Source organism: Mustela putorius, unplaced genomic scaffold (assembly GCF_011764305.1).
Source record: "Mustela putorius furo isolate JIRA1106 unplaced genomic scaffold, ASM1176430v1.1 tig00003903_pilon_pilon_pilon, whole genome shotgun sequence".
Taxonomy (NCBI): Eukaryota; Metazoa; Chordata; class Mammalia; order Carnivora; family Mustelidae; genus Mustela; species Mustela putorius.
In genome coordinates, this window is record NW_025422051.1 from 273,017 (window position 1) to 345,105 (window position 72,089).

Below are 72,089 nucleotides of genomic sequence, written 5' to 3' on the forward strand. Positions count from 1 at the left end.
AAAGAGAGATAAAAAGAGCAGCAGAGGGAGAGCGAGAAGCAGACCCCCCCACTGAGCAGGGAACCCGATTCAGGACTCAGACCCAGGGCCCCGGGATCATGACGTGAGTTGAAGGCAGGTGCTTAACCTACCGAGCCACCCAGTCATGATCCTTAACTTAGTAATAACTAAAATGCTTCCATCTATTCCTTGTTCTCTTTGAAGGATGTGTCTGTATATATACATATATATATACACACAGTAAAAAATAAATACATATAAAGGAGTCATATACAATAGACATAATGGATATATAATATATACAGTATTTAGATATATAATATATATACATAACTATATATCTACTATATATCTATTATATATGGTATGTATGAGATATATTTTATATATTTATATATATAAATTATATATATACAAATTATATAATGGAGACATATATAATCTTCTCTAAAAATCTCAAACTTTATGCTAAAGAAGTCCTTAAGTCCCCTTTTAACCCCACTGGTGTGTCTTCAGTGCCTTCTCCTTTTTCTTTCCTTATGCTCCTGTTTAGAGATAGTGTATGTGTATGTATGTGCACATAGAAGAAAAATAACTACAAGGATGAGTTTTAGTCTCTCATACTGTATCTTCTGAATGTTTTCAGTGAGAATACATAACTCGTATACTCAGAAAAAAGTGCAGCTATTTGCGCTTTTAAAACAGTTTCAGGGCACCTGGGTGGCTCAGTGGGTTAAGCCTCTGCCTTCTGCTCAGGTCATGATCTCAGGGTCCTGAGATTGAGCCCTGCATCAGGCTCTCTGTTTGGCAGGGAGCCTGCTTCCCCCACCCCACGACTGCCTCTCTGCCTACGTGTGATCTCTCTCTCTGTCAAATAAATAAATAAAATCTTTTTAAAAAACAGTTTTAATATTTAATTAGGTTTTGAGCTGTTTGTAAAAAAATCTATCTTTTATACTACTGAATGGTGTTACAAATTCATAACATTTTTGCCTGATGGAAAGGCTAATGATACATATGAAAAGTCTTAGGGGTGCCTGGATGGCTCAGTTGATTAAGGGACAGAGTCTTGGTTTCAGCTCAGTTCATGATCTCAGGCTCATGGGATCAAGCCCCACCTTGGGCTCTGCACTCAGCAGAGGTTCTCATTCCCTCTGCCCCCTCTCCTACACTCTCTCTCTCTCAAAACAAATAAAAAACACCCCCCAAAAAACAAACCAAAACAAAACCTTAAAAAGAGAATTAAAGTTGACGCCGCAATTTCTCTTCTGGGGACTAATTCTGAAGAAATATTCATATACTCACAATGTTATATGCCCAAAGGTGATTATTATAGTGTCATTTATTTTAAGTAATCTGAAACAATCTCACTTTCCAATAGGATATCGGATGTCCATAAAATAAGCATGCAGCTTTTACAGGATGTTTTTGAAAAAAATTTTAGTACCATGGGACAATATCTATGATACACAAAACGGACACGATGTACTCTATCTGCTGATCTATATTTACATCTGTGTAATTTTATATCTACCTAAACTCTCTACATATATTAGAATTTTATTCACTGTAGTGCAGTTCTCAACCAGGGGCATTTTGCCCCTTAATGGGGGGGGGGATTTTGAAAATTTCAAAGAGAGGGAGAGGTGCTCCTGGCATCTAGTATGCAGGTGCCAGGGATACTCCCAATTACTTCAGTGCATAGGAGAGCCTCTGACAACATGCAATTGTCTGACGCAAAATGCCAAAGCTGTCAAGTTTGACAAAATCTGTCACAGAGCATTTAGATAACTCAGAAAAGGTCAAGACAAAATTTAAATCACAATCCTTCCACTGATAACTATTCTTAAAAGTTTGATATATGTAGGTGTTAAATTTTCTATGATGATCTTGTGCTTTTTAAATAGTAGAAGGGCTGCTTTTTGAAATTAATTCATTTAAAAAATTCAACAAGGGGCGCCTGGGTGGCTCAGTTGTTAAGCGTCTGCCTTCAGCTCAGGTCATGATCCGAAGGTCCTGGGATTGAGCCCCAAATCAGGCACTCTGCTCGGGGGGAAGGGTGCTTCTCCCTCTCTCTCTGCTTGTGTTCCCTCTCTTGCTGTGTCTCTCTCTGTCAAATAAACAAATAAAATCTCAAAAAAAATTCAACAAGCTACAGATTTTTTTTCACAAAAAATATTCTAGTCATTGCTTAAGAAATTATATAACTTAAGAATTTTAATTTCAACCCGTTTACATGGAGGAATATTCTACAAATAACAATTCATCATCATCTCTCACCTGATTCTCAACCCTCAAAGCATTAATTTCAAAGTAGTTATATATTTGGTTAAAAAGGAAAAATTGTGATCATCATAATCATAATGTAATATATCTAATATATAAAGGGCAGTATGTTTAACTAACCAGGTCATGGTAATCTCATTACCATTTCAGTGACTGGTTTGTGAATGGACATTTCCCAGTTGTAGTTTATAAAATATAAATGTAAAATGTCTTGGGGACTTTGAGGGAAAGTCTTCTCAGCTCTTAAAAAAAAGAGATACAAATCGTTTACACAAAATTAGTTAAAGCAAATAAATATATATATCATGTTAGAATAAGTGAATTTAGTTTGATATAAGATCAATATTACAAAATTGAGTTATATTTCTACATATTAGCATCAAAAATTATGAAGAAAAAATATTGCCCAAACTCAGTCATCAAGGAAATGCAAATTCAAATTATGAAATATCTGTAAACATCTTCCAGAATACCCCAAATCTCTACCAATATCAAGAGTTGGAGAAAATAGAGAGAAACTGAAATTCTAACTGCTAGTGGGAGTGTCAATTGGTAGTACTGTGGGGAAGACTGCTTGGCAGTTTGAAAGCTGAATTTTTGCATTTTCTGGAACCCAGCAACTCCATCTGTATTAGTTTTCTATTTCTGCATACTAAATTACCACAAATGTAGTGGCTTAAAATAATGTCCATTTTTAGCTCACAATGCTGTAATTTCAGAAGTTTATGCATGGTGTGGGTGGGTTCTCTGCTCAGGGCCTCACAGGGTGAAATCAGCCTGAGAAATTAATTGTCCAATTCTACAGACTAAATGTTTGTGTCCCCCTAAAATCTGCAAAGTTGAAACCCTATTCCCCATTGTGATGGTATTTGGAGGAGCCTTCTGAAGGGAAATGGGTTTGGATGAGATAATGAAGGAGTGGCCCCATGATGGGACTGGTGCCCTTATAAGGGGATGAAAAGAACAGAGCCTGTGAGGGTACAGCAAGAAGGTGGCCATCTGCAAACCAAGAAGTGGACTTTCATCAGACATAAAATTGCCAACACCTTAATTTTGGACTCGCCAGCCTCTAGAACCATGAGAAATAAATGCTTCTTATTTAAGCCCTCCAGTGTATGGTATTTTGTTATAGCAGCCCAAGCTGATTTAAGACAGCCAGCTTGTGTTTCTTTCTGGGGGCTCTTTGGAGGAATACCTTTCCCAGCTCATTCAAGGCATTGAATTTAGTTCCACTTCTATCTCCCAGAGATTTCTCACAGTTCCTTGCCACATTGATTCTCTGAACATCCACACACAGATGAGTCCCTCTGGAAATGCACACTCACACTTAACAGGGGGGTATTACACAAGGCAGAAGGTCATTAGCAATCATCCTAGAATTCTGCCAATCACAGTCTACCCTCTGGCCCCCAGAGATCCAGTCTGTCCCATATATAAAATTCATTCACTCCATTCCACAAGTCTCCAAATTTCTCCTAGTTGTATGGCATCAGCTCAATTCCAAATGCTCACTGAAAGCTCATCAGCTCATCAGTCCAGAATCTCATCTCAGTCCTCTGAAAGTAGGCATGGATGAGGTTTCTGGGTAAAATCCATGCAGTACAACTCCCAGGGCACAATCCCTTTCCAACTGGCACCAGTGACACTAAAGTGATAGACTATCTTACCCCAATATACAATGTTGGGACAGGCATAGGATAACACCTATAACATTCTGATTTAATTTGGGGGTGGGGGGGACGGGAACGGAAAGTAACAAGGAGTCAAGAGTCTCAGCGCTGTTTGGAAATTCAGCAGTTTTCTACTAAAGGTCTGTCAGAGGCAATCGGGGCTTTTTCTTTTCTTTTCTTAAGATTTTATTTATTTATTTGTGTTGGCGAGGGAGAGAGAGAGAGAGAGAGAACGTACACATGAGTGGGGGGAGGGGCAGAGGGAGAAGCAGACTCCCCACTGAGCAGGGAGCCAGCTACCAGACCCCATGGGAGGACCCCAAGATCATGACCTGAGCAAACTCAGACCCTTAACAGACTGAGCCACCCAGGTGCCCAACAGGGCTTTCTCTAAGGCCACTTGGGCTTTCTCTAGTGTGCACCTCAAAATTCCTCCAGCCCTCCCCCTCTACGGCACCCTCACCCACTCCCCCAAAGCCACACTTACATCTTTAGCTGTTTACAGTGGCGGCACCCCACATTCAGGTACCAAAATATGTATTAGCTTTCTGTTAGTGTGGAATAAATGACCACGCTCCTAACAGCTTAAAACAACCCCATTTATTGGCTCACAGTTGTGCAGGTCAAAAACCTATGCCCAGTGTGACTGGCTTTCCCACTTAGGTCTCACAGGGTGAGACAGTAGTGGACTTGTTCTGTCCCTTTCTGGAGGCTTTTGGGAAGAGTCCCTTTCAAACACATCCATGTTGTCAGCCAGAGTCCATTCCAGGCTGCTGGAGGACTGAGGACTCTTTCTCTTGTTGACTGTCAGCTGGGGACAACACTTGTCTCCTAGAGGCTGCCTTCAGTTCCTCAGCATGTGGTCCCCCCAAAATACTCTCTCGTGCCTCAAATATCTCTTTTGGGAGGGGCCCAGGCCCTTGTAAGTGGTCCCCTGATTAGGTCTGGCCCACCCTGACCAATCTCCTGATCTTAAGGTCAACTGATCTGTGCCCTTAATTACATCTGCAAAATCCCTTTTGCTATATAATTTCACATCATCATGGGAGTGATATCTTATCATGTCCACAAGTTCCATCCACATCCAATAGGAGGAGACTGGGAAAAGACAAGGGTCACCGGTCATCACCACAGATTCTGGCTATTACACAATCCATGTATATATCAAACAGGAGTGCAAACATGTTCTCGAAAACACATGGATAAAAATGTTCATGAACATCATGGTAGTCAGGAACTGGAAACAATCCAAACACCTATTAACAGCTGAGTGAATAAATACAGTGTGGTATACTCATAATAGGGAATACCACACAGACATGAAACAAGCAAATAGCCCTATATTCAGCAAATATATATATAAACAGAGCCCCAAATCAGAGTATTAATTGAAGCAAACCAATCATTAAAAAGGTACATGATAATTCCGTTTGTATAAAGTTTAAAAAACAGGCAAAATGAATATATAGTGACATAGGTCAGAATAGTGGTTAAGTCAAATGTAATGACTAGGTGGGGGAATAATATAGGTTTCTGGGCTTAATATAGGTTTCTTACTCTTGATTCATGTCATCACTTTTTTTTTAATAATAGGTAGTTAATATAAAATGCAATATTGGTTTCTGGGGTAGAATTCAGTGATTCGTCATTTACGTACAACAGCTACTGCTCATTTGAACAAGTGCCCTCCTTAATACCCATCACCCAACTAGTCCATCCACACCGACTTCCCTTCATCAACCCTCAAGTTTGTTCTCTATCATTAAGTCTCTTATGCTTTGTTTCCTTCTCTCCCTTTTTTCCATTTCCCTCTTCTCATATGTTCAACTGTATTCTTTCTTAAATTCCACATATGAGTGAGATCATATAGTATTTGTCTTTCTCTGACTGACTCACTTCACCTAACATAATACATTCTAGCTCCATCCACATCATTGCAAATGCAAGATTTCATCTTTTTGATGGCTGAATAATATTCTATTGTATATATATACCACATCTTCTTTATCCATTCATCAGTCGATAGACATTTGGGCTCTCTCCATAGTTTGGTTATTGTTCATAATGCTACTATAAATATCAGGGTGCATGTATCCCCATGTTTTCACTTTGTAAAATGTCATCAAGTTGTTGCCTCTTATAATTTGTGCACTCTTCTTTTTATATGTTCTACTTCAACAACAAATAAAAGCCAACATAAAAGAGAAAACCTTATAAAAGGCAAGAAGAACTGACATATGCTTTAGACTCATAATCCCATATAGGCAATTTTAAAGTTGAAATGCTTTGAAAACTGAACTTAATTTTCCTGATTCATTTGCCCATAAAATTTGACCTAAACTGACATAAGGCAAGTTGCAATCTTTATATATTTTGGAGTGATTATTTATATGTTTCACTGCAGAAATATTGTTGTATTAGATTTAGTAGTATTGCTCCAGACCCTGCTGTGGATTTATATAATGTATGGTATATGAATTCTGAAATATTTAGTCCCGAGAATCTTCGATAAGGAATTATACATGTGTAGTAGTGGAGAATTTTTACATAATTCCGTCATCTGATGACAGATTAAGAACTAAACAAGAACTAAGAAAAACTGCAGTTTGAATTTATTGAATTCTTTGTTCAGCACTTAAGATGGTCATATGATTTTTCTCTTTTGACTAATGGATATAGTGGATTATTAAAATGTTGAAATATTCCTAATACTATACCATATTCTCATGACTAGGAAAATACCAAGGCATGGTAGATTTTTAAACACTGTTGAATTTTATTCAAACTTTATTGATAAAAAATTTAATCTATAAAGAAATAAATTATAAATAAGTAAAATAGATCCATATTTCTCTATGTGTGTAGAATACTATTTCTTCTAGGTTTCAGAATCAGGGGCTAGATTCCATTAAATAAATTTGGAAGATTTCTATCTTTTCTTCTAACTTCTAAATAACATTTTTATTGTTTTAGGAATTTGTGATCCCTTGAAAGAATGGTATGATTTTACTATTGAATGTACAACTTTCCTTGTGCATTCAATAGTAATTTTGGTTCCCAAACCCAGTAAAAGAATCACATCATTTTCTGATAAAGTGTTGGGTATTAAAAGATGTGCATTCTAGAAAAGGGAGAGAGAGGTACTACAGATAACATAGATCGAAACCTCAGATGGACTTGGGCAACTGTCCCAGGCCCACCACTTACTTAGTGTATGTCTTTAAACAAGTACTTCATCTTTTGAGCAGTGATTTTCTCCATTTGGGAAATAGGGATAAAATCTCCTCTCTTATGTTGCTTATTCCAAATTTAGCCAAGTGTAATTTTCTAATTACTACTGAAGTTAAGGAATGTGCAAACCTGCTGGGATCAAGAGTAAAACATGTGGTAATTTACAAATAGTTACAATTAACATGAACAAGGGGGAGGCAACCTCACACCTGTCAGAATGGCTAAAATCAACAACACAAAAAACAGCCAGTGTTGGCAAGGATGTGGAGAAGAAGGAATATTCTTGCACTGTTGGTGGGAATGCAAAGTGGTGCAGCCAACTTTGGAAAACAGTATGGAGTTTCCTCAGAAAGTTAAAAATAGAACTGCCTTATGATTCAGCAATTGCACTACTGGTATTCAACCAAAGAATACAAAACTATTAATCCAAAGGAACACATACACCTCTATGTTTACAGAAGTGTTACTTTACCATAGCTAAGATGTGGAAGCAACCCATGTGTCCATGGATAAAGGAGTTGTGGTATATATTTACAATGGAATATTCTTCAGCTGCAAAAATAATGAAATCTTGCCATTTGCAATGCTATGGACTGAACTAGAGAGTATAATGCTTAGCGAAATAAGTCAGAGAAGGACAAATACTATATAATTTCACTCATATGTGGAATTTAAGAAATAAAACAAATAAGCAAAGGGATAAAATAAAAGAGAAACAGAGAGAGAGAGAGGGAGAGAAATCAAGAAACAGACTCTTAATTATACCAGAAAGGAGGAGTGAGGGGGAGTGTTAAATAGGTGATTTGGAATAAGGAGTGCACTTGTCTTCATAAGCATTGAGTAATGTAGGAACTGTTGGATCACTATATTTTACATTTGAAACTAATATAGTACTGTGTGTTAACTACATTGGAATTTAGAAAATTAAAAATTTAATTAAAAAAATTTTAAAAATCTCCTTCATTTCCCATTCACAAAAACAAACAAACAATTCTGGCAGCCTTTCAAATTGAACCCTCCCTTAAGACTGACCTTTGGTTCTATTTTCTTAATGCTTTAATGTTCTTTCTTCACCCTGTGACACAAAACAAAACAAACAGGCAAAGGGGAAAGAAGCTGGTGGAGGGGAGCAAACCAAGAAGCGGATCTTAACTATAGAGAACAAACTGATGGTTACCAGAGGGGAGGTGGGTAGGGGGATGAGTTAACTAGGTGTTGGAGATTAAGGAATACACTTGTGATGAGCACAGAGTGATGTTTGGAATTGTTGAATCATTATAATGTACACCTGAAACTCCTATAACACTGTATGTTAGCTAACTGAAAATAAAACAAAAACATTAAAAAAAGGAGGCGATAACTTTAAGGAATTATATGTTTAAGCATTTATTTAATCTTCTTGAAATTAAATTTACCATTTCTATGTATTTCTTTACATATAATTTCTACAGGCTATTTTATATAAAATGCATCACCTAGTCTTTAGTTTTCTCAAAATAACATACACACAAGATCTTTAAAGTTAAGTAGTAACACCAGCCTTTCATGATATCCCCACTTAACCAATCCCCCAACCCCCACTCTGCACACCTTACTTAATTCTGCTCTGGCTCTGAGACTTTCATCTTTTCTGTTTCTCTGAAATTTGCCATTATATTTCTTTTTTTTTTTTTAAGATTTTATTCATTTATTTAAGAGAGAGAGAGAGAAAGAGAGAGAGCACCCCTGCGCAGGAGCAGGGGAGGGGCAGAAGCAGGCTCCCGGCTGAGCAGGGAGCCTGACTCAGGGATGGATTGCAGGACCCAAGGATCACGACCTGAGCCAAAGGCAGATGCTTAACCGCTGAACCACCCAGGCGCCCCTGCCATGATATTTCTAATTCAGAGCCTTATACTCATTTTAGAGTACTGCAAAAATGGCCACAAAGAGGACTTTTGGTTTTCAGTGCCATTGTGTGAAGAGGCTGGAAATCATCACCACCTTTCATATAACAAGAAGACCCTGTACAAACTGAATAAGGTTTGTTGTTGTTGTTGTGTTTTTTTTTTTTTATTATTACCCACAGGATAATTGAGGTTGCAGGGCAAGTCACCACCCTGAAAAATAGATTCAACAGCCACGATTTGCTTACTTGGAGCACATGCCTCTAGAGCCATAAACATAGAATACTTAAATAAATAGTCAACTTGCTTAATTATTTAAAGCTGAGCGTGTACTGCTCGGACCGTAAGGGGGCCTTCACGCGTTTGTGGGCTTTACCTCTAGGAAAATGTTCCCTTGTCCAGCCAGTGCGGGGCGACGTCATACACGCCGGGGTCAGAGACAGAGGCGTGGAAACTCTGCACCCCGCAACTGCTGCAGAAGCTGTGCAGCGCCGGGTGCGCGTGGGATCGATAGGTGACGATGCTCTCGGCGCCCAGCAGGAGAGTGAAGCGCGAGGCCGGGACGAGGAAGTGTCGGTGCTGCTTCTTCCTGCACAGCCTGCAGCTGCAATCCACCACGCGCAGGTCTGCGGGGGCCCAGACGGCGAAGCGGACGGCGCCGCAGTGGCAGCCTCCGGTGTGATACACCAGGCCTGGGTACTAGAAGGTGTCCAGCAGGAACTTGGCGGCGCCCTCGCAGCTGAGGCCCCGCCGCTTCCTGAACGTCTCCCAGCGCTCCGGCTGCGCGCCCAGGTCCATCTCATTGAGGGACTGCGAGGACGCTAGAGCCATGTACAAGACAGTGTTCTTTGTAGCCAGCTTCACTGGACTCCTGGCTTGCTTTCTGCAGTGTTGTTTGCCGCCACCAGGCTCCTGACCCTGGCTTGGACTAATACGCAGGGTGGAGGTGGGGCGCGCCCGGCGCCAGGACCCGCGGCTGAGCTGGTGAGGGGTAGTAAGGGTGAGGGTGGAGGTGGATGGCGGGGAGAACCCGGAGCAGGGATCTCTGGGCCACTCCGTTTTGCGGTTGGGCGGCCGTCCTTTTCCTTATCCTGTCTGTGGAATCCTCAGCCATATGTGTAAATCTGGCTAACTTGTCACCCTGCTGTGCTGGGTGGAGTGTGGGAATGTAATACAAGGGAGTGCTCGGGTTCTAAGAACTTTTGGGGCTGCCCCTTTATCTGCACTACCCCGGTTGACCACTTGTTGAAAATGAGGCCAAAAGACCCTTCCTGGATCCTAAAAGAACTTTACTGGGGTAACTAACGTCTTGGCAAGGTAGCACCTTCGCCTAAGATTTTTTTTTTTTTTTTTTTTTTACAACGTCCATAGACGCTTGGAGATTGCCTATATCCTTGCTCATTTTTTGTTGTTGTTCTTGTTGTTGTTGTTGTTTTAATCTTGCTCATTTTGTTACACGTACCTGCCCTGGGACCATGGACATGATTCTGCAGTTCTCTGCGTCCCAGTAATCTTCTATGAGAAAAGGGTAAGAATACACTCTCAAGTGTAGGAGGGAGTGAATTCAAGAACATATCTGAAGTTTTTAACACCGCAGAAAAGAATTGGATTTGTTATATCTATATTATTTCTAAATTCATTTTTCAGTAATTTCCTAAGTTTTAAAACTTGTCATTAGATTTATTTTTAGTTTTCTTCTATGCTAAGTTTCAGGAATCATTCTGGATGCTGGAGGGGGAAAAGCCAGCATAACTTGATCCTTCTCCTTAAGCATCTCAAGTTCTAATGTGGTAGGCAAACAGACAAATTACATGAAAGGGTTTACCATGAAGAATTAGCTGTCTTTTAGGGATATCATGAGAATGTAGAGGAAAGACACAAAGGAAGAAGCTGCATCCTAGGATGGACTGGGGATGAATGGCCAAAGAAGAGACAGGATACCCAAGAAAGCCATCTCCTAGTACGTGTGAAGGAGCTCATCTGTATTTGACAATTTCACTTATCCTTGGGTTCACGTTCTTAATTCTTTCAGTGTAATCCTGAACAACATCTATGCCTTTCACCTAGAAAATAAATAGCAAGTGCAGGGGGCTCTAGGAAAACAGATGAGGACCAACTGAAAGTATTATTAAGCTTATTTTTCAAATGAGGGAATTGATACACAGAGATGGTCAGAATTTCCCATGGCCCCACCAGAAGTTAATAATAGAGCTGATATGAACTAGATAGCCTGATCCCATTATGGAAGTTCCTTGAAAAATTAAAGATAGGAGTACTATATGATCAGCAATCCCCCTTCCAGATTTCACATATAAATAAGAAAATGGAATATTTGTCTTTCTGTGTCTGACCTATTTCACTTAGCATAATGTCCTCCAAGTTCATCTATGTTGTCCCAAGTGCAGGATTTCCTTCTTTTTAAAGACTGAATAATATTCCATTTTATGCATGTATCCACATATTTTTTTGCCCATCATCTCTTGATGGATACTTAGGTTGCTTCCATACCCTGGCTACTGTGAATATTGCTACAATAAAGATGGGAGTGCAGATAGTTCTTTGAGATAGTAATTTTATTTCTTTCAGATTTATACCCAGAAGGGGGATTGATGGACCATATAGTAGTCCTATTTTTAATTTTTCAAGGAACCTCCATACTGTGTTCCTAAATGGCTGAATCAATTTACATTCCCACCAGCTATGCGCAAGGTTTTTTCCATCTCCTCACCAATACTTATCTTTTTTGAGTTTTTGATAATAACCCTTCTGACAGGTGTGAAGTGATAATCTCACTGTGGTTTTCATCTGCATTTCCCTGAAGATTACTGATATTAGTATCTTTTCATTTATCTTTGTCTATTTGTATGTCTTCTTTGAAAAAATGTATATTCAGGTCCTTTGCTCATTTTTAAATGGTTATGTTTTTTGGCTATTGAGTTATATGAATTCATTATATATTTTGGATATTAACCCCTTATCAGATATGATTAGCAAATATTTTCTCCCATTCCATAATTTGCCTTTTTATTTTTTAATTTTTTCCTTTGTTATTCAGAAACATTTTATTTTGATGAAGTCTAACTTGTTTGTTTTTGCTTTTGTTGCTTATGCTTTTGTTGTCAAATAAAAAAAAAAAGTCATTGTCAAGACCAATATCAAGGAGTTTACCCTCTATGTTTTCTGCTAGGAATTTTATGATTTCAGGTTTTATATTTAAATTTTGAAAACATTTTGACTTTACTTTTGTATATGATGTAAGGGTCTAATTTCATTCCTTTGTATGTGGATATCGAGTTTTTTCAGCACCATTTATTGAAAATACCATCCTTTCCCTGTTAAGTATTCTTGGCTCCCTTGTCAAATATTAGTTGACAATATATGTATGTATTTACTTTGGGGCTTTTTATTCTGTTTCATTGGTCTATGTATTCGTTTTTATGCTAGTACCATATAGTTTTGATAACTGTAGCTTTGTGATAAATTTTAAGTCAATAAGTGTGAGGCATCCAGCTTTGTTATTCTTGCTCAACATTGCTTTAGCTACTTGGGAACTTTTGTGGTTCTATAAAAATTTGGGGATTTTTTTTCTATTTCTGTGAAACATGCCATTGGAATTTTATTTTATTTTTTTAAGATTTTATTTATTTGACAGACAGAGACACAGAGAGAGGGGGGACACAAGCAGGGGGACTAGGAGAGGGAAAGCAGGCTTCCCGTGGAGCAGGGAGCAGCCTGATGCTGGCTGGATGCTGGGATCATGACCTGAGCCTAAGGCAGACACTTAATGCTTAATGACTGAGCCACCCAGGCGCCCCACCATTGGAATTTTGAAAGGGAATATACTAAATCTATGGATTGCTTTGGGTAAAATGGACATTATAACAACATTATTTTTTCTAATCCATGAACACCAAATATATTTCCATTTATTTGTGTCCTCCTCAATTTGTTTCATTAGTTTTATAGTTTTCAGAGTACAGATCTTTAACTTCCTGGTTAAATTTACTCCTAAGTATTTTATTCTTTTGATACTATTGTAAATGGGGTTGTGTTCTTAAGGTATAAGAACTTTATACCTTAAGTTTATTTAGTAGTTTATTTTTAGTATATAGAAACAAGGGGAATTTTGTATGTTGATTTTGTACCCTGCAGCTTTTCTGAGTTCATTTATTTAGTTTTGACAGGTTTTTGTAGAATCTTTCAGAATTTCCCTCTATAAGATGCCATCTGCAAATAGCTACAATTTTGCTTCTTCTTTTAGGATTTGGTTGTTTTTTCCCCCCTGTCTTGCCAAACTGCTCTGGCTAGAATTTCTAGAACTATGGTGAATAGAAGTGATGATAGTAGGCACCCTTGTCTTATTCCTGATGTTAGAGGAAAAGATTTCAGCTTTTTCCTGTGTATGATGTTCTGTGTCACATATGCTTTTATTTTGTTGAAGTACATTCCTTCTATACCTAATTTGTTGAGAGCTTTTATCATGAAAGAATGTTGAATTTTGTCATATGCTTTTACTGCATCTATTGAGATTATGTGATCTTTATCTTTCATCTTGGTAATGTGGCGTATCACATTTATTGATTTTCATAGGTAGAAGCATCCTTGTATCCTAGGAATAATACTAAATTAATCTTGTTGTACAATCCTTTTAATGTGCTGTTGAATTTTCTTTTCTAGTATTTTATTGAAGAGTTTTGCATCTATATCAGTCAGTGATACTGTCCTTTAATTTTCTTTTCTTGTAGTGTCCTTGTCTTTGTTATTAGGATAACAAATCCTTTACAAATGAGTTTGGGAATCTTCTTGCCTCTTCAATTTTTTGGAAGAGTTTAAGAAGGATTGGTATTCTTTCTTTTTTTTTTCCAAGATTTATTTATTTATTTAACAGAGACTGAGAGCACAATCTGGCAGAGCAGCAGGCAGAAGGAAAGGGAGTAGCAGAATCCCACAGGAGCCAGACGTGGGACTAGACCCCAGGACCCTGGGATCATGACTTGAGCTGAAGGCAGCTGCTTAGCCAGCTGAGCCACACAGGCACCCAGGATTGGTATTCTTTCTTAAATGTTTGGTAGAAATTACTAATAAAGCCAAAATTGTAAATTAAAACTACAGTGAGATACTGCTACACACTTCTTAGAAAATCCCAAACACTGACAACACCCAATGCAGAAAAGGATTTGGAGAACCAGGAACTGTCATTCATTGCTGTTGAGTATAAGAAATTTTATGACCACTTTGAAAGACAGTCTTGCAGTTTTCAAAGCTATTGATTTTTTTATCCACATCCTTGTTTCTGTTGACATTAAACTAAAACTTACTTGAGGTATCTCATGGAGATTAAAAGAGATATGGTATACAGAATGCCTTGTAGACATTTAGAATAACCATCAATGGGACATATAATTATTTACTGGATACTGTTAGAAAAGAGTAGACCTGGAGCACCTGGGTGGTTTAGTCAGTTAAGCGTCCAAATCTTGATCCTGGCTCAGGTCTTGGTCTTGAGGTTGTGAGTTTGAGCCTGGCATTGGGCTCCATACTGGGTGCAGAGCCTACTTAAAACAACAACAACAACAACAACAACAACAACTAATGCATCTTTAATTATAGTCTATAACATTGTTCAGATAGGTTTGTTAAGGTCTTAAAACATTCAATTTCACAGAACCCTAAACATTCTATTGTACTAGGAATAATTTTTTTTTCTGCCTAGATTTTAGCTCAGAGTCAGATCACAGAATCCCTGATTTCAGAAGTTGATGTGATCATCAGCAATTCATTATTAAATAACCTCTCTGAGATGATTAAGTTCTCTGGGCCTCAGTTATAACTTAGGTAAACCAGATAAGAATAATGTCTACTTTGTAGAATTGTTGTCATAATTAAAAAAAAACAGGCATTTAAAGTTTTCAGCCTTGTGTGTGGTGTATGATGAGTTCTCAGTAGTGGAAACAGTCATTATTAAATGTTATTAGTAACATGAAGTAGGATTATGATTTCTCTCGTTTGTACCTTTCAATCTAAGACATCTAGTAAGACACGAGGTACTGTAACAAAGGCATATAGAAGAATAGAAGAAGCATCTGCTTTTAAAAATTTATAATCTACTTAGTGCAAAAATATTTTTAAACTATTTTTTAAGATGTTATTTATTTATTTGTCAGAACACACACAAGCAGGGAGAGCGGCAGACAGAGGGAGAAGCAGGCTCCCCTGCTGAGCAAGGAGCATGATGCAGCACTCGATCCCAGGACCTTGGGATCATGACCTGAGCTGAAGGCAGACACTTAACTGACTGAGCCACCCAGACATCCCCAGTACAAAATATTTTTTAAAAGAGTGAAGAATGAAAGATAAAAGTTGGGGAATGAATTCTTCTTAAAATAAGAATACTAATTAATAAATGCAGCATACAATGTCACAATTGATTTAGGCCAGGATAATCAATGAATGATAAAATCATCAAGTTAAATATTATTAGAGAATAAGGTATTGAAGTTGACCCACAGATGACTTAATAATTACTAAGAGAATAGATGCATTTAACTGGAAAGATAGTTGGTCACCAGTTTAACCAAGATTGAGGTAAACTGACATTATATGCCTTTTGATGTACAGTGTTAAATATATAATTCCACTTATGAAGTATTTTTGCCAAAAATGTTTAACTAGAATCTAATCATGAAGAAACTGAAAAATATAGATTGTGGGACATTCTAAAGGAAAATTGGCTGCAGCATTCAAAAGTCCAATGTCATGAAAAACAAACAAAAAGATGTTGAGGGATTTGTTCTAGAGATTCTGGGATCATGACCTGAGCCGAAAGCAGACACTTAACCCACTGAGCCACCCAGGCATCCCTAAAGATTTTATTTTTAAATAATCTCTATATCTAACATGGGTCTCGAATTCACAATTCCAAGATTAAGAGCTACAGGGGCGCCTGGGTGGCTCAGTGGGTTAAAGCCTCTGCCTTTCGCTCAGGTAATGATCTCAGGGTCCTGGGATCGAGCCCCGCATCGGGCTCTCTGCTCAGCGGGGAGCCTGCTTCCCCCTCTCTCTCTGTCTGCCTCTCTGCCTACTTGTGATCTCTGTCTGTCAAATAAATAAATAAACAAACAAACAAAAAAAAAGAGCTACATGTGCCACAGCCAGCCAGCCAGGTGCCCCTTTGGGTACTCATTTTAGTCTTCTTTCAGTTATTTCAAATTTTCTGTAAGTTTGAAATTTTCCAAAATTAAGAGTAGAAGGTAGATATTTAGTTCAGTTGCCTAGCATCAACTATAATCCATAAAAATAGAAGCCAATTATCTACTAGTTTCCTAAATATTATATTGAAACTTGTGAATTGTTTTTTTTAGTATATGTGCTGCCGAAGCGAGCACTTGTGAATTGTTTTTAACAACCTCAAAGATGCAGCACATGCCAAGGCAGAAAACAAAGAAAATACATGAAAAAACCCTCATGTATGCAACTTGGACAGATGCAAGTATTAATGCTCACTCTAAAAGAAAAATTGTATATAATTTAATAGTAGAAATAAATGTTTCTAAATAAATAAGTATATCATTTTCCCTTGGGAGGAGACATCATCTCAAGAAAACAATTAAATGGAAAACTTTAGAATATAGTTCTTACACAGTTATCCCCTAACTGATTTACATATGTCTCTTGAAATCTCAGAATCATAACTAGAGTATTTTTGTATATTCATTGTCCATCTAGTGTTTGGCCAACCCATACATTAGAAAATTATTCACTTTCTTTGTCTGTGTATAGTGACATTCAGAACGCACATATTACTTATAGGCATTTTGTGGAGGTAAACAAGACTACCAGTCCTCCACTAGTTGGTTGATCAAAGAATGTTACTCATTCTTTTTTCCCACATTCCCTCACCCTGCTTTATTTCTTTTCTTTAGTTATCCTAGTTTGAGGAATATTTATGATTCCTTGGACAAAATGCCTCAATCACCACAGAATCAAGTTTTCTTCATCAATTCATGCAGCTTCTGAAGACAAGGTAAAGCTTTAGTGGAGGTCAATGAACCCAAAAGTCAGGTTATAAGTTAAAGCTTCAGTTTGCCAGATGGATTTCCCTGAATTTATAGTTCCCCACAATTTGCAGTATTTCTCTCTAGGTCAGAAGTTCATAAGTCCATTTCATGGGATTAGAGAGGTCAAAATTACTTTTATAATAATATTAAAAGTTAGTTGCCTTTTTTACTCTCATTCACTCTCTAATAGCAGATTTTTCCAGATATGACAGGAACTGTAATGACTTCCTCACTCTGGCATTTAATGGAAAGTATTTGTATATTCTTGTATTTGAAAAATTTGTCAGTTTTAATTTCTAATATAGTAAACATTAATTGACATGATTCACATAAGCTAAAGCACTTCGACATCTTCAAAAGTTTTTAAGAGTTTAAAGGGTTTTTGAGACCAAAATATTTGAGATGTATTGCTCTAGTTTATTCATTAAAAAAAAATATTGAAAGCACATCATTGACCATGTAACAGGTTTCTGTGACATATGATGGGAATACAAAGACACCTCTAACCATTTATAAAAACCTACTATGAAGTAATACTGTAAGTTGGGAGGCTTTTGTACCTTACTCAATTTAAACCTCCCAACATAGCTTCAAAATAGTTATTGTCACCTACGTTTTACAAATGAGGAAAGTGAGTACTTAAGACCAAGCCTAAAATCCAGTAGTGTCCTATCAGCATTAAGACCAGTATAAATTCCAGGGGCGCCTGGGTGGCTCAGTGGGTTAAGCCACTGCCTTTGGCTCGGGTCATGATCCCAGGGTCCTGGGATCGAGCCCCGCATCGGGCTCTCTGCTCAGCCGGGAGCCTGCTTCCTTCTCTCTCTCTCTGCCTGCTTGTGATCTCTCTCTGTCAAATAAATAAATAAATCTAAAAAAAAAAAAGACCAGTATAAATTCCATTTCATATATGATGCAGGATATTCAGTCCTCCATGTTCCTTTTCAGTGAAGCCAAAAAGTCAGCAAAACTGGAGTCGGTCTACCTGAGATAAAATTTTAAGGTGAAAAAAAGTTTTATGATGAAAATTATATTGACATTTTAGTAACACTATCTGTAAACACATATAACTTTTTTCTGTTTGACCAGTACTTTCTCTCAGGAGCTATTTGGTTAGGATTCTTAGCGCTTACAACTATAGGAGGCAGATATTATTACCTACATCGCATAATGTTAGAAGAATTAAGTGAAATAATGTTAGTATCAATTACTATAAACTAATATTAATTACCAACACTTACTACGTTGATGTAATTGGTTGTTCTGAGGTATCTACATTTTCAGAGCTAAACTTTACTGACTGCTTATACTGAGTAAGGCAGTTATTTTTTTGTTTTGTTTTCTTTTGTTGTTTTTTTTCTTAATTTTTTAAAATTTCTTTTCAGTGTTCCAGTTTATTGTTTATGCACCACACCCAGTGCTCCATGCAATACATGCCCTCCATAATACCCACTACCAGGTTCCCCCAATCCACCTCCCCTCCAAATGCCTCAGTCTGTTTCTCAAAGTCCACAGTCTCTCATGGTTCATCTCCCCCTCTAATTTCCCCAACTCACTACTCCTCTCCATCTACCCATGTCCTCTGTGTTATTGCTTATCCTCCACAAAAAAGCAGAACCAATGATAACTGATCCTCAAGGCAGCTGCAAAATATGGCAAATTTTTAAAATTTTTTTAAAATTTATTTTCAGCATAACAGTATTAATTTTTTTTGTACCACACCCAGTGCTCCATGCAATCTGTGCCCTCTCCAATAGCCACCACCTGGTTCTCCCATCCTCCCACCCCATGCCACTTCAAAACACTCAGATTGTTTTTCAGAGTCCATAGTCTCTCATGGTTCACCTCCCTTTCCAATTCCCCTCAACTCCCTTCTCCTAACTCCCCTTGTCCTCCATGCTATTTGTTATGCTCCACAAATAAGTGAAACCATATGATAATTGACTCTCTCTGCTTGACTGATTTCATTCAGCATAATCTCTTCCAGTCCTGTCCATGTTGCTACAAAAGTTGGGTATACATCCTTTCTGATGGAGGCATAATACACCATAGTGTATATGGACCACATCTTTCTTATCCATTTGTCTGTTGAAGGGCATCTTGGTTCTTTCCACAGTTTGGTGACTGTGGCCATTGCTGCTATAAACATGGGGGTACAAATGGCCCTTCTTTTCACTACATCTGTATCTTTGGGGTAAATATCCAGTAGTGCAATTGCAGGGTCATAGGGAAGCTCTATGTCTAATTTCTTGAGGAATCTCCACACTGTTCTCCAAAGAGGCTGCACCAACTTGCATTCCCACCAACAGTGTAAGAGGGTTCCCCTTTCTCCACATCCTCTCCAACACATGTTGTTTCCTGTCTTGCTAATTTTGGCCATTCTAACTGGTGTAAGGTGGTATCTCAATGTGGTTTTAATTTGAATCTCCCTAATGGCTAGTGATGATGAACATTTTTTCATGTGTCTGATAGCCATTTGTATGTCTTCATTGGAGAAGTGTCTGTTCATATCTTCTTCCATTTTTTGATATGATTATCTGTTTTGTGTGTGTTGAGTTTGAGGAGTTCTTTATAGATCCTGGATATCAACCTTTTGTCTGCACTGTCATTTGCAAATATCTTCTCCCATTCCATGGGTTGCCTCTTTGTTTTCTTGACTGTTTCCTTTGCTGTGCAGAAGCTTTTGATTTTGATGAAGTTCCAAAAGTTCATTTTCACTTCTGTTTCCTTTGCCTTTGGAGACATATCTTGGAAGAAGTTGCTGTGGCTGATATTGAAGAGGTTACTGCCTATGTTCTCCTCTAGGATTCTGATGGATTCCTGTCTCATGTTGAGATCTTTTATCCATCTTGAGTTTATTTTTGTGTACGGTGTAAGAGAATGGTCGCGTTTCATTCTTCTACATAGAGCTGTCCAGTTTTCCCAGCACCAATTATTGAAGAGACTGTATTTTTTTCCACTGTATATTTTTTCCTGTTTGGTCAAAGATTATTTGACTGTAGAGTTGAGGGTCCATATCTGGGCTCTCTACTCTGTTCCAATGGACTGTGTGTCTGTTTTTATGCCAGTACCATGCTGTCTTGGTGATCACAGCTTTTAGTAAAGCTTGAAATCAGGTAACATGATGCCCCCAGTTTTATTTTTGTTTTTCAACATTTCCATGGCAATTCGGGGTCTCTTCTGATTCCATACAAATTTTACGATAATTTGCTCCAGCTCTTTGAAAAATACCAGTGGAATTTTGATCAGAATGGCATTAAAAGTATAGACCCTCCCAAAAAGGAGAATTTCAGACCCATATCACTGATGAATATGGATGCTAAGATTCTCAACAAGATCCTAGCAAACAGGACCCAACAACACATTAAAAAGATTATCCACCATGACCAGGTGGGATTCATCCCTGGGCTACAAGGATGGTTCAACATTCGCAAATCTATCAATGTGATAGAAGAAATTAATAAGAGAAGAGAGAAGAACCACATGGTCCTCTCAATTGATGCAGAAAAAGCATTTGACAAAAGCCAGCATCCGTTTCTGATTAAAACACTTCAAAGGATAGGGATAGAGGGAACGTTCCTGACGTTCATCAAATCTATTTATGAAAGACCCACAGCAAATATCATCCTCAATGGGAAAAAGCTTGCGTCCTTCCCGTTGAGATCAGGAACATGACAAGGATGCCCACTCTCACCACTCTTGTTCAACATAGTGTTAGAAGTCCTAGCAACAGCAATCATACAACAAAGAGAAATAAAAGGTATCCAAATTGTCAATGAAGAAGTCAAACTCTCTCTTCGCAGATGACATGATTCTTTATATGGAAAACCCAAAAGATTCCACCTCCAAACTACTAGAACTCATACAACAATTTAGCAACGGGGAAGGATACAAAGTTAATGTACAGAAATCAGTGGCTTTCTTATACACTAACAATGAAAATACAGAAAGGGAAATTAGAGAATCAATTCCATTTACTATATCACCAAGAACCATAAGATACCTGAAAATAAACCTAACCTAAGAGGTTAGTTGAGGAACTACAGGACGCTCATGAAAGAAATTGAAGTAGACAAAAAAAGATGGAAGACCTTTCCATGCTCTTGGATCGGAAGAATAAACATTGTTAAAATGTCTATACTGCCTAGAGAAATCTATACTTTTAATGCCATTCCGATACGGCAAACATTATTATCTAATTTATGGATGAAGAGAATGTGTTACAGAGATGTTCAAAGAATATCCCACAGTCACACTGAAATTCAGCAATGAAGCTGATATGAACCAGGCAGCCTCACCCCAGGGCATGCTCTGTGAGTCAGTTTATTGCAAGGAGGACAGAGAACTTGGCCAGGCTCCTCAAGTATAAAGTTGGGGGTGGAGACTCAAGTCCAGATATGTAGGACCTCAAATCTCTCTAATCTTAACCTATGCCTACCTTGTCATTCTTGCTGCATTAGGTGTTCAGTAAACAGTAACCCCTTCTCCTAAGTCTACTTCATTGGCACTGTCCAGTGAGCAGTTCTTTATTTTCCACCTACTGCATATTAGTCTCTGTGCCCTGGGGTGAGAGAGAAGAATTAGGCATACTTCTTTTTAAAAATTTTTAAAATATTTTTATGAACATATAATGTATTATTAGTCCCAGGGGCACAGGTCTATGAATTGCCAGGTTTACACACTTCACAGCATTCACCATAGCACATACCCTCCCCAGTGTCCATAACCACACACCCTCTCCTGACCCCCCCCGCCCCCCAGCAACCATCAGTTTGTTTTGTGAGATTGACTCTCTTATGGTTTGTCTCCCTCCTAATCCCATCTTGTTTCATTTATACTTTTCCTACCCCGCAAAACCCCCACATTGCCTCTCTACTTCCTCATGTCAGGGAGAGCATATGATAGTTGTCTTTCTTCCATTGACTTATTTCACTAAGCATAATACCCTCTAGTTCCATCCCTGTCTTCACAAATGGCAAGATTTCTTTCCTTTTGATGGCTGCATAGTATTCCATTATATATATATACCACTTCTTCTTTATCCATTCATCTGTTGGATGGACATCTAGGTTCTATCCATAGTTTGGCTATTGTAGACATTGCTGCTATAAACATTCGGGTGCACGTGCCCCTTCGGATCACTACATTTGTATCTTTAGGGTAAATACCCAGTAGTGCAATTGCTGGGTTGTAGGGTAGCTCTATTTTCAACTTTTTGAGGAACCACCATTCTGTTTTCCAGAGTGGTTGCCCCAGCTTCCATTCCCACCAACAGTGTAGGAGGGTTCCTATTTCTCCGCATCCTCGCCAGCATCTGTCATTTCCTGACTTGTGAATTTTAGCCATTCTGACTGGTGTGAGGTGATATCTCATTGTGGTTTTGATTTGTATTTCCCTGATGCCGAGTGATATGGAGAACTTTTTCATGTGTCTGTTGGCCATCTGGATGTCTTCTTTGCAGAAATGTCTGTTCATGTCTTCTGTCCATTTATTGATTGGATTATTTGTTCTTTGGGTGTTGAGTTTGCTAAGTTCTTTCTAGATTTTGGACACTAGCCCTTTATCTGATATGTCGTTTGCAAATATCTTCTCCCATTCTGTCAGTTGTCTTTTGGTTTTGTTAACTGTTTCCTTTGCTGTGTAAAAGCTTTTGATCTTGATGAAATCCCAATAGTTCATATTTGCCCTTGCTTTCCCTGCCTTTGGTGATGTTCCTAGGAAGATGTTGCTGCAGCTGAGGTTGAAGAGGTTGCTGCCTGTATTCTACTCAAGGATTTGGATGGATTCCTTTCTCACATTGAGGTCCTTCATCCACTTTGAGTCTATTTTCTTTTTTTTTTTAATTTTTAATTTTTTATAAACATATATTTTTATCCCCAGGGGTACAGGTCTGTGAATCGCCAGGTTTACACACTTCACAGCACTCACCAAAGCACATACCCTCCCAAAGTCCATAACCCCACCATCCTTCTACCAACCCCCCTCCCCCCAGCAACCCTCAGTTTGTTTTGTGAGATTAAGAGTTACTTATGGTTTGTCTCCCTCCCAGTCCCATCTTGTTTGATTGATTCTTCTCCTACCTACTTAAGCCCCCATGTTGCATCACCACTTCCTCATATCAGGGAGATCATATGATAGTTGTCTTTCTCTGCTTGACTTATTTCGCTAAGCATAATACCCTCTAGTTCCATCCATGTTGTTGCAAATGGCAAGATTTCATTTCTTTTGATGGCTGCATAGTATTCCATTGTGTATACATACCACATCTTCTTGATCCATTCATCTGTTGATGGACATCTAGGTTCTTTCCATAGTTTGGCTATTGTGGACATTGCTGCTATAAACATTCGGGTGCACGTGCCCCTTCGGATCACTACATTTGTATCTTTAGGGTAAATACCTAGTGGTGCAATTGCTGGGTCATAGGGCAGTTCTATTTTCAACATTTTGAGGAAACTCCATACTGTTTTCCAGAGTGGTTGCACCAGCTTGCATTCCCACCAACAGTGTAGGAGGGTTCCTATTTCTCCGCATCCTCGCCATCATCTGTCATTTCCTGACTTGTTGATTTTAGCCATTCTGACTGGTGTGAGGTGATATCTCATTGTGGTTTGATTTGTATTTCCCTGATGCCGAGTGATATGGAGAACTTTTTCATGTGTCTGTTGGCCATCTGGATGTCTTCTTTGCAGAAATGTCTGTTCATGTCCTCTGTCCATTTCTTGATTGGATTATTTGTTCTTTGGGTGTTGAGTTTGCTAAGTTCTTTCTAGATTTTGGACACTATTCCTTTATCTGATATGTCGTTGCAAATATCTTCTCCCATTCTGTCAGTTGTCTTTTGGTTTTGTTAACTGTTTCCTTTGCTGTGCAATAGCTTTTGATCTTGATGAAATCCCAATAGTTCATTTTTGCTCTTGCTTCCCTTGCCTTTGGCGATGTTCCTAGGAAGATGTTGCTGCGGCTGAGGTCGAAGAGGTTGCTGCCTGTGTTCTCCTCAAGGATTTTGATGGATTCCTTTCGCACATTGAGGTCTTTCATCCATTTTGAGTCTATTTTTGTGTGTGGTGTAAGGAAATGGTCCAATTTCATTTTTCTGCACGTGGCTGTCCAATTTTCCCAACACCATTTATTGAAGAGGCTGTTTTTTTTTTTTCCATTGGACATTCTTTGCTGCTTTGTTGAAGATTAGTTGACCATAGAGTTGAGGGTCTATTTCTGGGCTCTCTATTCTGTTCCATTGATCTATGTGTCTGTTTTTGTGCCAGTACCATGCTGTCTTGATGATGACAGCTTTGTAATAGAGCTTGAAGTCCGGAATTGTGATGCCACCAACTTTGGCTTTCTTTTTCAATATCCCTTTGGCTATTCGAGGTCTTTTCTGGTTCCATATAAATTTTAGCATTATTTGTTCCATTTCTTTGAAAAAGATGGATGGTACTTTGATAGGAATTGCATTAAATGTGTAGATTGCTTTAGGTAGAATAGACATTTTCACAATATTTATTCTTCCAATCGAGGAGCATGGAACATTTTTCCATTTCTTTGTGTCTTCCTCAATTTCTTTCATGAGTACTTTATAGTTTTCTGCGTATAGACAGCTTTGTAATAGAGTTTGAAGTCTGGAATTGTGATGCTACCAACTTTCGCTTTCTTTTTCAATATTCCCTTGGCTATTTGAGGTCTTTTCTGGTTCCATATAAATTTTAGGATTATTAGTTCCAGTTTTTTGAAAAAAAAAAAATGATGGGATTTCGATAGGGATTGCATTAAATGCGCAGATTGCTTTAGGTAGCATAGACATTTTCACAATATTTGTTCTTCCAATCCAGGTGCATGGAATATTTTTTCCGTTTTGTTGTGTCTTTATCAATTTCTTTCATGTGTACTTTATAGTTTTCTGAGTACAGATTCTTTGCCTCTTTAGTTAGATTTATTTCTAGGTATCTTATGGTTTTGGGTGCAATTGTAAATGGGATTGACTCCTTAATTTCTTTCCAATGTCTTGTTGTTGGTGTAGAGAAATGCAACTGATTTCTGTGCATTGATTTTATATCCTGACACTTTACTGAATTCCTGTACAAGTTCTAGCAGTTTTGGAGAGGAGTCTATTGGGTTTTCTACATAAAGTATCATATTATCTGCAAAGAGTGATAGTTTGACTTCTTTCCCAATTTGGATGCATTTAATTTCTTTTTGTTGTCTGATGGCTGAGGCTAGTACTTCTAGTACTATGCTGAATAGCAGTGGTGATAATGGACATCCTGTCGTGATCCTGACCTTAGTGGAAAAGCTTTCAGTTTTTCTCCATTGAGAATGATATTTGCAGTGGGGTTTTCATAGATGGCTTTGATGATATTGAGGTATGTGACCTCTATCCCTACACTTTGAAGAGTTTTGATCAGGAAGGGATGCTGTACTTTGTCAAATGCTTTTTCAGCATCTATTGAGACTATTATATGGTTCTTGTTCTTTCTTTTATTAATGTATTGTATCACATTGATTGATTTGCAGCTGTTGAACCAACCTTGCAACCCTGGAATAAATGCCAGTTGGTCGTGGTGAATAATCCTTTTAATGTACTGTCAGATCCTATTGGCTAGTATTTTGGTGAGAATTTTCGCATCTGTGTTCGTCAAGGATATTGGTCTGTAATTCTCTTTTTTGATGGGATCCTTGTCTGGTTTGGGGATTGCGGTGATTCTGGCCTCATAAAATGAGTTTGGAAGTTTTCCTTCCATTTCTATTTTCTGGAACAGTTTCAGGAGAATAGGAATTACTTCTTTAAATGTTTGGTTGAATTCCCCTGGGAAGCCCTCTGGCCCTGGGCTTTTGTTTGTTTGGAGATTTTTGATGACTGTTTCAATCTCCTTACTGTTTATGGGTCAGTTCAGGTTTTCTATTTCTTCATGGTTCAGTTGTGGTAGTTTATATGTCTCTAGGAATGCATCCATTTCTTCCAGATTGTCAAATTTGTTTGCGTAGAGTTTCTCATAGTATGTTCTTATAGTTGTTTGTGTTTCTTTGGTATTGGTTGTGATCTCTCATCTTTCATTCATGATTTCATTTATTTGGGTCCTTTCTTTTTTCTTTTTGATAAGTCTGGCCAGCGATTTATCAATCTTTTTAAATCTTTCAAAGAACCAGCTCCTAGTTTTGTTGATATTTTCTATTTTTTTTTTTGTTTGTTTTTTGTTTTTTTTTGGTTTCTATTTCACCGATTTCTGCTCTGATCTTTATTGTTTCTCTTCTCCTCCTAGGGTTCTTTCTCCAGCTCCTTTAGATGTAGGCTTAGATTGTGTATTTGAGACCTTTCTTGTTTCTTGAGAAAGGCTTCTATCACTATATATTTTCCTCTCAGGACTGCCTTTGATGTGTCCCACAGATTTTGAACCATTGTGTTTTCATTATCATTTGTTTCCATGAATTTTTTCAATTCTTCTTTAATTTCCTGGTTGACCCATTTATGCTTTAGAAGGATGCCGTTTAGTTTCCATGTATTTGGGCTCTTTCCAAATTTCCTCTTGTGATTGAGTTCTAGCTTCAGAGAATTGTGGTCTGAAAATATGCAGGGTATGATCCCAATCTTTTGGTGCTGGTTGAGACCTGATTTGTGACCCAGGATGTGATCTATTCTGGAGAATGTTCCATGTTCCCTAGAGAAGAATGTTTATTCTGTTGCTTTGGGTTGGAATGTTCTGAATACATCTGTGATGTGTATCTGGTACACTGTGTCATTCAAGGCCTTTATTTCCTTGTTGAGCTTTTGCTTGTATGATCTGTCCTTTTTAGTGAGGAGAATATTAAAGCAGCATATTGATGGGTTTTGTTTTTTTTATCCATTCTGATATCCTGTGTCTTTTGATTGGGGCATTTAGCCCATTAACATTCAGGGTAACTATTGAGAGATATGAATTTAGTGCCATTGTATTGCCTGTAAGGTGACTGTTCCTGTATATTGTCTCTGTTCCTTTCTGATCTACTACTTTTAGGCTCTCTCTTTGCTTAGAGGACCCCTTTCAATATTTCCTGTAGAGCTGGTTTGGTGTTTGCAAATTCTTTCAGTGTTTGTTTGTCCTGGAAGATTTTTATATCTCCTTCTATTTTCAATGATAACCTAGCTGGATATAGTATTCTTGGCTGCATGTTTTTCTCGCTTAGTGCTCTGAAAATATCATGCCAGCTCTTTCTGGCCTGCCAGGTCTCTGTGGATAAGTCAGCTGCCAATCTAATATTTTTACCATTGTATGTTACAGACTTCTTTTCCCGGGCTGCTTTCAGGATTTTCTCTTTGTCACTAAGACTTGTAAATTTTACTATTAGAATTTTACTATTGTAGAAATTTTACTATTGTAAATTTTACTATTACTATTAGGGTGTGGACCTATTCTTATTGATTTTGAGGAGGGTTCACTGCACCTCCTAGATTTTGATGCTTGTTCCCTTTGCCATATTAAGGAAATTCTCTACAATAATTCTTTCCAATATACCTTCTGCTCCCCTCTTTCTTTCCTCTTCTTCTGGCATCCCACTTATTTTAATGTTGTTTTGTCTTATGGTGTCACTTATCTCTTGAATTCTCCCCTCGTGGTCCAGTAGTTGTTTGTCTCTCTTTTGCTCAGCTTCTTTATTCTCTGTCACTTGGTCTTCTTTATCACTAATTCTATCTTGTCTCATTTCTCCTAGCAGTAAAAGTCTCCATTTTTTATTGTACCTCATTAATAGTTTTTTTTTTTTTAATTTCAACTTGGTTAGATTTTAGTTCTTTTATTTCTCCAGAAAGGGCTTTTATCTCTCTGGAGAGGGTTTCTCTAATATCTTCCATGTCTTCTTCGAGCCTGGCTAGAACCTTGAGAATCATCATTCTGATCTCTAGATCTGACATATTACCAAGGTCTGTATTGATTAGGTCCCTAGCCTTCAGTACTGCCTCTTGTTCTTTTTTTGTGGTGACTTTTTCTGCCTTTTGGTTTTGTCCAGATAAGAATATATGAGGGAGCAAATAAAATACTAAAAGGGTGGCAAAGACCCCAGGAAAATGTTCTTTAACCAAATCAGAAGAGACCCCAAATTGTGCGGGGGAGAAAGGGGATAAAAAGAAGCTCAGAAAAAAGAAAAAAAATTGAAAAAATAAAACAAATAAAGAATATATATATATATATATATTAGACTGGTGACTAGAACAGGGTCACCCACTTAATTTTTGGAGTATTTGGGTCTCTTAGAAGAAATTACCTCCCAAAATTTTAAAGAATTAAAAACATATATAAGGGTAAACACAATGAAGGGATGGGATATGCCTATAAAGATGAAAAAAAATTTTAATTTCTAAAAAAGGAGTTCATAAAAAGGAGTTGATAAAGTAAGTTGGTTGGAAGAATAAAGAAAAAGAAAGTGGAGAGAATTTGCTCAGGCTGGAGACTAGAACAATCCCGGAGCTAGATTTAGGGTATATTTTGATCTATTAGAAGAAGTTTTACCCCAAATTTTTTAGAAGAAAAATCCCTATGTGTATACAAAAAATAAAGTTAGATACAATGAGGGATAAAATATGACTATAATAATGAAGGTTCAAAAAAGATTATTATTTTTTATGAAAGGTATTGTTAAGATAAACTAGTTAAAAACTATTAAAAAAGGAAAAGGTAAAAGTTAAAAAAAATTAGCAAAGTAAAAAAATAAAATTAAAAAAAAATTAACTGCAAGACTAAAGAATCATGGGGAGAAGCCATGAATTCCATGCTTTGCTTTCTCCTCTTCTGGAATTCCAGTTCTCCTTGGTAAGTGAACTTGGTCTTGGCTGGATTTCTTGTTGATCTTTGGGGGAGGGGCCTGTTGTAGTGATTCTCAAGTGTCTTTGCCTGAGGCAGAATTGCACCGCCCTTACCAGGGTCAGGCTAATCTGCTTGGGTTTGCTTTCGGGAATTTTTGTTCCCTGAACGCCTTCCGTAGAGTTCTGTAGGATGGGAATGAAAATGGCAACCTCCCAATCTCCGGCCCAGAGGAGCCGAGAGCTTGGGCCCCACTCCTCAGTGCGCCCTCAGAGAAAAGTGTTCAATCACTCCCGTCTCCCTGGCCTCACTCCGAACTCACCCAGCCTGTGACCAGGCATCTCTGTCTCTGGCACACATCTCCCCCTGAAGTCTCTGAACCCAGCAGATCCCTGAGCTCTTCCAGGAGTGGTCTCCCCGGATCTTGTGGGGACCCTGCTCACAGAGCAGTGACCTGTGCCACAGATTATGGTTCAAGGTAATCCCGAGTTGAGAGCTCACTCCTCGGCTCTGTCTCTGTAGCTGGCCTCCCCACTCTAATACCTGCAAGCTCTGCGACACTCAGACACCTCCAATCCTTCTGTGACCCCATGTTATACATGAGTTTTCGCATCTGAGAGACCACCAGGGAACCTACACTGATGCAATAACACGAGGGTTTATTTAACAAGCTTAAGCTTGGGCCCAAGTATACCCGACACAGCAGAGTAGGAACTCAGAACCCCGAGCTTATTTAAGGCAGGGGTATCAATGGTTCCTGTTACTAAAGCAGGGTGATGACTCCTGTTACTAAAACAGGGTGGGGGTTTCTGGAACCAAGGTAGGGTGGGGCTTCCTGTTACTAAAGCAGGATGGGGGTTCTTAGAACTAAAGTAAAGCAAGGGAAAGTTCAGCCCTTGGGCACAGGGGTCTGAGATGGCTGCTGGAGCTAAGATGGCTGTACTTATGCTAAGGCTAAACCTGAGGTGGGATGGCCTCAATTTTTCTCAGCCTCCACATTTCCCCCTCTCAGAGGAAACTAAGGAAGGACCCAATTATGGGTCCAGGCTGGTCTCAGCAACAAGGTCCAGCGGTTGGTATTGTTGTCGGAGTACCATGAGCTGAACTGTACTGATTCTGTCTTTGACAAAAGTAAGCAACATTAGTGGGATAAGTGAGAATGGCACAGTCTTAGCTTTAGGGGATTGTCCTTGTTGGGTTGACTTTTCCATTCTGGGACAAAGTCCTTGAGAACGGCATGTGGGTCAGCTGGCCAGACGTGGGTGTAGTGGACTCAGGGAGTAATCCCGTCGACCTTGAGAGAGGTAGAAGTGGTCAGGATCATGATGTAGGGTCCCTTCCATCGTGGTTGAAATGTCTGGTATCTCTAGATGTACACCCAGTCACTTGGCTGATATCGATGGGGGTCTGGGGGTGGCCCAGTCTTGTAGAGGGCCCTCAGCTTAGGCCACACCTGTTCATGGGTTTGTTGTAACGTTTGGAGGGAGAAAAGGTGTTGGTGATCATCAAACTCAGCAAGTACCTAGGGTTTTAAATTGGGAATAATAGGTGGAGGAATACTGAACATGATCTCGTAAGGGGTAAGTCCCATCTTATACGGGGAGTTTTGCACCCTATATAGGGCAAAGGGGAGGAGAGTCATCCAATCCCTGCCAGTCTCCAAGGCTAATTTAGTCAAGGTCTCTTTTAATGTTCTGTTCATCCTCTCTACCTGTCCTGAGCTTTGGGGCCTATATGCACAATGTAATTTCCAGTCTGCCCCAAGTACTAGTGCCACTACCTGTATTACCTTAGATACAAATCCTGGTTCGTTGTCTGATCCAACGAACGTTGGAACGTTGGAACGTTGTCTGATCCGTTTCTTGGTCACGGTCTGTGCGGTTTCATGTTTGGTAGGAAATGCCTCTGTTCATCCTGAAAAAGTATTTACAAATACCAGTAAATACCTGTATCTGTATTTTCCAGGTTTTATCTTGGTGACATCTACTTCCCAGTAGGTTCCTGAGTAGTCCCCCCAGAGCAGGGTGCCTGGGTTAGATCCATGGGCGGTGGCATTAATTGGCATGCGTGGAAGCTTGCCACAATCTGTTCAATCTTTGTTCGGGAGTCTTTGATAGTGATCTTTGCATGTGGCACCAAGTCTTCCATTTTTTTTTTGTTCCCATGTTGTGTACGCCTATGCATTTGGATAGGAGTCACCATCCCAGTTCCTCTGGTAGGATTATGCTGCTATCTGCAGCTCTCCACCAGCCATGTAGGCATTGTGTCCCAGGCAGATGCCTAATCTATTGTAAGTCTGCGTCAGCGTAGTTGGGGTTGTCTGGCAAGCTCGGTGCTCCTGGATCAGGCAGTGTGGTCACTAAGACATGGTCCACCGAAAGAGCTGCCTTATTTGCCTTTTAAGTCAGCCAGCCTGTTTCCCCTGGCCACTGGCGTGTCTGCTTTTTGATGTCCTAGACAATGGATAATGGCCAGTGCCTTAGGCAGCCAGAGGGCCCTTAGGAGCTCGAGGATTTCTGCCTTTTTGTTTGTTTGTTTTGTTTTGTTGTTGCTTCAGTTTTTAATCATACAAAATTGTCATTAAATTGCTTGTCCTCTTCATCCACCTGGAATATTACCCATGCCTATAATATAGTTCAGAGATCTGTATTCAGTGGTAGAGAGAATGCCTTGTTTTTAATAGTCTTTCCTTCTGCTGTTAAGAGCCCTCTTTCTCTATAAATGGCTCTGTGGTTGTGGGCTATGGCAAAGGCGTACTGGCTATCAGTATAGGTCTTTATCTGCTTGCCTGCTCCCATTGTTAGCACCTTGGTTAGCACAATCAGTTCTGCACGTTGGGCAGAAGTCCCAGCTGCCAATGGTTCTGCCCAGACAGTCTCCATCTCTGTGGTCATAGCTGCCCCCACATACCTGATTCCTTCCCAGACAAAGCTACTGCCATCTGTATACCATATATCAGGTGTCATCTGCATTCGGCAGTGGTTGGTCCTGGAGATCGGCTCTGACTCCATGCATCTGAGCCAGGATTTCTTGGCAGTCATGTAGGAGGTGTCCCTGTCAGGGTTAGGGAGCAGTGTCGCTGGGTTTAGGGCTGTTGGCGCCTAGAACAAATTCTGGTAGGGTTCAAAAGCAAGCTCTGGTAATGGGTCAAGCGGGCATTGCTGATCCATCGGTCCCGGGGTTGTTCAAGTACCCCTTCAATGGCATGTGGGGTAGTGACGTATAGTTCCTGCCCCATAGTCAGCTTATCTGCATCTTTAACCATGGTATCCACTGCAGCAATAATTTTTAAACATGGAGGCCATCCAGCAGCCACAGCATCTAATTTCTTTGAGAGGTATGCCACCGGTCTCTTCCAGGGATCCCATGTATTGAATTAAGACTCCCTTTGCCACCCCTTCCATTTCTTTCACGTAAAGATGGAAGGGCTTAGTCAGATCAGGCAGCCTGAGTGCCGGGGCCAAAAGCAAGGCTTGTTTAAGGCCATTGAAGGCTTTGTCCATGGCCTCAGTCCATAGAAAGTCCTTTTTCTTGTTTTTGTTTCGTGGCCTCATAGAGAGGCTTAGCTATGTCAGTGAAACCTGGGATCCACAATAGGCAGAACCCAGCGACCCTAGGAATTCATATACCTGGCGGACATTTCGAGGCTGTTGGATTCTCCTGACGGTCTCCTTTGTGCATCCGTTAAACATCTTTGTCCATCTTTTAATTTGTACCCAAGGTAGTTCACCTCCATTCTGCATATCTGGGCCTTTTTAGCTGAAGCCCAATATCCCAGAGTTGCTATCATTTGGAGCAAGTCCTTGGTGTCCTGTAGGCATGTTTCCTGGTCCTCTGCTGCCAACAGGATATCATCTACATATTGTAATAGAGTCATATTAGGGTGTTTGACACAGAACTCACCTAGGTCTTCATGCAGTGTCTCATCGAAGATGGTGGGCGAATTCTCGAATCCTTGGGGTAGTCGAGTCCAGGTGAGTTGGCCATTGTTGCCCTTCTCTGGGTCCACCCATTCAAAAGCAAAGAGGTCTTGGCTCTTTGGGGCCAAGGGCAAGCTGAAAAAGGCATCCTTTAGGTCTAGCACTGTATGCCAAGTCTTGTCTGGGGGCAAGGTGGAGAGGAGGGTGTAGGGGTTTGGGACCATAGGGTGTATGTCCATCACCCATCGGTTAACTTCCCTCAAGTCCTGGACCAGTCTATAATCATTAGAGTGTGGCTTTCATATCGGTAGCAGGGGAGTGTTCCATGCTGACTGACAAGGCCACAGTATGCCTGAGTCTAGCAGTCACCGGACATGTGGGGTGATCCCCATCCATGCTGTGAGAGGCATGGGGTATTGGCAGACTCTGACTGGTTCTGCTTCTGGCTTTAGTTCAATGTATATTGCTGGCCGATGTTGGGCCAATCCCATTCCCCCAGTTTCCCCAAGCTTGGGGAATGGGATTGGCCCAACATCGGCCAGCGATATACATCAGAAACTGGTGGAATGGGATTGGCCCAACATTGGCCAGCGTTTCTGCCCACGCTTGGGGAAACTCCTGCAACCAGTGGTCAATGTCAGTCATTGGTTCTGGGGGCCTTTGGTGAAGATGATATTCATCTTCCAGGTTCATGACAAGCACCTGGATCAGGTGTCCCTCTTTATCCAGAACCTTTGCCCCTTCAGGGTGGAAACTAATTTGGGCTCCCATCTTGGTGAGTAGGTCCTGGCCTAACAGGGGGTAGGGGCACTCAGGAATGACCATGAAGGTGTGGGTTACCTGGCCCATGCTGAGATACACTGTTCTTTGGGTAGTCCATGAATATTGTTTAGTGCCTGTGGTCCCCTGTACCCATGAGGTCTTATTTGCCAACTTCCCTTGAGGTTGTAGCAAGACAGAGTGCTGTGCCCCGGTGTCTACTAGGAATTTAATTGGTTCCCCCTCCACTTTAAGGGTTACCCTGGGCTCGGGGAGGGGTGCCAAACCCCAACTCCCCTAGTCATCTAAATCTTTGACCTCCAAGATAGTAGTGGAAGCCTTTGGTCTTTTGTCGGGGGATTCCTTTAACCAGGGGCAGACCCTTGCCCAGTGGCCTTCTTCCCTGCAATAAGCACACTGGTTTCTATTCAGTTTGGGGCGTTCTCGGTGGGGGCTGTCCCCCTTACCTTCTCCTGAAGCCACCTTCTTGAGACGTCTCTGCTTTTCATGTGGATCATCCATGGTGGTGACCAGTAGGATCTTAGCCAGGTTCTGAGTCTGACGGTCACTTATCCTAGCCTGTTGCTCCTCAAGGGTCTCTCTGTTATTGTAGACTCTTTCTGCCACCACTATCAGATCCTGTAGGCTCTTCTTTCCTAGTTTTTCTACACTCTGTAATTTCCTTTTAATGTCTGGAGTGGCTTGGTTAACAAAAGCCATAACTATGGCAGCTTTGGTCTCTGGGGCCTCTGGATTCATAGGGGTGTACTGTCTGAATGCCTCCATGATCCTTTCTAGGAATGCCGCTGGACTCTCATCTTTACCCTGTTTTACATCATATACCTTGGCCAGATTGGTAGGCTTGCATGCTGCAGCCTTGAGACCTGCCATTAGAGTCTGGCGGTAGACCTGGAGCCTCTCCTTACCTTCTGCCGAGTTGTAGTCCCAAGTGGGGTGAGACAAGGGGAAAACTGCCTTTATGAGATCGGAGTTCTGAGTTGGCTGTCTGTCTTCACCCAGGACAGTCTTCCGGGATTCCATCTGGATTTTCTCTCTTTCCTCAGTGGTAAAGAGAACCTGCAAGAGCCCAGGGAGAATCCGACTGCAACAGCAGCTGGCTCTCCTCACAGAAAGTCATCCCAGGTGGGCTGATGGGTGAAAAGAACAGTATCCAGAAGACCGATCAGATCTTTTGGGTTATCGGAGAACTTTGCATGTTGAGTTCTCCAATTGTATAAATCACGAGTAGAGAATGGCCAATATAACATTGGTTGTCCCCCTGTTTCATCCGGGGGTCCCATGGCACGGAGGGGAAGGACAGTGGAATCGGCCAGTCCCAGGTTTGAGCCTGGGGCCGCTTGATGGGTCCGTCCACATGTCCCTGCCGCTGGCCCATGCATGGGGTCCTCTCCATCTGGGGGGGGGCACTCCCTTGACAGCCCCTGATGCCTCTGCTGGAGGGGCAGACAGGGTGGGGGGGACCTGGTAGGGCGGCAGAAAAATCAGGTCCTCCGTGGGAGTGTCCTGGAAGACCGGGTAAAGCGGTCTCTGGTTCAGACTCCACTTTCTTGTTAGACTTAGGAGTTGGTTTCCGCAGGGCCAGGATCTTGGGTGTAGATTCTGCTTCGGGAGGGAGAAAAGGTTTAATCCAGGAGGGAGGATTCTATATCATGTCTTGCCAGACCAGTATATAAGGTATTTGGTCAGGGTAGCCGTGTGGTTTTTCTCTGAAGATGACAGTCTTAACCTGTAGAATAATAGGCAGTTGAAAGGTTCCCTCCTGGAGCCATTTTACATTAAAAGCTGGCCACTCAGACATGCAGAAAGTCTGAAACTTTCCCTTTTGTATGTCTGTGCTCAGATTATGAGCGCTCTCCCTGATGTCCAAGAAGTGGTTAATCATCAGGGACAGAGGGTTAGTCTGTGCCTGTCCCATCATGCCTTTAGTCCACAACAAGACACATACACTTACAGCAATTAACAAGAACACACACACAAACAATCCAACGTGGCCGTGAAGACAAAACTGAAAGGAATTAAGGGAGAATCCGACCGCAACAGCAGCTGGCTCTCCTCACAGATGAGGATCTTGTCCTCCAGGTGGGGGTAAGGGATGCCTCTTCCAAAAATTCCCATAAACTTAACAACCAGCACAATAGACAAAACTCCCATACATGTAACAAATAGCAAAACTGACAACAAAAACAAGACACCTGACCGCCTAGGGGGACTTGAACCCCCTGGCTGCCTTGGGGGACCATGAACCCCCTGGTGACTGCCTAGGGGGACTCTAACCTCCTGAAACAGTGGGGAACTCGAACCCCCTGGTGACCACCTAGGGGGACTCTAACCCCCTGAAACGGCGGGGGACTCGAACCCCCTGGTGACCGCTTAGGGGGACTCTAACCCCCTGAAATGGAAGGGGACCTGAACCCCCTGCGGGGGCAAGGAACGTCTCCCAAGACCCCTGGTCAATGGCCTACCACGTGTCCGCTTGAGCCAATGTTGACCTAGATACAAGTTGGAATTCCTATGGGTTAAAATGCAGACTGGAGCTCCCAAAGTATGCGTGCAAATAGATAAAAACGAGTGCACTCACCAGCCGGTGCAAGACCCTCCAGGCTGGGGTCCTGGGAGTCTCCCAGATCTTGGTGGAACCTCCAAATGTTATACCCGAGTTTTCGCATCCAAGAGACCACCAAGGAGCCAACACTGATGCAATCACACAAGGGTTTATACGACAAGCTTAAGCTTGGGCCCAAGTATACCCGACTCAGTGGAGTAGGGTAGGGACTCAGACCCCAAGCTTAGTTAATGCAGGGGTATTTATGGGTTCCTGTTACTAAAGTAGGGTGGGGACTCCTGTTACTAAATCAGGGTGGGGGTTTCTGGAACCAAGGCAGGGTGGGGCTTCCTGTTACTAAAGCGGGGGGGGGGTCTCTGGAACTAAAACAGGGTGGGGGTCCTTAGAACTAAAGAAAAGCAGGGGAAAGTTCAGCCCTTGGGCACAGGGGTCTGAGATGGCTGCCGGAGGTAAGATGGCTGTACTTATGCTAAGGCTAAACCTGAGGTGGGATGGCCTTAATTTTTCTCTGCCTCCACACCCACAGGACCTGAGACCACGCTGACCCTGTGTGGGCTTTACCCCGCTTTAGCCTCTGGAGCGATGCCCCTCAGTAGAGCAGACTTTTAAAAGTCCTGATTTTGTGGTCCGTTGTTCTGTTGCTTGCCAGGAGCCAGCCCCTCCCCTCATGGTCTATCTTCCCATTGCTTTGGATTCACTTCTCCGCAGGTCCTAACTTTCAGAAAGTGGTCGATTTTCTGTTTCTAGAATTGTTGCTCTTCTTCTCTTTGACCTCCTGTTGGACTTGTAGGTGTTTGCAATGGTTTGATAAGCTATCTAGCTGATCTCCTGCTACCTGATGTCGTCTCAGCCTGCTACTTCTCTGCTGTCTTGACTTCTCCCTCCCCACCCTCTGCCACCGTGTATTCTGATATTCTGAATCTAGGCATACTTCTTGACTTTAGTTTAGAAAAAGAGAAAAACACTTTGTATTATATTTGTCTGCTTGGGTTGCCATAACAAAATACCACAGCCTGGATGGCTTAGACAACAGAAGTTTTTTCCCCCCACCATTCTGGAAGTGGGAAGTCCAAGACTATGTTGGCAAGTTTGGCTTTTTCTGAGGCCTCTCTTCTTGGATTGCACCTGGGTGCCTGCTCATTGTTCTCACACGTCTTTCCTCTGGGTGTGTGTACATCCCTGGTGTCTTCTTGTGTGTCCAAATTCTCTTTTATATGGACACCAATCAAATTGGATTAGGACCCACCTTGAGGGCTGTATTTTAAATTAATCACTTCTTTAAAGGCTCTTACCTGAATACAGTTGCATTCTGAGTTACCAAGCCTTCAACATATGAGTTTGGGTGTGACAAATGTAGCCCATAGCAAATGTAACATAGAGTTTTTAAAAATAATCTCTTTCCCTTAAGGTCGGGTTGACTTCCGTAAAAAGGATGAAATATGGAAACAGAAATTTTGAAGACACATCTTAGGAATTTTGAAGATGCCGCTACAATTTTGGATGATTTCAAAACAGTTACACAATAACATGTGGCCCAGAAATATCTTATTTAATGAGCACTCATTATGTGCCAATCATGTGTATATTTTTATACATATACATATGCACATATATATAAATGTATGTGTGTGTAAATGTAAAAAAAAAGTGTGTATGTATGTATGTATACATATACATATAATTTATTTATTTATTTATTTAAAGATTTTTATTTATTTGACAGACAAATCACAAGTAGGCAGAGAGGCAGGCAGAGAGAGAGAGGAGGAGGAAGCAGGCTCCCTGCTGAGCAGAGAGCCCGATGTGAGGCTTGATCTCAGGACCCTGGGATCATGACCTGAGCTGAAGGCAGAGGCTTTAACCACTGAGCCACCATAATTTTTTTTTATTTAATTTATTATTTTATTTATTTTTTTATTTAATTGTCAGATAGAGAGAAAGTGAACAGGCAGAAGGAGAAGCAGGCTCACCTCTGAGCAAGGAGCCTGATACAGGACTCGATCCCAGGACCCTGGGATCATGACCTAAACTGAAGGCTGACACTTAATCAACTGAGCCACCCAGGCATCCCTACACGTATGTATAATTTAATACTCAAAACAAGGCATCCAAGACCAGTAAGTACTAGTCCTATTCACATTTCAGAGGCGAAGAATCATAGCTATAGGGAAGTTTAATCAAATTACCCAAGGTTATTTAACAAAAAATAATAGAACCTAGAATCGAACCTATATGCTATTCTGAATCCACAGTCAAATCTTTCACTAGGTTAATTTCCTTATGATGGAAAAAATAAATCTCTTTCTCTATCCCTGTCTTCCTCTGTCCTCTCTCAGGAACAAGGAATGCCATTATTATTATCAAGTCACACAGTTATTTTCCTATTACTTCATTTAAGTAAAAAAAAAAAAAAAACTGTTACAGAGATTGTGTAACCAATTGTCATTATAAGCAATTCAACTCTTCAAATAGGCCTTGTAAATACAAAATGAATTCCTTTGAATAAGCCAACAATTATTTCATTAGTATTTGTTTGCACTGAGCTAGGTATTAGCAGTGTAAGAGTATGTTAAATCTTGCTGTATATATTTGAAGATCTTATAGTCAAGTTGGAATGGAGGTGCATCTTATATGCTAGTAAAACTCAAGACAGTTTGGTGGAGGCTGTCATGAGCATCAGAGTATTTCTGGCACGTAGAGTATATGTAGGGAAACTTCTCTGTGCCAGCACACTGAAAAACTTGCATATGGTCCAGGTTTAATTTCAGAAGTTTGATCGGGAGCTAGGTAGAATGCCCTGTTGTCCTCCATGAACATGCAAAGACAGACTGGTGTCTGAGATGCTGGTACAAGACCATTTCTCACCAACACCCTTATCACCTCTCTGGTTCCAATACTTTTCAACTTGATTCCTCCCTTCTCCCTGACCTTAGGGTACAGGCAAAAGCTATAGCATATTCCAATGCCTAACTGCAATATGGAAATGACTCCTAAGCCACAGAGTTCCACACCATTGATGATGCCTATGGTCTGGTAAATTTTGCTTTGATGTCCTGTGGAAAAAGGGAGGTGACACCATGTTTAAATTACTTTTCCTGTCTATATAAGAAATAAACTGACTCTATCTGGGCTTGTTGTTACTGACCAAAACTATCAGCTTGTTTAACAGGAAGCTTTCTGTAAATGTTAGCTACTACTTCTGTCGTACATCATTTGAGCATTAGGGATTAGTGTGGTCCAGGTATACAAAATCTGTCAACAAACGGAAAGAATTATCATTTATGCTCATTTCACTGTTCATAAGGAAAAATGTGGAATAATATATAATTGCAGACTAGATATACAGAAGTCCAGTGTTCATACAGATTTGATCTTTATCTGGGGATATGATAATCTAGCCCTAAGGAATACAGAGATTCTGTCATCATGTGGAATGTTGAGTCTAGCTATTGGGATCAGAAATATCTGGGTACATAATAATACTGAAATCCTTCTTTACTGTGCCAGATACTGTTTCGAGCTTTTAACATGTACCATCTATTTTGATCCTTACAAAAATCTAGAAGGCATGTGTTATTACTGTGCCCAATTGACAATGAGAAAACAGGATCCCAGGCTCACTAATTTGTCTGGATCCACACAGCAAGTCAGTGCTAAACTTGGAACTGAAACCCAGGATGTCTGACTCTGAAGCTAAACTCAACATGTTAGGAGATCATGAAAATCACAAAGTTGCTTAGAACCTCAATTTTAATGTCTATAAAATGGGAAGAAACATAGGAGTTTCCATATAGGAAAGCTGTTTCTATTATGTATTTTTTAAAGATTATATTTATTTATTTGTCAGAGAAAGAGAGAGAGACAGCACAAGCGGGGGTGTGGGCAGCAGCAGAGTGAGAAGCAGGCTCACCGCCAAACAAGGAGTCCAACGTGGGACCCAATCCCAGGACCCTGGGATCCTGACCTGAGCCAAAGGCAGGAGCTTAACCAACTAAGCCACCGAGGTGCACCAGAAAGTTGTTTTCAAAACCTGTTATTAAAGAACAGAGCTTAATGGCTGACATACAACAGGTACTCAATAGTTGCATTTTTTTTTACTGTGGTAAAATACATATAAAATTTATTATGTAAAACATTAAATTAAAAAATTTAATTTCATTGTCTTAAAAAATTTTAAATTTAAAAATTTTTAATTTTATTATCTTAAAATTTAAAGTCAGTAGTATTAAATATATTCATACTGTTTACAACAAAGCCATAGGACTTTTTCATCTTGCAAAATGGAAACAATATCCCATTTTCCCCTACCCCAGCTCTTGACAAATGTTATACTTTTTTCATGAGTTTTACTGCCCTAGACATATAAGTGGAATCGTAAAGTATTTGTCTTTTTGTGACTGGTTCATGTCACTTAGGATAATGTCTTCAGTGTTCATCCATGTACCATGAGTCAAGATTTCTGTCCTTTTTAAGGCTGAATAATGTTCCACTGTATGTACATACCACATTTTCTTTTCATACTTATCCATTAATAGACTCTTGGATTGCTTCCACCTGTTGGCTAATGTGAATAGTGCTGCTATGCTATGTGTGCAAATATCTCTTCAAGACCTTTATTTAAATATTTTTGGATATATACCCAGAAATGGACTTGTAAGATCATACAGTAACTTTAATTTTAATTTTTTAATGAGCAAATTTACTGTTTTCCAGTGACTGAACCATTTTACATTCCCACTAACAGTGCACAGAATTTATGATTTCTTCACATCCTTGACAACACTTCTTATTTTGCATTCATTTTTTTGAAGAGCAGCCATCCTTGGGTGTGCAGTGATATTGTAATTTTGATTTGCATTTCCCTAATGACTAGCAATATTGAGCATCTATTCATACGTTTGTTGCCAACATGTATATAATTTTGTAGAAATGTGTATTCAAGTCCTTTGCCCATTTTTAAAGTAAGATTAATATTGTTGTTGTTACTGAATTGTTGCTACTGAATTGTAGCAGTTCTTTATATATTCATGATATTAACCTCTTATCAGATACAGGATTTGCAAATATTTTCTCCCATTCTGTAAGCTGATTTTTTCACTCTGCGGATTCTGTCCTATGATACACAGTTTTTAATTTTAATGTTCAATTTATCTATTTTTGCTGCCTATGCTGTAGGTGTCATATCCAAGAAATGATTGCTGGATTTAATGTTATGAAGGTTTTCCCCTATTTTCTCTCTAGGAGTTTTATAGTTCTTGCCCTTATGTTTAGGTCTTTGATTCATTTTGACTTAATATTTGTATATGGTATAAGAGCCCACCTTCACTCTTTCACATGTGGATTTCCAGTTATCTCAAAACCATTTGTTGAGAAGACTCTCCTTCTCCATTAGTAGTTATTAGCACCCTTGTCCAAACTCATTTAGCCATATATGCAAGGGTTTATTTCTGGGCTTTTTATTCTGTTCCATTGGTCTATATGTTTGTCTTCATGCCAGTACCACACTCTTTTGATTAATGTAGCTTTGTAATATGTTTGGAAATCAGGATGTGTGAATTCTCCAATTTTGTTCTTTTTCATGATTTTTGAGGGCTATTTGGAGTCCCTTGATTTGCATTTTCCTGATGATTGTTGATGCTGAGCATCTTTTCATGTACCTGTTGTCTATTTGGATGTCTTTTTCAGAAAAATATCTATTTGATTCCTCTGCCCATTTGTGAATTGGATTTTTGTATTCATTGTTATTGAGTTGTGTGAGTTCTTTATATTTTGAATATTAACCCCTCATCCAGTGTATGATTTGCAAAACTTTTCTCCCATTCTTTAGCTTGCTTTTTCATTTTGTTTGTTTTATTTTTTTGTAGTTGTTGTTGTTCTTTACAGAATATTTTTAGTTTGTTGTAGTCCCATTTATTGATCTTTGCTTTTGTTGTTTGTGCTTTTGGTGCCATATTCAAGAAATGATTACCAAGACAATGTTGAGAAACTTCTTCCCTATATTTTCTTCGAGGAATTTTATAGTGTAAGGTATGTTTAAGTTTTTGATCCATTTCAAATTAAGTTTTGTAAGCAGTATAAGATAGAGGTCTGGTTTCATTTTTCTGCATAAAAAATTTCCTTTTTTATTGATCCAGGTGTTTTTTTTTCTATTTTCTTATTATCTTATATTAGTCACCATATAGTACAACATTAGTTTTTTTGTAAAGATTCTATATATTTATTTGACAGAAAGAGAGATCACAAGTAGGCAGAGAGGCAGGCAGTGAGAGAGGAGGAAGCAGGCTCCCTGCTGAGCAGAGAGCCTGATGCAGGGCTATATCCCAGGACCCCGAAACCATGACCTGAGCTGAGGGCAGAGGCTTTAACCAAATGAGCCACCCAGGCACTCCCATCATTAGTTTTTGATGTAACATTCCATAATTCATCATTGGATGTAATACCCAGTATGCCATGCAATCTGTGCCCTCCTTAATACCCATCATCAGGCTAACCCATCTCTCCACCCCCATCCCCTCTAAAATCCTCAGTTTGTTTCTCAGAGTCCATAGTTTATCATGCATCCTCTCCACCTCTGATTCCCCACCACCGCTTCATTTTTCCCTTTCTTCTCCTAAGTCCCCCATGCTATTCCTTATGTTCCACAAATATGTGAAACCATATGATAATTGACTTTCTTTGCTTGACTTATTTCACTTAAGATTTTAGTTACTTATTTGTCAGAGAGAGAGGGAGACAGAGAGAGAGAATGTAAGCAGAAGCAGAGGAAGTAGTGGGCAGAGGGAAAAGCAAGCTCCTCGCCAAGCAAGGAGCCTAATGCGGGACTGGATCCCAGACCCTGGGATCATGACCTGAGCCGAAGGCAGACACTTAACTGACTGAGCCACACAGGCATCCCTCCCAACACCATTTGTGGAAGACACTACTCTTTCTTCATTAGGTGTCCTTGGCTCCCTTTTGTTGAATATTATTTGACATAATATGTGGGGGGTTAATTGTATTGTTGCTTTGGTCTCTGTGTTTATTTTTATGGCAGTACCTTACTGTTTTCATTACTATAGCTTTGGAGTATGGTATGAAATCAGAAGTCTGATGTCTCCAGGTTTGCTCTTCTTTCTCAGGGCTGCTTTGACATTCAGGGCCTTTTGTGGTTGCATACACATTATATAATTGCTTTTTCTAGGGTGCCTAGGTGGCTCAGTCTGTTAAGCAGCTGTCTTCAGCTCAGGTCATGATCCTGGGTTCCTGGGATTGAGTCTCACATTGGGCTCCTTGCTCAGTGAGGAGTCTGTTTATCTCTCCCTCTGCCCATCCCCTCCTGCTCATGCTCTCTGTCTCTTTCAAATAAATAAATAAATAAATAGAATTATTTTTTTCTATTTCTGTGAAGAATATCATTGGAATTTTAATAGGAATTGCATTGAATCTATAAATGGCTTTGGGTGGTATGGACATTTTAACAAAACTCATTCTTCTGACTCATGAACATGGGATGTCTTTCCATTTGTTTGTATCTTTGATTTCTCTCAACAAAATCTAGTAGTTTTCATTATATAGATCTTACAATTCCTTGGTTAAATTTATTCCTAAGTATTTTATTGTTTTTGATGCTATTGTTAATAGGATAGTTTACTTCTTTTTCAGATGTTTCATTTTTAGTGTATAGAAACGTAATGGATTTATGTGTGTTGATTTTACATCCTGTAACTTACTGAATTTATTGATTAATTCCAACATTTTCTATACTTGATCATGTCTTTGGGATTCTGTTTTTTACATACAAAATCATATCACTTGCAAATAATGAAAAATTTACTTCCCCTTTCTGATTCAGATGCCTTTTATTTCTTTGTCTTCCTAATTGCTTTAGCTAGGACTTTCAGTACTATATTGAATAAGAGTGATGAGAGTGGGCATCCTTGTCTTGTTTACCATTGAGTATAATGTTAGCTGTGGGTTTGTCATATAAGGTCTTTATTATGTTGAGGTATGCTCTTTCTATATTCAATCTGTTGAGAATTTTTATCATGAAGAGATGTATGTATTTTGTCAGATGCTTTTTCTGTATTTATTGAGATAATCATGTGATTTTTATCTTTTATTCTTTTGATTTGGTGTATTACATGTATTGATTCATGTATGTTGAACCATCCTTCCACCGCAGGGATAAGTCTTACTTGGTCATGGTGTACAATCCTTTTAATATGTTCTTGAATTTGGTTCGCTACTATTATGTTGAGAATTTTTGCATCTGTATTCATTAGGGATGTTGACCCCAAGGGATTTTTCTTGTAGTGCTCTTATCTGGCTTTGGCATTAGGGTAATGCTAGCCTCATAGAATGAATTTGAGTGCTCCCTCCTCCTCAAATTTTTAGAAGAGTTTGAGAAGAATTGGCATTAATTTTTCTTTTAATATTTTGTAGAATTCACCGGCGAAGTCATCTCATCCTGGGGTTTTCTGTGTTGGGAGGTTTTAATTACTAATTCAGTCTTTTTACTCGCTATTGGCCTGTTCTGATTTTCTGTTTCTTACTGATTCAGTTTTGGTAGGTTGTGTGTTTGTAGAAATGTATCCATTCTTCTAGGTTATCTGATTTAGTGGCATATAACTGTAGACAGTAGTTTCTTATTATCCTATGTATTTCTGCATTATCAGTATAATGTCTTCTCTTTTATTTCTAACTTTATTTGAGTTTTCTCATTTTCTTATGCTAGCTAAAGATCTGTCAGTTCTCTCTTTTAAAAAGCAGCTTACTTTTGTTAATCTTTTCTGGTCTCTAATTTATTTTCACTATGATCTTTATTCTTCCCTTTTTTCTGCTAACTTTGGGCTTAATTTGATCTTCCTTTTCGAGTTCCTTGATGTGAAAAGTTAGGTTGTTTATTTGAAATCCTTCTTGATTTCTCAATATATTCATTTATCTCTATAAACTTCTCTCTCAGAACTGCTTTTGCAGCATCCCATAGGTTTTGATATGTTGGGTTTCAATTTTCATTTGTTTTGAGATATATTTTATTTCCCTTTTGATTTCTTCTTTGATTCATTGATTTTTCAGAGTGTGTTATTTAGGAGAGTCTGGGTGGCTCAGTCAGTTAAGTGTCAGACTCTTGGTTTCAGTTCAGGTCATGATCTCAGCATCATGAAATGGAGCCCCACCTTGGGCTCTGCACTCAGTACAGAGTCTGCCAGGGATTCTATCTCCTTCTACCCTTCTCCCTGCTTGTGTGGGTGCACACTCTCTCTTTTCCTCTCTCTCTCTCTCAGATGAATGAATGAATGAATGAATAAATAAATAAATAAATAAATAAATAAAATCAATCTTCTAAGGAAAAAGAAGTGTGATGTTTAGATTCCCCATATTTGAAGTTTTTTCGGCTTTCTTTTTGTTGATTTCTAGTTTCATACCACTGTGATCAGAAAATATAGTTGATAAGACTTCAGTTTTCTTTTTTTTTTAATTTACTTTTTTTTAAGATTTTATTTATTTATTTGACAGAGAGAAATCACAAATAGGCAGAGAGGCAGGCAGAGAGAGAGAGAGGAGGAAGCAGGCTCCCTGCTGAACAGAGAGCCCGATGTGGGACTTGATCCCAGGACCCTGAGATCATGACCTGAGCCAAAGGCAGCAGCTTAACCACTGAGCCACCCAGGCGCCCAGACTTCAGTTTTCTTAAATTTGCTAAGATTTGCTTTGTGTCCTATGATCTATCCTGGAGAATATTCTAGTACACTTGAGTAGAATGTGTATCCTGTTGCTGTTGGATGGAATATTCTATATATGCACGTTATATCCATTTGGTTTACAGCATGTTTTAAGTCCAGTGTTTTCTTTTTTCTTTGTTATTTTTTTTAAGATTTTATTTATTTATTTGACAGGGACCACAAGTAGGCAGAGAGGCTGGCAGACGGGCAGGAGTGGGGTTGGGCAGTGGGGAGGAAGGTTTCCCTCTGAGCAGACGTGGGGCTAGATCCCAGGACCCTGGGATCATGACCTGAGCCAAAGGCAGAGGCTTTAACCCACTGTGCCACCTAAGCGCCCCAGTCCAGTGTTTTCTTGATTTTTTGTCTGGATGAACCATCCATTGCTGAAAGTGAGGTATTGAATTCTCCTCCTATTATTATACCATTGTATATTTCTCCTTTCAGATCTATTAGTATTTGCTTTTTTTTAAAAGATTTTATTTATTTATTTGACAGACAGAAATCACAAGTAGGCAGAGAGTCAGGCAGAGAGAGAGGAGCAAGCAGGCTCCCTGCCAAGCAGAGAGCCCGATGCGGGACCCGATCCCAGGACCCTGAGATTATGACCTGAGCTGAAGGCAGAGGCTTTAACCCACTGAGCCACCCAGGCGCCCCAGTATTTGCTTTGATATATTTGGGTGCTCCACTGCATGTATATTTTCTTGTTGTTTTGACTACTTAATCATTATATAATGACCTTCTTTGTCTCTTGTTACCATTTCTGGCTTACAGTCTATTTTGTTGGATATAAGTTTGGCTATCTCCATGTTCTTTTGGTTTTCACTTATGTGGAGTATCTTTATTCATCTCTTCACTTTGAGTCTGTTTGTCTTTAAAGCTGAAATGAGCCTCCTGTAGGCAACATATAATTGGGCTTATTTCTTTTTTAATCCATCTAACCACTTCATGCCTTTTGATCAGTGAATTCAATTCCTTTACACTTAAAGTTATTACTCATCTGTAAGGATGCGTAATACACTTACTATTGTCCTCCTATTGATTGTTTTCTGGTTGTTTTATATTTCCAGTTTTTTAATTTTTTCCCTTTCTTTTGGCCTACCTTTATAAATTTGTGGCTCTCCACAGTTATTTACTCTGTTTCCCTTTTTTAAATGTTCTGTAAATTTGCTTAGGATTTTTCCTTTGTGGTTTCATGAGGCTTATCTAGAACATCTTATAGATAAAAACATCCACTTTTTTCTGACAGCAATTTATCTACATTCATTTTTAAAATTTTTTAAAAATTTCTTCAGTGTAACAGTTTTCATTGTTTTTTGCACCACACCCAGTGCTCCATGCAATCCATGCCCTCTCCAATACCCACTACCTGGTTCCCCCAACCTCCCACCCCCTGCCCCTTCAAAACCCTCAGATTGTTTTTCAGAGTCCATAGTCTCTCATGGTTCACCTCCCCTTCCAATTTCCCTCAACTCCCTTCTCCTCTCTAACTCCCCTTGTCCTCCATGCTATTTGTTATGCTCCACAAATAAGTGAAACCCTATGATAATTGACTCTCTCAGCTTGACTTATTTCATTTCACTCAGCATAATCTCTTCCAGTCCCGTTCATGTTGCTACAAAAATTGGGTATTCATCCTTTCTGATGGAGGCATAATACTCCATAGTGTATATGGACCACATCTCATTTTTTTTTATTTTATAAACATATATTTTTATCCCCAGGGGAATCAATGAAACAAGATGGGATTGGGAGGGAGACAAACCATAAGTGACTCTTAATCTCACAAAACATCTCATTTTTTTAAAAATTTCTTTTCAGCGTAACAATATTCATTGTTTTTGCACCACACCCAGTGCTCCATGCAATCCATGCCCTCTCTAATACCCACCACCTGGTTCCCCCAACAGCTTTGCCTTTTTACTCTTCCCCCCTTTTCTGATGTCAAAATTTACCTCTTTTTATTTGGTGTATTTGTCAACAAATCCAAGTAGTTATAGTTATGTTCAATACTCTTTTCTTTTAATTTTATACTGTAGTTAAGTAACTAATATACCATCCTGTTATAGAATTGGAGTCTTCTAAATCTGGCTATATATTTTTCATTTTATCAGTATGCCATATACTTTTATATGTTTTCATGTCTGTGATTATTGTCTTTTTATTTCGGCATGAAGAACTCCTTCCAGCATTTCTTCCAAGACAAATCTAGTGGTGATATAACTTCTCAGCTTTTATTTGTCCATGAAAGTCTTTATTTCACCTTCATATCTGAAGGATAATTTTTCTGGATAGAATAATCTTAGCTGGCAGTTTTTATCTTTCACCACTTTGAATATGTCATTTTATTCTCTCTTGGCCTATATGGTTTCTGCTGTGAAATTTGCTGATAGCTCAATGGGTGTTCCTTTGTAGGTTGTACTCTTTTTTTCCTCCCTAGTAGTCTTTAGTATTCTTTTTTAACCTTTGATTTTTGATGGTTTCATTATAATGTGTCATGGAGAAGGCCTTTTGGCACTGGGATAACAGGGTCATCTGTTAGCTTCTTTTCCCCCAGCTTGGGAAGTTTTTAGCTACAGTTTCCTTAACTAAAATTTCTTCCACCCCTCTCCCTCTCTATTCTTTCCAGAATCCTGATTATTTAAATGTTTGCCCTTTTAATTGAATCCCATAGATCGTGTAGGCTTTCTTTGCTCTGTATTTTTTCCCCTTTTTCTGCTGTAAATGTGTTGTTTCAGAATTCCTATTCTGCCAGTCATTTATTCTATCTTCCATCTGCTCTTCTTTACTACAGATGCTTTCTGTTGCATTCTTCATCACATTCATTGAATTCTTCCACTCCTGAATTTGTTTTGTTTTATAAGAGATTTTGTAAAAATATTTTATTTATTTATTTGAGAGAGAGAATGAGTGAGCAAGCCAGAGAGCATGAGTGGGGGAAGAGTCAGAAGCAGAATCTCCACTAAGAATCTCCACTAAGTGGTGAGCCTGATGCAGACTCAACCCCAGGACCCCAGGATTAGGACCTGAGCCGAAGGCAGAAGCTTAACGGACTGAGCCACCCAGGTGCCCCTCATTGATCTGCCTTTCTGAATTATAGCTTGTTGGGTTTCTTCAGTACAAGTATTTTGAATTCTTTATCAGTTGATTGCATTATTCTGTGGTTTTGGGTTCTGTTGCTGGAGAATTATTGGTACCTTTTCACAATGACATATTTCCTTGATTTTTTGAGCTCCTTGTACTTCTGAGTTGCTACTTTCTCATTTTAAGTATCTTATTATCTTCATATGGTATACTGTTAATTGGTATTGTTTTCTCTGGGAATACCAGACTTATAAGGGATAGACCTGTTTTACTCTTCTTCCCTCTTGTAGCAGCATTTTTAACCTTTGTGTTTTCTCTTGTTATTGCAATTTGCCAAGCTGCCTGCAGAAAGCCTCTCTTTTGTTTTGCAAAACTTGGCACCCCATACAGCTCCAGTTTGTGTTTCCTCCCTTGTCCACAGATTTTGGACCATTTTTCTGAGAGCACTCAGATTATTTTACCTGCTCTCACTGCTACATTAGGGAACACACATAAGTAACTGCCCACATGGTGGCTAGATGGGAGGATTTAGCACTCAGTGCTTTGGGGATACCCATGCCCTGCTGGGGCAGTGTTTCACTGGGGGTATTCCCGAGGGCTTGTGGGCAGATTCCTGCTGAAGTCCTGGGAACTGCATTCCTTTAATGCCTTTTGATATTCCTACCTCCTTTCTTCCTTTTCTTCTCCCTCCCTCCCTCCCTCCAGAGATAGAGGTCCTTCCTCAGAAATCAGGGTGCTACTGGAGAGAAATAGGTTTCTCTAGCTACAACAGCACTGAGATAGCCAGTCACCCACTGCTTTTGCTCTCCACTCCTTCATGGAAGAGGTTTCCACTTTCCACCTCCTCTCTGGGAAGGTCACTACCGCTGCTGCCAAATAACTCAGATCCTTACAGTGTTATCCTGGTGAAGAAGGTGTCTCTGGTGATACCTCCCTCTACTGTGTGTCCAAACTCATCTCTGTTTCATTCCAAAGGTATGCTGGAATCTCCTTCAGGCAGGCTGGACTCTTAATAGTTTTCTCCTGTGTGCATATCTACCCAGGTGTGCCAGTCTCTAGGTTTTCTTTCTGACCACAGCAATTGGGGGTAGGGTGGGTTCACAACTTCCTTGGGTCCACAGCCCTTACAGAAATCTTGTTTGCTTATTTTATTTTTACTACACTTGATCTTAGCCAAAAGGCCGAGAAGTGATGTTTATTTTATTTTTAAAAGATTTTATTTATTATTTATTTGACAGAGAGAGAGAGAGAGAACAAGCACAAACAGGGGGAATGGCAGGCAGAAGAAGAAACAGGCTCCCCACTGAGCAAGGAGCCTGATTCGAGATTACATCCCAGGAACCTAGAATCATGACCTGAGCCAAAGGCAGACACTGAACCCACTGAGCCACCCAAGTATCCCACTGTTTGTTTATTTTTGGATGCACAGGTAGGAGCAAATCTTCTTGGGTCCCTGGATGTAAGGTTCACTTTTGTTCAGTTATAGATGTCTATTTATTTAAGAAGTGGGGAGAAAAAAGAACAAATTCTGTTGCCATGATGCTGCTGCAACTCTAGTTGGGGACTTTAAAATAACTTTCTCAACAATGGATAGATCATCCACTCATAAAATCTGTAAGGAAACATTGGACTTAAACTACACAATAGATTAAATGTACCCAACAGACATTTACAGAACATTCCATCCAAAAGCAATAGAATATGTATTCTCCTCAAGTGCATATGGGATATTCCTAGGATAGATTATATGTGGGCCATGAAACAAGTCTTAATAAACTTAAGAACATTTTAATCATATCAAGCATCTTTTCTGACCACAGTGGTATGAAACTAGAAATCAACTACAAGAAGAAAACTAAACTCACAAATATGTGGAAACTAAAAATATCCTACTGAACAACTAATAAAAGAAAAATCAGGAAGAAAAGAAAAATCAGAAAATATATTCAGAGAAGGAAAGGAAGCACTAAAACTTATGGGACATAGCAAAAGTTGTTCTAAGAGGGAAGTTTATAATCATAAATGCCTACATTAAGAAAAAGATCACAAACAACCTAACTTTATGCCTCGGGTAACTTGAAAAAGGACAAACTAAGCCCAAAGTTAGTAGAAGGAAGAATACAACAAAGATCAAAACGGACACCTGAGTGGCTCAGTGGGTTAAAGCCTCTGCCTTCAGCTCAGGTCATGATCCCATTGGGCTCTCTGCTCGGCAGGGAGGCTGCTTCCTCCTCTCTCTCTGCCTACTTGTAATATATGTCTGTCAAATAAATTTTTAAAAATGTTCAAAGATCAAAGCAAAAATAAGTGAAATAGCAACTAAAAAAAGGAAAAAATTAAGAGCTGTTTATTTGAAAAGATAAACAAAATTGACAAAATATCACATAAAAGAAAAAAGAGGATTCAAATAAATTATAAATGAAAGAAAAGACATTATAACACATACCATATAAAGGACCACAAAGACTACTATGAATAATTATATGCCAACAAATTGGACAACATAGAAGAAATGGATAAATTACTAAAAACAATCTAGATAATCTGAGTTGGGGGAAGTCAGAGTGGGAGAGACTGTGGACTCTGAGAAACAAACTGAAGGTTTGGGGGAGGTGGGTTGGGTGAGCCTGGTGGTGGGTATTATGGAGGGCACATATTGCATGGGGCACTGGGTGTGGTGCATAAACAATGAATTTTGGAACACTGAAAAAAATTTAAAAATCTTTAAAAATAAAAATAAAAAAATTTAAAAAATAGATAATCTGAGCAAACCAGTTATTAGTAAGGAGACAAAACCAGTAATAAAAAATGTCCCAAGAAAGAAATGTCCAGGACCATATGCCATCAATTCTTCTCAAACTCTTCCAAAAATTTATGAAGAAGGAACACTTGCAAACTCATTTTATGAAGTAGCACTACCCTGATACCTAAGCCATACAAGGATACTACAAGAAAATAAAATTAGAGGCCGGTATCCCTGTTGAACACAAATGCAAAAATCTTCAACAAATATTATCAAATTGAATCCAGTAGCATATTAAAAAGATTGCACACAATGATCAAGTGAAATTTATCCATGGAATGCAGGGGTGCTTGGGGCTCAGTGGGTTAAAACCTCTGCCTTCGGCTCAGGTCATGATCCCAGGGTCTTGGGATTGAGCCCCACATTGGGCTCCAGCCCCACATTGGGCTCTATGCTCAGCAGGAAGCCTGCTTCCCCACCTCTCTCTGCCTGCTTGTGATCTCTGTCTGTCTAAAAAATAAAAAATAAATAAAATTATCCATGGGAAGCAAAGATGTTTCAACATCTACAAATTGGTAAGTGCAATACATCACATTCACAAAATAAAGGATAAAAATATAATTTCAATAGATAAAGATCATTTGACAAAATCCAACATTCTTTTGTAATGAGAATTCTCAACAAATTAGGTAGAGTAGAAATGTACTTCAACATAATAAAGGCCATACATGACAACGCCATATGTGACATCATAATAATTGGTGGAAAGCTAAAAGCTTTTCCTCTAAGATCAGGAACAAGAATGAGTGCCCATTCTCACCAATATTTTCAACATATTATTAAAAGTCCTAGCCAGAATAATTAGACAAAATAAATAAATAAAGTAAATAAGGTACCCAAATCAGAAAGGAAGAAGTAGAATTGTCTCTTTTTGCAAATATGATATTATATATAGAAATATTCTATATTATATATAGAAATGACATGATATTATATATACACACAGTTGAGTGACCTAAAGACTCTACCAAAATTTTGTTAGAACTAATCAGTGAATTCAGTAAAGTTGTAGGATACAAACTCAATATGCAAAAATCAGTTGCATATCTATTCAGTAACAAAAAACAATAGGAAAGAGTAAATAAAATAATCTATTTACAATTGTATCAAAAATCATAAAATACTTAGGAATTAATTAAACCAAGCAATCTCCAGATTCAGTGTAATCCCTATCAAAATTCCAATGGCATTATTCACAGAAATTAAAGAAAAAAAGTCCTAAAATTTGTATGGAACCACAAAAGACCCTGAACAGCCAGAGCAATCTTGAGAATGAATAACAAAGCTGCAGGCATCACAGATCTTGATTTCAAACTATTTTACAGAACTATAGTACTCAAAACAATGTGGTATTGGCATAAAAAAGACACATAGATTAGTGGAGTGGAGGAGACAGTCCAGAAATAAACCTGCATACCTGTGGTCAATTAATTTATGACAGGATGCAAGAATATACAATAGGGAATCAATAGTCTCTTTAATAAATGGTATTAGTAAACTATATAGTCACATGCAAAAAAAAATGAAACTGGATACCTATTTTACCCCATAAAAATAATCTCAAATGAATTAAAGATTTAAATGTAAGACCTGAAATTGTATAACACTTAGAAGAAACTATGGGATTGGTTCCTTGACATTGGCCTTGGCAATGATTTTTTTGACACCAAAAGCAAAGGTCACAAATGCAAAAATAAGTGGGAGTACATCAAACTAAAAAGCTTCTGCTCAGCAAAGTATATTGTCAATAAATGAATGTTACATACAACCTATGTAATGGAAAATAGTATTTGAAAACTACCTGATAAGGGGTTAATATCTAACATATACAAGGAACTCATACAACTCAATAGAAATCAAGCAAATAACCCAAATCAAAATTAAGGACTGGAATAGGCATTTTTTTCCAAAAAAGACATGAAAATGGCTGGTATATACATGGAAAGGTGCCCAACATCACTAATCATCAGGGATATACAAGCCAAAACAACGATGTGATATCACCTCAGACCAGTTAGGATGACTATTATCAAAAAGACAAGAGATAAGAAACTCTAGTGAGAATGTAGATAATAAGGAAATCTTGCACGTGTTCTTAGGAATTTAAACTGGTACAGTTGCTGTGGAAAACAGCATGGAGATTTCTCAAGGAATTACATAGAGCTACCCTATGATCCAGCAGTCCTACTTTTGGATATATCTCCATAGGAAAAAAACCCAAAGATCTTAAAGAGGTATCTCTACTCCCATGTTCATTGCAGCCATAGCCAAGATATAGATACAAGCTAAGTGTCTGTCAATGGCTGAATGAATAAGTAATGTGGGATTATACACACACACACACACACACACACACACACACACAATGGAGTATTATTTAGCCTTAAAAAGAAGGAAATATTTTTTAAAAGATTTTGCTTATTTATTTGACAGGAGAGAGAGATCACAAGTAGGCAGAGAGGCAGGGAGAGAGAGAGGGGGAAGCAGGATCCCTGCTGAGGAGAGAGCCTGATGTGGGAGGAGAGAGCCTCTTCCCTGATAAGGAGAGAGGTCCCAGGTCCCTGAGACCATGACCTAAGCCGAAGGCAGAGGCTTAACCCACTGAGCCACCCAGGCGCCCCCAAAGAAGGAAATCTTGCCATTTATGACAATATGGTTGGCTCTGGGGGACATTATGCTAAGTGAAACAGTCCAGACAGAGAAAAACAAATACTGCATGGTATTACTTATATGTGGACTTCTTTAGAAAAGAAAAACAAAAACAAAATAGAACTCAGAAACAGAATAGAAAAATGGGCTTTGGATGGAAGAAATGAGGAGAGTTTGGTAAGAGTACACACTTTCTTGGGCGCCTGGGTGGCTCAGGCAGTTGAGTGACCAACTCATGGTTTCAGCTCAGGTCTTAATCTCAGGGTCATGAGTTCAAGCCCCATGCTGGGTTCCACACTGGGGGTGGAGCCAACTTTAAAAAAAATAAACACTTTCAGTTATAAAATTAATGAAGTCTAAAGATCTAATGCATAGCATGATGACAAGAGTTGATAACACTGTATTTTATAATCAAAATTTCTAAGAAGGTAGAACTTAAATGTTCTCTCCAAAAAAAGGGAGTAAATGTGCAAGCTGATGGATTTATATGAGGTGTTCATTAACTGGATGGGAAGAATCCTTTTACAATGTATCAAATTATCATGTTGTACACTTCAAATATCTTACAGTTTTTAATGCCAGTTATACCTCAGTAAAGCTGAAAGAAAAAGAGTAAAGGGAAGGAGAGTGATGAGGGGTGGGTATGGGAGTGCAGACGTGAAAACATATGGTTTCAAAAAATACAGAAATGTTTAGTATGACCAGATGAAGGGTGTATTATGCAGGCATGGGGGACTGTTAAGAAGTAAAGAAGTAGGATCCATTCAAGCAATTGGATTAGAAATTATATTGAAGAAGTAACAGAAAAAGTTCTAACACTTTAGTTGACAGCCCATTTTTTTTTTTTTAGTTTTAGCTACAGTAATTGTTAGCAAAGGCCCCTCTTCTATACCTATTTCAGTTAAAATGCATCATGACATTAAAAAAAAACCTTTTTTTCTGTTAAAAATAGACTCTGAAAATCAATCTGAGGGATTTGAAGTGGCAGGGGGGTGGGAGGTTGGGGTACCAGGTGGTGGGTATTATGGAGGGTACGGATTGCATGGAGCACTGGGTGTGGTGAAAAAATAATGAATACTGTTATGCTGAAAATAAATAAATTTAATTAAAAAATATTTTAAGATATTTATTATTTTTCTGATACTCACTAGTATATTTGCAGAGAATTTAGGGTAGATCTGGGAAGAACTGGCTGAAAAGCATAAGGAGATAGGATGAAAAGGATTTACTGCTGTATCAGTTTAAAAAAAAAAGAAAGAAACCAGGGAGAATTAGTAGACCATAATTAAATGAAAAACTATATTCTTGTGACTCTTAAATACCTCTGGATTGGACAGGGGCAAGTCATTAAAGAGTTATTGGTCTCGGTTTCTCACTTATAAAATGGGATAACAATATATAAAGCTGTTTTGTGAGGAATAAAAGAGATAATATACATTAAGTGCTTAGTATATATCGTTTATATATCATTAAATGAATTTGTTATGTATTTATTTTAGCCAAAGAGAAAAATGTGTTCCTTTCTTTTTAAATATCACAAAATTGATTGCATGTTAATACAGATTTTCTGTATATTCTTTGAATGTGGGAAGTGGTGTGTGTATATATGCAAGTGTCTATGCAATGTGTCTATAGATGCTTCTGCTTTTTGAAGTCATTAAAGCCACAGTTTTGTATTTTAAAAAGACAAAGTCTTATTGACTAAATCATTTTCTACCTTCAAGCTTTCTTCTTTCTCATAAGTCTTATGTTCTTCTTTCTGTTAATACTAGGTTTTTAGAGACTATCCTGTCTTAGAGTCTAGAAAGGAGTCTTGGATCTTCTTTCTGTTATGTATAGCCTCTTGGTGTCACCACTCTATCCTTCAGGGTCTGGTTGGATAATTTCTCTGGGGAAGGTGTGTAGAGGGGAGCGTGGAATTTGGCAGTTTGTCTTCAGAGTTGTGACTTTTGACTTGTAAATATCTTTAAAAAAAAAAGGCTATGAGGCTGATCTTTCCTAGAATCTTAGAGGCATAAAGTTGAATATCTTCACCCTCAAGGGAAGTAAGCCAAGATGAGCATCTTGTTCCCTTCCTTGTCCTCAATCAGCTCTAGTTCACCAGAATCAGAAAAATTTTGAGATCAAGATAGGGGAATTGCTGAGTTCTTAGCTTCAGGAACAGATCTTTCTGATTTCTCTGGTGGCCCTATCTCTGGTGGCCCCCTAGGACTGGGAATACCAATCCCTAAGAGAGCCTGGGACTGGTGGGTGAACACTTGAAGAATCCATAGGGCTGGAGAGTATATTCTTTGAGAGGATTCTGGGGCTGGTGTAAGTGTAAATATATTAACTTTTTATGTCATAATAGTATTTATTTTCCAGACTATTCATTTTTAGAGTTACATTGATTTAATTAAAAATATTAAGTACAGGTCATATGTAGATGAGACAAAACCCGTGAAGATGGCATGGATTATTAAAATGGTAGAAATGCTGCTTAATGTCATATTATGTGTTGAGAACTGAACTGGTCACTGTGTGGATAGGCACGGAAAAACGAGTCCAGTTTCTAGTCCTCAAACACCTCAGAGCTGCCTAAGAGAATTTTTATAGCATCTGATACACAAGCAAGACATCTACAGAGGAAAAAAAAAATCTATACTAATTTCAGACTAGAAGGGATGTTTTTCCTATCAGTGTTAATGCCAAAATTAATTTTAATCCAAGAAATATGTCTACCATATTTCATGCAGCATGGTGTCTATTAGATATGAAAAGGCCAATGAAACGGGGGTCTTTCCTCTCAAAGGTATCACAAACTAGTGAGGGGGTGAACACTAGCAGAATAGCATGACAAAGGACTATAGCTACTGGATTTGGAGTCTGTATAGAGTGGTGAGAAGGAAAGAAAAAGAGAAAGAGGAGACAGTGAAATAAGTTGAATGAATGGGCAAAGGAGAAGGAAAATGAGGAAATATGTCTCATTATGAATGTGAAAGCTCTAAACATACTTAGTAATTTTATCAGTCACTGGGTTCACATCTTTGATTCTTACCTATAGGAAAATGGCTCTATCATGGTGTCTTGCTGCCCTTTCATGTATCCATATAGGCAAAGGTCTAAGCCACAGCTAATCTGAGTCCTATAAGAACACATTGTGATTTGCGGGGCTCCTGGGTGGCTCAGTGGGTTAAAGCCTCTGCCTTCGGCTCAGGTCATGATCCCAAGGTCTGGGATCAACGCCAGCACCTGGCTCTCTGCTCATCCGGGAGCCTGCTTCCCTTCCTCTCTCTGCCTGCCTCTCTGTTTACTTGTAATCTCTGTCTGTCCAATAAATAAATAAAAATCTTAAAAAAAAAAAAAAAGAACACCTCGTGATTTTCTCAGAACACAGGAAGCCAAGAGGCTATGGAAACTGCTACAAGGCCATTTACTTACATTACTGTCTCCTTTAGGAGGCTGTCAGGAGACAATTTCTCATCTTCTCCCTGATTCTGAGGAGATAGGAAGCTTTCTGTTGTGTTCCTCAATATAGAGCTGGGGAATATAAAGTCACTTAGCTGTTGTCTAGATTTGGCTCCTAGTGACAAAGTACCTCACAATTTGTGTGTAATCTCCTGGCCCCCTTTTTTCTGTTATCCTTTTTTATATGTGAGACAAAAATCACAGGTACCTTTGGCTAATCTTCCTTTACTATCTACGTAAGTAATAAACTGTCTAAACCTAAAAGTGTTTCATTACATCTTTTTAGGTCAAAGTAGTCAGGCCTTGACTTTGGCCTTGCCTTGTTTTTATTACTGAGATTGACAAATTTTATATCCAATGTGGGGCTGTAAATTTAAATTTAAAATATCCTTTTAGAAAACATGGGGCTTCATAGGCCAAGTTAGTAGATAAGATAGATTTCCTGGCATCTGGTAGCACATGCTCTCACTTGTGTGGTACACAAAAGAGAAAGTAGTGTTCTCCTAGTAAGGGATTATAATAAGACCTGTTAGGAAGGGTAAGACTCCTCATGATCAGGTAGTGCAGTCTTTGGCCTAGGAAATGGGAAAGGTTAGAGGAATCAAGGTATTCTCACAGGAGCTCTGTGAGCCAGGTTAGGGGTAAGATTCCCATGGTTCAGCTAGTGTTACCTGGTAATAAATGTTTGGAGGTCAAGTGGCTAGAAGTAAGATCATAATGAGCTGCTCAACTGATGTTTTGTTTTTATTAAAAGTGCATTGTTGAGACCTGTGATTAACCATTTAAAACCAAAGTAAATTTGAAGATAATGTTTATCATGCAGGTTGCTTTCTCTGTGCCATGCTTTTCCCCCACCCCTTGAGCTTTCAGCAACAATGTGATCCAGAGGTGCCTGAGATAAAACTCTTTGTTCTGTGTTTCTGTTAAAAGAAAAAAAGAGAGAGAAAAGCACGTAATAAAGTGTAGGAAAGCTTGCCATGGAGAATTTTTTTAAAAAGTTAATGTAACTTCTAAATGAGGTTCAGGATGATTCATTGCATGTACAGTTGTAAAAATGTGTAATTGGTTTGAAATGTGATACATGTTTTAAATTTGAATGTTTATAAAGTATTAGAAAATTCTTTGGATATCCCAGGTTTTCACTGTATAATGATATTTTGTTGGTTGGCAAATTAAAGATCTCATCCTCAGTGGCCTTGGCTGCCCACTAGCAAGAGTGCCTGATAAGGCCCAACAAAATTCAAGGCCTGCTTGCCAAGAAAAGTTTCTTCAAATAATAGCAACTTCACAACACTGAATCCCTCTGGAAGTCAAAGAAAAACTGCTGTCTTTTGCAAACTAAAAAGACAGTATGTTCCTGATAGAAAATTTATAACCCCTACAAAAGTTTGCCATTTATCTTACAGTAACAGAGGTGATACTACAGGGGACTTTGGCCCCACCTGTTACTGGCAGATGGACTCCATTCAGATTTTTAACCCCCTCTTCTTAGAGGCCAATAAGGTTAAATGCCCTTTTAGAAAAAAAAGGAAGGTGAGACCTCTCAGGTTAAGTAGCCAGGTATGGAATTGGACCCTGGTGAGTAGTAGTAGCAGACCTGGTTACTGAAGTGTTCAGTGCAAGGTAGAGAACTAGTGCTTAACCATCATGATGATGAAAATCCTAATGAGTTGCATCCTTAGTTACAGTTAGAGATAAGAGTTGAAGACCTTTTAAAGTTAAAGTATTCCATGGTTGTTATTCACTCTCCTGGCTGTTGGGAAAGCAAAACTATTTCCCCCTGATCATTAGCTATAGTCACATATAAAGTACTCCCTGGTAATGAAGAGTTGTGAGATCCTCAGAGATGTGTTAAGGTCTGCTCTTACAATGACTAGGAAATGGGGAAATTAGAGATAAGTTTGAGCAAAAGCCTAATGAAACTAGAGGCTTGGCCCCTTTGACTAGCAAGTGAGGGAGCCATGCTAGTTTTGATGGATGAGAGGGGATGGAAATCTCTGGATTACCTAAAGATGGACCCATGCTCGAAGCCAGCATGGCCATATGCACCTTGGCTATTGGATGACATGAGCATGGAAAAACATGTAAAGACCCATCAGGACTTGTTGCAGTGGATCTTTACATGTATAATAAAATGGTAGTCTACCCGAGATGAGTTTTTGTCATCTGATAAACACATATGGATGAGAACAGGGAAGCTATAAATTCCCTTAGGTCACTATAACATGAGTCTGGATTTATAATGGAGGACATGAGTGCTCAGATGAGGTATTTATCTAGGGACAGACTGACTGGTTTGTTTAGTTGGTAGTACCAGGCTGTCAGGGACAATTACAATTACAATTCTCTTGAACCCCAGAAATCACATCCAGATTCTGTCCAACAAACTGTCAGAATGGAAGCCTGGACAATAGACCAGGAAAATGTCTTTTAGGATAATGAAGAGAAAACAAACAAACAACTGACATTCTAAACCATAGAGTCATGCTCATGCTCATGCCTATTTCTTGGTTTATAGACAGCCATCTTCTTGCTAGGGTCTCACATGGCAGAAGGGTCAAGAGAGCTCTCTGGGTTCTCCCTTATAAACACACTAGACCCATTCATAATGGCTCAATTTTCTTGAACTAATCACGTTCTTAAGTCTGCACTTCCAAAATCATTGGGGATTAGGATTTTTTTTTTATTTCTTTTCAGCATAACAGTATTCATTGTTTTTGCACCACACCCATGCAATCCGTGGCCTTCTTAATACCCGCCACCTGGCTCCCCCAACCTCCCACCCCCTGCCCCTTCAAACCCCTCAGAGTCCATAGTTTTTCAGAGTCCATAGTCTCTCATGGTTCACCTCCCCTTCCAATTTCCCTCAACTCCCTTCTCTCCATCTCCTCATGTCCTCCATGTTATTGTTATGCTCCACAAATAAGTGAAACCATATGATAATTGACTCTCTCTGGGATTAGGATTTTTAGCATATGAATTTTAGGGGGACATAAACACTCAGTTCATTGCACCCGTGAGGGAAACTCACTATCAGAACATAAGAAAACTATAAAACTTAAAGATCCTGGCTGTAGTTGGGACTGATCCCTGGCCAGCTTTGGAATTTACCATGGGCAAACAGGAGGACCAAGAGGACCTTGCTGAAGTTTGTGTTGTTTGAGATACTGTTGATCCAACACCTTCAATATCACTTCTTTATCCAGATTTTGCCAACCTTCAGGACAAACAAGATTAAGACAAAGGCTAGGGTCCTTCCTTCCCTGAGAGAGTCTGGAGGCCTTTTTTTGGGTGTGATTATAAGGGAGAACCCAGAGAGCTCTCTTGACCCTTCTGCCATGTGAGACCCTAGCAAGAAGATGGCTGTCTATAAACCAAGAAACAGGCTCTCACACCTGGATACTAATATGTTCGCCCCTTGATCTTGGACTTCCTGAAGCTCTATGAGAAATAAAGGTCTGTTGTTTAAGCCACTCAGTCTATTGTATTTTGTTAAGCAGATGAATAGACTAAGACAATGGGCAAATTATCACTCTCCTCTTTGGAGCTCCCCTGGTATAACAGCTTGGTTAACATGACTCTATGGGTGTGTTGGGGACATGATGGAAATGAAGGTTACCAAAACCTTTCAACTCTTTGGACATAGGTACACAAGCACTATGATGCTGAGTAGCACCCATGAGCATGGCCAGTATGGTATGCTAAATGATGGCAGCCCCCAAAATGTTCACATACTAATCCCCAGAACTGGTGAATATGTTAAATGACAAAGCGAACTAAGCAGGTGTGATTTAGTTAAGAATCTTGAGATGGGGAGCTTATGCTGGATTATCCAGATAGACCCAATGTGATCATAAGAATCATTATAGTCCTTATAAGAGGGAAGCAGAAAGTCAGAAGAGAGAATATTCTATGCTGCTGGTATTGAAGATAGAGGAAAGGGCCATGAGCAAATGAATTCAGGTAGCCGGTAGAATATGGAAAAGGCAAGAAAATGGATTCTTCCCTGAAGTCTCCAAAAGGAATGCAGGCCTGCTAATGCTTTAATTTTAGAATTGTGACTTTCAGAATTGTAACAGAATAAAATTGTGTTGCTTTGAGCCAGAAATTTATGATAATTTGTTATAGCAGCTATAGGAAAATTATACAGCCTCACATTAACTAGATTTGAAATAAATCTCAGATTGAGCAATTGACTTATGAAACTTTACATGTGGGCCTTTGGGGGCCAGTTCCCAGTAAAGTGGTTGTAACATACTTTTCTTGACTTTAAGGGATATTCCCTATTTAGAAATACCACAGTGAGAACAGTGGTATTGATGTGAATGCAAAACCAGGAGTCTGTCTGACTTCCCGAGTCTAGTCAAGTAGTTACTGTAAGGCAATAAAGATATCATGGTGGTAATCAAGGAGTAGTGGAGGCAGAGATGCTTAAAGAAACCATATAATCTTATATTATTTCTGTGTGTCTGGTGAAAAAGGCCAATGGTATTTGACACTTCACTTTGAACTACTATAAACTCAATTCAGTAGTCTCCCTCATCCCTGCAATTCCAGATAGCATAAAGATGACTGGGCATTTTTTGCAGACTGAAGGATTCTGATGTTGCAGTGTTGAGCACTGCTGATTTCTTCTTCAGCATCACCCTGGATATACATGATCAAAGCTAATTTTCCTTCATGTGGGTCAGATTAAAATATATGTTTACTCTGCTGCCTCAAGGCACTCTGAACTCTCCCATGATTTCTCATCATTGAATAGGCTGAGACATAGAAAAGACTGAAACCTCACCACAGGCTTTCTAGTAACATTACATGGATGACATTATTCTTGGCTGGAAAGGCTAGACAGGATACAGACTGCCTTAGTTAAATGGTACAATATGTGAGTAACCAGGGCTGAAGGATTAACTCTGACAAGAACCAGTGGCCAGCAATGCAAGCAATACTCTTAGTAACCATATGGGCTGATGCCCAGAGAACAATCCCTAGACTTATTATAGAAAAACTGATTACCTTAAAACTCTAGCAAACAAAAGGGGGCACAACATCTGATAGACTTGTTCAATACTTGAAGTTCATCATACCTCACATGAGGAGAAATCAACCATCTTTGAATGTGGCCCTGACCAGCAACAGGCCCTAGAAACTATCTAGCAAGCTGTATAGACTTCCAGTTGGGACACTCAGCTCTAAGGAGCTCTTTCAGATACATCAGATATATAATTGACAATTATGCAGACTGGAGTTTGTGACAGAAAGATCTGATCACTAGGCATTGTGCTCCCTGGGGTTTTCGACAGCCCCCCACCAGGCAGCAAGTGACCACATGGTATACCTCATTTGAAAGACTATTAGTGGCTTGTCATCAGGTGTTGGTGGACTCTGAAAGACTGACAAAGCAACAGCAATGTTTTTATACCCTGATATCTCTACCCTAGGATGGGTTGGAGATCAGAACACCAACAAAACTGATATTGTACAAAAGCATCCATTATTAACTGGAAGTGGTATATTCAGGGGAAAAAGTAAGATAGGCATTATGGCATCTCACAGTACATAAAAAACTGTCTGGTCACCCTCCAGATGAGGTTGTCTCAGATATGGGGTCTGCACTGACACCTTGGGCTTCTTGGGGGCTTTAGTACACTTGAGGTTCCTGAGGATACCTGGGCTTGATTCATGGAAAGATCAGCTGAATTCAAGGCCAGTGAGGTGTACTGGGTCCCTCCTTCTGTGCAGCCCCAAAGAAAAGTGTACTACAACAGTGGATCAAAAAAGGAACTTTGTTTAAAAGGATATTTCCACAGTGTTTGCTCTGGAAAACACCTCCCAGAATGTACCTGTTACATAGCCACTAACTTATGGGCAAAAGTCAAGAGGCTGGCAGTGTGGTGTCTGGCGGGAGGATGACTAGATAATTCTCAGCCTCTGTAGAGACATTAAATGGCAGCAAATCACATAAGATTCACAACTCTTGCTGGTGACCTACACACACACATGTGTGTACACATATGTATATCAACTTGACTGTTTGGCCTATGTGGAAGACAGATGGGTCTTGGAGAATGACAGTGGATCATCATAAGCTTGACCAGGTGATGCCTCCAGTTTTAGTTCAGTTCTTTTGGAATGTAACACATCTCTTCATGGGTTGTGCTTTGTATCTCACCTTTAGGAGTCTGGTAAGACTTGAATCTAATTACAGGCATAGAAGCAAATGGGTGGGGGGAGTGAGTCTTGAGGAGAATCAGCATTGTCTTGCATGGCAACTGCCTGAGTGAAGACATTACAGTTTCCTTAAGTAAAGCAGGGCTGATCTTCTCAGATGGGGGTGGAAGGGTTGCTAACTCTGGGAGTGGGAAAGCTGCTACCACAGGGGTTGGGAAGGGCATTTTCACTGGCAAAGTAGACTCAGAATTTAGAGGCTTCATTCCTGAACTTCATCAAGATAATCCCATATGTTTCCATCCCAACTTATATAATACCCCATTCTTTCCGAATCAATGCCCTTACTTTAACAGTAGACACCATGTGAGACTGGGAGTTCAACTTGTGTTGTAATTCAGCTAATTGTTGGATGAAATTCTGTGTTTGATTTTCAGCAATCTCAGCCCTGCAGTTGCAGGAGATAATGGTCTCCTTCAGGGCACACATAGAAACTTTCAGATAATTTATATGGTGCTTGAGCTGGGAATTCAAATCCCTGAGCCTATCTTCTTTTTTTCCCCATTACTTTGTCCAGTGACATTAGGAGAAACCTCCTAATGAGCCAATCTCATGATATTCACCAATTTTTTCCAAAAATATTCAAAACTATCATATATGCAGTCATGCAGTTCCTTGCTTCTTATAAATGGCTGATTAGGAATATACAATACAGATATCGTGCATATCTGTATTGCCAGATCCTGCCATGTTCTATCACTGACCTCTTTACTACTGGAAATAGTCATTAGCATCTTTAAATCTAGTAAGTATAGAGAGTCAATTCCAGAAACTATGAAACAGTTCAGAAAACTCATTATTTTTTTAAATTTTTAATTTTTTATAAACATATAATATATTTTTATCCCCAGGGGTACAGGTCTGTGAATCACCAGGTTTACACACTTTACAGCACTCACCAAAGCACATACCCTCCCCAATGTCCATAACCCCACCACCCTTCTCCCAACCCCCCCACCCAGCAACCCTCAGTTTGGTTTGTGAGATTAAGAGTCACTTATGGTTTGTCTCCCTCCCAATCCCATCTTGTTTTATTTATTCTTCTCCTACCCCCTTAACCACCCATGTTGCATCACCACTTCCTCATCAGAAAACTCATTCTTAACATTTATTCCTCTAGAACCACTGTCAGTATCAAAATCTGTATTAATCAGGGTTCTTCAGGGAAAAAAAAACCAATTGGATATTAATGAACTTATTCATTTATTTACCATGAAGAATTGGCTCCAGGGATTATGGAGGTTAAGAAGTCCCAAGATCTCACACCTGTAAGCAGTAGACCCAGGAAACCTCTGAAGGCCTGAGAACCGGGGGAGCTGATGGTATAAAGTCTCAGTCTCAGGACAGAAGACTGGCATCCCAGATTAAACAGTAAGGCAGAGAGGGGACAAATTCTTCCCCCATCTGCTTTTTTGTTCTGTTCAGGCCTTCAACAGATTGGATGATGACCACCCACACTGGGAATGACAACCTGCTTTACTCAGTCTATCAATTCAGTTTTAATCTTATTCAGATATATCAACACAAACATACCCAGAAATAGAGGCTCCTGGGTGGCTCAGTCTGTTAAGCATCTGCCTTTGGCTCAGGTCATTCCCAGGGTCCTGGGATCGAGCTCTGCAACAGGCTCTGCTCAGCTGGGAACCTGCTTCTTCCTCTCCCTTTGTCTGCGTCTCTGCCTACTTTGAGCACTCTCTCTCTGTGTCAAATAAATGAATAAAATCTTTTTAAAAGCATAACCAGAAATAATATTTAGTCAAATATCTGAACACCTTGTGATCCAGTCAAGTTGACACATAAAAGCAACCATTATATGATCAAATCTGCAATATCTATAAAAGGACACCTGGATACAACATCCATCTGAATATAGCAGCATTGCACGGGGTATGGTAATTCATCTACAATTCAAGGATGAACCCCAAAAGCAAGACTTAATACACAAGGCTAAGAAGTCTGGCAAATATGCCCATACTGCTAGCTACACAGTCAAGTGGCAAAGTGAGCTTTGGGGCACATATCCTGAGGCATTAGATCTGGCTGATCCTGGCAAACAGTCTATAATAACCTCCCTATTTTCCTCTTGAGCGTACCACTGGGCATTGTTTTCATAGACACCTTTTCAGGGTATGGTATTACCATCCCAGTCCATTTAGCAAATGGAGACCATACTATTCAATGCCTCTTAGGGGAACTATGTAGCATATTTTGATTATCTAAATATGTGATTAGACATTGATACTGTCTTTATAGCAAAAAATAACAAATAGTGAGAAGTTATGTAGGCATTCTATGGACATTTTATGTTCCATATCATCCCCAGGCAGTAGATGGATTTAAAGATAAAATAAACTCTTAGAGGAGAAAATTTAAAAAATAACCGGGTAATGAAGGCTCAGCTCCCAGTGGAACACACATTTATCATAGGCAGTTTGGAAGATGGGACCAGAGAGGGAGACAAACCATAAGAGACTCTTAATCTTGGGACTGAAGGTTGGAAAACAAACTGAAGGTTGCTGGAGGTGGGGGAGGGGTGGAGAGGGTGGCTGGGTGATGGACATTGGGAAGGGTAGGTGTTATGGTGAATGTTGTGCATTGTGTAAGACTGATGACTCACAGACCTGTATCCCTGAAACAAATGATACATTATATGTTAATTAAAAAAATGATAGGCAGTTTGGGCTCTAAATATGGTAGTTCCACAGACAGTTACCTTCCATTCAAATAAAATGCCTAATTATGAGGTTGGGGGTGGGGTGGGGGAGGAAGTGCAGACAGGCTGCAAGAAAACCCAAACCATATGATTCATTCTTCTCACTCTTACCATTTGTTACATCCATACCTGCTCCTGGGAAATCAGACTAATAGAACTTGCAAGAAAAAAGATTGTGGGGATGGGAAACTTTATTCGGATGCTTCTTTAGTAGTCTGCCTATGCCTGATGGATTTGGACAATTGTTGATGTTGATAATAATAATCATTAATATGAGGTAATAAACCCTAATATGGCCTGGGCATGGCCCACATGTCAGGGAGTGTGAGATCATCTCAAATGGTACAAGAAATACAACAAAGAAATTTCTGAACCACACAGGTACAAAATCAGAGATATGGTTTGGGTAGCACATTGGGAGTATTGGAAAAAATGGTGAAGTGATTACTGCAGGAATTAATCATACCAAGCATGTGGCTATGGAAAGAGAATAACAATCCTGGCTGGTGGATGGAGAGAGAAAATCTTTGACCTTGGGTGATCAGAGGTGGAGAAAGAGACTATTAATTTCTGTCTCCTTCTCCAGGTCTTACCTGTAGTACATCTGGTCAATTTAACACTGAGTGACACCATCACCCATAACTTAATTGCTAACCAAAAATAAATCTTAGTTTAAAAATACTCAGAAACCTCCCAATATCTGCTGACTCTAGAAAGAACAGCCTTAAAACAAAGAACAAGGTTAAAATTCTGGACCCTGATATGATTCGCTTTAGCCTTATGTTGTTATTGCTGGACTCTTTTCTATACTTTTACATATTGAACTGTCTTGACTGCAACTGGCTAAGGTCTCTTCTCCAGATGATTCCAGTCATCCTACTGGGAGTTATAGTTGTCAGTCTTATCCAATGTTGCTTAAATCAAATAGAACAGATTTGGTACCATCCCCTATCAGTACAATTAATTGACTAATCTGGATGGTGCAATAAGGAGTCTGACTCCATTTTTTTATTATTGTGGACTACTGGCAGATTTTAAGCCATGCCTCTCCCTCTTGTTCATCGATCCACATTTGGACAAGCTGAGGCTCTCTGGAAAAAGAAATGTATAAATAAATAGGATAGGGATAATGCCTCCAAGTATATGGAAAGAGAGAAAAAGAGAGGGAAGGAGGGAGAAAGAGAGAGAGAGAGAGATGAGGATTAATTAAGGAGCACACTTGTATAATAAGGGAAGATGGCCAGGAAGTAGGAGGAGGCGTCCTTTCAACCTGTACCCTAAAGTGAGCTGATTACCTTCTAAAGAACACCGGGATCACCCCCGAAATCAGCCTGAGATCAGAATTATACACGTCTGGATCTCTACTGGAGCAGAAGATGCCAGTGGGCAGGTAAAGCAGAGTGGGAACACAGGACTGATAACGGAAGATAAACAAAAGGGGGAGGGAGCCACCAGAGATGACCCGTTGGAAAGTAATATCCCAATAGGAGAGTGCCCTGTTCCTGGGGACCAGCATTAACTCGGGAGTCTGGTAGAAAGCACTCAAAAGGAGCAAAGGATCACTGGGGGGAAATTGCGGGAATCAGGGTGTTAGGGTCAGGGCTTAAGTCCCCAGACCCAGGACAGCCACCCCTGGCGCAGAGCCAGAGAGAGTGTGGCAGAGAAACCAGGTCTCAGTCCCTGAACCACCAGCGCGCCTGAGAGTGCGTGGCGCCCGGCTCCCCTGAGGGGCTGACAGCCAACAGAAGCACAGCCTTTTTGCAGTTCCTACGCGAGTGCCCTGCCATGCCAACAGAGTCCGAGTTATGCCCACACCCTCCCCTGAGAGAGGTGCACACAGGCGCCAGCAGGGTCCTCTCCGACCGGAAAAGACCAGGCACTCCCAGCCCGGGCCAGCGGGAAAATCTCAGTGTGCGAGATCGCTGCTTGGAACCTCTCTGGCGGTCTGGAGCTGCCTAGACAGCCGCTGCTGCCTTGGTTTTGGGTACAAGCAAAAAATCCTGAGTCCCGAGGGACCGCGACTGGGAACCTGCTCTGCCAGCGGCCAAGGGGGGATTTATTTGGGCTCTGCAGCCAGACTGAGGCTTCTCTGTGAGAGGGAGGTCAGGGAGCAGTTTGATTTCCTCTAAACCTACAAAAACCATCAAAAGCGGTCAAGGCGAGAGAGAAAAACAAAAGTGAACAAATATTAAAACCTCCAGAGAACAAAAGCCTGAAAAAACCAGTTTCCTCAGAGCCCACCCCCTTGAGGGACGGGCGGGGGGGGGGTTACTTAACTGAGAGAACATCACTGAAAACCCACTTGGCAGGCTGCTCCCCCAGAAAACCAACCAGGAAAGGAAAAAAAAAAAAAAGACGACAAGAGAACAACCACCACTACTTCATAGGACAATTTTTATTATTGATTCGATCCTACTATTCTGGCTCATTTTTTTTATATAGTTAAATTTTTTATTATTATATAATTTTTAACCTATTTACTGTCCCAGTGAGATATCCAGTACATCAAATTCCATAATAACCTTCTAACCTGAACTTTTTGATACATACACCTGTGTTTTCCTTTTGCATTTCTATTTTTTAAATTTCTCTTTTTTTAATTTTAGTTAGTTTAGTCTAGTTTATTCCTTTTTTAATTTTTATTTTCTAATATTCATATAGAGTTACACTTCAAGGTAATCTGCTTTCCTCAATCAATGCCACCCCTATAGGTAAACCAATTCCTAATACCCCCCTTATCTTAGGAAAGTTGAGTCCTTTAACAAAGATATCAAGATACATCCAGGAAGAATCAAAACAACCTTCCTCACCTACACTTAGAATTTACAACCACTCTCCCATCTTTTTCTTCCACCAGTATTTCTGTGTTTTTGTGTTTGTCCTGATAGTATATAAATCTTACACTTGGGGTTCTTTTTGACGAGGTTCTTCCTTTATTTGCACATATATATGCAAATATATATATATATTTTTTTCTCTTGTCATATACTTTTATCAGCCTTTTTGTTTGTCTGTGTCTGTTTGTATACTTCATAAATCTTGCCTTGGGGCCCATTTGGGCTAAACCTTCTCTTTTATCTCACCTTTCTTTCCTGTCTCTCTCCCTCTCTCTTTTTTTATTTTCCTTTTCTTTTTCCTCTCATTTGGGTAGGGAACCCTGATTGCTCAAAAGCATTCCAGGGTGCACCTGGACTGCACCACAATCGATACACCCAGCTACACCCATTCATGCATCTCTCACCAAAATGACTAGGACGAGGAATGCCCAACAGAAGAAAAATACAGAGGATGGACCTTCTGCAACAGAGCTAAAGGCTATCAACATAGACAATATGTCGGTAAGAGAATTCAGGCTAACAATTATCCAAGCAATAGCTAGGTTGGAGAAAGCCATGGGTGACCAAACGGAATTGATTAGGGCCGAACTAAAAACGACCAGAGATCATGTTTTCAATATTAGGGAAGAGCTGAAAGCTACCAGAGCTGAGGTTCATAATGCTCTCAACGAGTTCCAATCTAATCTAAATTCTCTCAACGCTAGAGTAACTGAGACAGAAGATAGAATTAGTGATCTGGAGGACAAACAGATAGAGAGAAAGGATCAGGAGGAAGCTTGGAACAAACAGCTTAGAAGCCACGAAAACACAATCAGGGAAATAAATGATGCCACGAAATGTTCCAATGTCAGAATTATTGGAATCCCCGTAGGGGAGGAGAAAGAAAGAAGTCTAGAAGATATAGTGGAACAAGTTCTTCATGAAAATTTTCCAAATCTCGTGAATGGAACCAGCGTTCATGTACTACAGGCTGAAAGGTTTCCCCCCAAGATTACAGATACTCAAAAGTCCTCGAGACACCTAATAGTAGGAATGAAGAACTATAATTGTAGGCAGAAACTCTTGAAAGCAGCTAGGACAAAGAAGATCCTTATGTACAGAGGAAAGCCCATCAGAATAACGTCAGAACTGTCCACAGAGACCTGGCAAACCAGAAAGGGCTGGCAAGATATATTCAGGGCACTGAATGAGAAGAACATGCAGCCAAGAATACTTTATCCAGCAAGACTGACATTCAAAATGGAGGGAGAGATAAAGAGTTTCCAGGACCTGCAATGGCTTAAAAGACTATGCAAACATCAAGCCGATACTGCAGGAAATACTAAGGGGGCTTCTTTAAGGAGGAAAAAGCCCAAGAATAGAATTGAACATAAATATAGAGACAATCTACAGAAAGAAAGACTTCAAAGGTAACACGATGTCAAAAAACGTATCTATCAATAATCACCCTCAATGTGAATGGCCTAAATGCGCCCATCAAATGGCACAGGGTTACAGACTTGATAAAACGACAGGACCCATCCATATGTTGTCTACAAGAGACCATTTTGAACCTAAAGATACATCCAGACTGAAATTGAAGGGATGGAGAAGCATCTTTCATGCCATTGGCCTCAAAAGAAGGCTGGGGTAGCGATTCTCATATCAGACAAATTAGATTTTAAACTAAAGACTGTAGTCAGAGATACAGAAGGATACTACATCATTCTTAAAGGGACTATCCACCAAGATTATCTAATAATTGTAAATATCTATGCCCCCAATATGGGAGCAGCCAATTACATAAGAAAACTGTTAATCAAGATAAAGAGTCATATTGATATGAATACACTAATCATTGGAGATCTTAACACGCCTCTTTCAGAAATAGATCATCGAAGCAGAAAATCAATAAAGAATCAAGAGCATTGAATGACACATTGGACCAGATGGACCTCATAGATATATACAGAACATTCCACCCTAAAACAACAGAATACTCATTCTTCTCAAGTGCATGTGGAACCTTCTCCAGAATAGACCACATACTGGGTAACAAATCAGGACTCAACCAATACGAAAAGACTGAGATTATTCCCTGCACATTCTCAGATCACAACGCTTTGAAACTGGAACTCAATCACAAGGAAAAGTTCAGAAGGAACTCAAACACCTGGAAGCTAAAGAGCACCTTACTTAAGAATGCTTGGATCAACCAGGAGATCAAAGAACTGAAACAATTCATGGAAACCAAAGAGAATGAAGACACTTCAGTCCAAAACCCATGGGATACAGCAAAGGCGCTCCTAAGGGGGAAATAATTAGCCATCCTAGCCTCCCTCAAAAAAATTGGAAAATCCAGAATGCACCAGCTGTCTCTACACCTTAAAGAACTGGAGAATCAACAACAAATCAAACCAACTCCACACATAAGAAGGGAAATCATCAAGATTAGAGCTGAGATCGATGAGGTAGAAACCAGAGATACAGTAG

General features: G+C 39.5%; 1 protein-coding gene and 2 pseudogenes across 1 annotated transcript; all 3 read right to left on the minus strand.

Annotated features, from left to right (window-relative positions):
* Positions 1-9,448: 9,448 nt before the first annotated feature.
* LOC101683947 (centromere protein V-like protein 1) lies at positions 9,449-9,901 on the minus strand. The gene is given in 1 exon segment (XM_045068412.1): positions 9,449-9,901. A coding segment is annotated over 1 exon segment (453 nt).
* Positions 9,902-9,930: 29 nt separating this feature from the next.
* LOC106006051 lies at positions 9,931-34,974 on the minus strand (annotated as a pseudogene).
* A 15,053-nt stretch (positions 34,975-50,027) lies between these two features.
* Positions 50,028-50,133, minus strand: LOC123388603 (annotated as a pseudogene).
* Between the last annotated feature and the right edge of the window lie 21,956 nt (positions 50,134-72,089).